The 56,759-nt window shown below is 30.3% G+C and overlaps 7 protein-coding genes across 8 annotated transcripts in view; 3 read left to right on the top strand and 4 right to left on the bottom strand.

Annotated features, from left to right (window-relative positions):
- The window catches only part of LOC114167075 (54S ribosomal protein L51, mitochondrial-like), a 2,646-nt gene extending 2,585 nt beyond the window's left edge, over window positions 1–61 (bottom strand). Inside the window, exon 1 of the mRNA XM_028052005.1 lies at window positions 1–61. This exon is cut by the window's left edge and continues 93 nt beyond it. The gene's annotated coding sequence lies outside the window, so the exon portion shown is untranslated.
- An 8,318-nt stretch (window positions 62–8,379) lies between these two features.
- On the top strand, window positions 8,380–18,657 carry LOC114166052 (phosphoinositide phosphatase SAC2-like). 2 transcript variants are annotated; one of them, XM_028050705.1, is made up of 16 exons: window positions 8,380–9,139; window positions 11,424–11,628; window positions 11,737–11,902; window positions 12,577–12,802; window positions 13,240–13,316; window positions 13,396–13,583; window positions 13,668–13,765; window positions 13,878–14,011; window positions 14,093–14,224; window positions 14,614–14,983; window positions 15,552–15,673; window positions 15,822–15,935; window positions 16,475–16,651; window positions 17,073–17,225; window positions 17,595–17,679; window positions 18,155–18,657. In XM_028050705.1, the coding sequence occupies exons 1-16, from the start codon at window positions 9,029–9,031 to the stop codon at window positions 18,257–18,259; spliced, it is 2,463 nt and encodes an 820-aa protein (XP_027906506.1). In that variant the 5' UTR covers window positions 8,380–9,028; the 3' UTR covers window positions 18,260–18,657. The 2 variants fall into 2 exon arrangements, with proteins under 2 accessions (XP_027906506.1, XP_027906507.1); XM_028050706.1 differs by having other exon boundaries at window positions 8,381–9,139; window positions 14,096–14,224.
- Window positions 18,658–22,422: 3,765 nt separating this feature from the next.
- LOC114167133 (40S ribosomal protein SA) lies at window positions 22,423–24,330 on the bottom strand. The gene is made up of 5 exons (XM_028052098.1): window positions 24,101–24,330; window positions 23,743–24,005; window positions 23,330–23,527; window positions 22,988–23,210; window positions 22,423–22,761 (listed from the first exon to the last, which is right to left on the bottom strand). Exons 1-5 carry the CDS (start codon window positions 24,249–24,251, stop codon window positions 22,667–22,669), a joined length of 930 nt encoding a protein of 309 aa, XP_027907899.1. The 5' UTR covers window positions 24,252–24,330; the 3' UTR covers window positions 22,423–22,666.
- Window positions 24,331–26,560: 2,230 nt separating this feature from the next.
- On the top strand, window positions 26,561–33,333 carry LOC114166718 (CCAAT/enhancer-binding protein zeta). Its single transcript, XM_028051498.1, has 16 exons — window positions 26,561–27,242; window positions 27,619–27,694; window positions 28,016–28,135; window positions 28,532–28,607; window positions 29,140–29,208; window positions 29,378–29,458; window positions 29,810–29,881; window positions 30,156–30,248; window positions 30,336–30,476; window positions 30,570–30,653; window positions 30,773–30,916; window positions 31,022–31,111; window positions 31,181–31,263; window positions 31,437–31,826; window positions 32,144–32,366; window positions 32,457–33,333. Exons 1-16 carry the CDS (start codon window positions 26,561–26,563, stop codon window positions 33,072–33,074), a joined length of 3,042 nt encoding a protein of 1,013 aa, XP_027907299.1. The 3' UTR covers window positions 33,075–33,333.
- Window positions 33,334–33,521: 188 nt separating this feature from the next.
- On the bottom strand, window positions 33,522–34,505 carry LOC114166719 (17.4 kDa class III heat shock protein). Its single transcript, XM_028051499.1, has 2 exons — window positions 34,373–34,505; window positions 33,522–34,253 (listed from the first exon to the last, which is right to left on the bottom strand). The coding sequence occupies exon 2, from the start codon at window positions 34,208–34,210 to the stop codon at window positions 33,728–33,730; it is 483 nt and encodes a 160-aa protein (XP_027907300.1). The 5' UTR covers window positions 34,211–34,253; window positions 34,373–34,505; the 3' UTR covers window positions 33,522–33,727.
- Window positions 34,506–42,201: 7,696 nt separating this feature from the next.
- Window positions 42,202–43,291, top strand: LOC114166365 (auxin-responsive protein SAUR78). The gene has a single exon (XM_028051083.1). It carries the CDS (start codon window positions 42,661–42,663, stop codon window positions 43,045–43,047), a length of 387 nt encoding a protein of 128 aa, XP_027906884.1. The 5' UTR covers window positions 42,202–42,660; the 3' UTR covers window positions 43,048–43,291.
- Window positions 43,292–49,684: 6,393 nt separating this feature from the next.
- Window positions 49,685–52,147, bottom strand: LOC114167669 (cytochrome P450 704B1). Its single transcript, XM_028052787.1, has 5 exons — window positions 51,867–52,147; window positions 51,475–51,771; window positions 51,027–51,404; window positions 50,209–50,409; window positions 49,685–49,950 (listed from the first exon to the last, which is right to left on the bottom strand). Exons 1-5 carry the CDS (start codon window positions 52,059–52,061, stop codon window positions 49,771–49,773), a joined length of 1,251 nt encoding a protein of 416 aa, XP_027908588.1. The 5' UTR covers window positions 52,062–52,147; the 3' UTR covers window positions 49,685–49,770.
- Window positions 52,148–56,759: the final 4,612 nt, after the last annotated feature.

A 56,759-nucleotide genomic window follows, 5' to 3' on the forward strand; every position in this document is an offset into this window, starting at 1 on the left:
TTCCTCAGCTCCAAAACGCTGCCGTCTAGAGGTTTTTTTCCTTGACTGAAATGTTTTTCCTTTAACTTTCACAATTTCATCCATTACCTTAATAAGTAAACCAATTGTATCCATGTAATATTCTAGAAAGGAAAAAAAAAAACAATTTAAATGTATGTATGTGTAAGAAATTTAGTTTTGGTTATTATATTTTTAAATTAATAAGCTAATCCTCAAACTTTGTTAAAAATATCTCAGTTTGATCAAATTTTGAATTTTCCAAAAGTAAAAAGTTATTATTAAATATTAAATTTAAGTATGAATATAAATTAGTTTATTGTGAAAATTTAACTTCTAAGTATAATTACGATGAAAAAGAAATAAGTTTTTAGTATAATTCTTGTGAAAAATTAAATTGCAAGTATATTAGTTCTATATTTATTAATTCTAATTCTAATTTTTTTTATTTAATAAAAGAAAAAAATATAGTTGTCGTTCTATAAATATGAAACAATTTAAATAACACTAATGTATTTTAAAATTAAATAGACGAAGATCTAAATTAAGAAAAATAAAATACTAAATTAAACTTTGAAAAGGAACAAAACATATTTTTCAAAGTATTATTTTGTGTTTCTTGTAAATAAATGTAGTGTGTAATTAAGTAATATCGGAAATTTTTAACTTTTATATAAAAATAAGATGGTTATAAATCAAGATTTATGTTGACTACAAATAATATCAAAATATAATATATGTGAGAATATATATAAAGTGAGAGTAAATATTCTTCTAATGATAAAAACAAGTTAAACTTAATTCATGTAATATACATAAATTCACAATCTTAATATAATAATAAAAGCTCTTTAGTATAGTTAAATTAGAGATAAATTCCATTAAGCAACACATTTTAAAATATAAGGAAATTTACATCAATTTTCAAAACATGAACATCTAAGCACAAAAAACATATACTAGCCAGAACAAGTAATGATGCTAGATCAAAAAAAAAATTCATTATTTTTATATTGAGATTTTTCTGTTCATGAAATCACCAAAAGAATAAAATAATAGTTTTGTTTATAACTTATAAGAAACACTCCACAATGAGATGAGTAAAAGCAACGTGGATCACATTGCACAAGTCCCTTTCCCCATCTCTCTATAGATTTATTTTGTTTCTCATCTTCAATCATAGATCTAATAATCAGGACCACACATTTATGGAGGGGGCATTTTATGTAATCACTGCTCTTAAATTTGACGGAAAACAAAAATTAATACACTCCACCATAAATGAATATAGAAGCCTGTTCAACTATAAAATTCAGATAAATTTGAACCTAACAGAACAAAGAAAATTTGAAGGAAGTCCCAAAATAAGAGAACGAAAGTTTTTCTTCTCAATTGTTTAAATACTACTAAACATTCAAGTCACTTGCATACGAGTCCGATTTATATAAAGAATTCACATTATATTTAATTACAAATTTTAATATAATAAACTTATATGTCATCTTAGTTACGAGGTATTAAATTCTTTTAATTTTACCTAATATGAACTAGACTCATGTTCCAATCGGAAATTTCCAATGCTTCACTGCGAAAACTTACAAAACTTTAACCTTATATTTGAATGTGTAATTTTAAATTGAAATATATGATATTTGAATTATTTGTAGTTGAATTTTATTTATTTATTAAATCGTTTATTTACATCGAGTAATTGAAATATTTTAGATTTATTTTTTGTTTGAATAAAGTAATTTAATTTCAATTTTAAGAAAAACTCAATTTTTGTTGAACCTGATTTGATATTGTTTGATCTTGATTCTGGATGACTCGTCTTAACTTTTAGTTGGGATCAATTCATGAAGATTTAACTTGGACCGACTAGGCTCAATTTTTGGCACGGATTGACTCGCTCAACTTCGGTCTGAGCTAACTTGGTTCAACCTTCAATCTAGGTTAACTTGAATTGACCTTTGGACCGGGTTGACTTGTTTCGACCTTCGGCTCAAATCGACTAAACTCGACCTCGATCCAAATGGACTCGGTTTGACTTTAGCTCGATCAGACTTGGCTCAACTTTGACCTGAACCAACTTGGCTTGACTTCAGCTCGGACCGACTCTGCTCGATCATTGGTAAGTGACGACTCAACTCGACCTTCGATTTAGACCAACTCGATCTGACTTTCGACACGTGATGGCTCAACTCAACCTTCGACCTGGGTCGGTACAACTTGACTTTAGTCCAAACCGACTCAACTCGACCTTCATTATGGACCTGAACCGAAGATATAACCGAATTAATCCAGATTCGGCTCGATCATCGTTTTCTGTCGACTTGACTCGACATTCGTTCTAGGCCAATTCAACTTAACCATCTACCCATGTTGACTTGGCTCGACCTTTGTCCTAAACTAACTCAGCTCGACCTTCATCATGGATTGACTTGGATCAATCATCGCGTTTAGAGTGATAGTGGAATGAAAAAAAATGAAATTTCATTTTTTTAGTGAATTTCAAATTTATTTTTTGAAATACTTTCTTGAAATTTCTCAATTTCATTTTTAAATTTCTTTTTTATCAAACAAGTATTTTATTTTATTTTATTTTAATATTTTAAAGAAATAAATTATTTTATTAGATTGTATAGTTTAAACACAAACACGGCCTAATAGTATAACAGCAATAATCCAGAAACAACTGCTGAATAATGCTTACCCACTTTTGTTAAATATTGAATATAAGAGGTTGCTAAACAGTTTTCTATGGAACCTTACAAAACAAAACAGGATAAAGGTTATATACAAAGTTAAAAACTGTTCACTATAGCAACTCTGTTTGTGGTTATTTATATGAGACCACTTACTTTGATGCAGTGGTTGGATTTGCTTCAACAAATTAAGATTTCAAATTATTACAAAATCTGTAAAGGTGACAAGTTAAAATGCCAATTAAGAAGGGAAAATAAAAAAAATAATAACAAATGATTAATAATATCATAACAAGCTTCTTTTTATGACACTTTAAATAGAAATATACTGTGTCTGTCTTTATTTAATGTACTGTAACACCTTAAAAATTAAACTATCAATTACAACACAAACTCATTAAAAGATCTGTACACAAATTTTATCAATATAAAATAGACATAAATATATGGTACAAAACGAAATAAAATAAAAATAATTATTTGTACTTATATATATATATATATATATATATATATATATATATATATATATATATATAATATGGTTAACCTAATCTATGAGTGTCATAGTTTCATATTGCAAGTCCATTCCATAGTTTTGAATAGAAATCCAAATACACACCCTTAAGTCTAAAATAGAAATAAAGGAGTTTTTCTAATTGATTCGATAAACATTGATTTGCAAGCTCTTTTGTTATACCATAAAATTGGGCAAATGTTCTACTAATAATTTAAAACAAGAAAGGGAATAATGAATTATGGACTGAGTATTCCAACCTGATGCAGCAAATTTCTTGAAAAACACAAAGTACTAATTTGTTGGTATAGATAGCAAGTGCATAGCTAGGGTTTTGGCTATTTGTGAATAGGGATAAGATGCAAAAGCAACTTCAATTTGTTGGTATCCATATTAAGTATAGTAAAGACATGACTTTGAATTTATGGCAACCCAAATGATACATAATTGTAGGGTTTGATGCATGGTAGTTGAAAAGTATGTATGTGGTGATGGATGAATGATGAGGTTGAATTGAATCCTCTTTTGTTTCTTTTGAATAGTACTAATTCCTAATAATTGAATTCATAATATTACTCTTCACTCTCATCATCTCAAATTCTTCAAGAATAATGCATCATCCACTACTCCTCCATTATTATCATGTGAAAAGAATCAATAAAAAGCTTTGTTTTGACATGTTACTCCTTTTTTTTTCATTTGTCTCTCCAACTTCTCAATTATTGTCTCTGTGTTGCAGTGTATTTCTTGAATTAGGGTCATTTCAAACGTGACGAAGTCCTCTGAAGTTGAAGATGCCATATACTATTCAAAGTGTTCACCACCTGTTTGATACAGTGTCTCAAAGAATAAAACTTTATCTACTTTTCTAAATGCACGCTACAAGTTAACAATAAACAAAAAACATGCATACCTCATCCAAATCAATCCATTGAGAATAAACAGTTTTCACAAACATTGGGCACACACAGTTTTCTCTCTCCTTTTACCTTCCAAATTAGACATCATCTAAATTTTTAAACACACCAAATTTTAATGTTAATTTGTTTTTTTTTTTCAGATGAATTTCTTATTTTCTTATTTGAAAGATAAGAATTGGTGATACAATATTGGTATCAGGTATGCATGATAAAAATAATTAAGAAAGTAGGTCCCACGCGCTTGTGGCGAGCGGAAAAGGTAGGATAGGAAGGAGAGAAGACACGTGGTACTGATTTTCAGGTGAAGAGAAGTTAACATCACGTGGTTTAAGATGAGATGTCTATGTAGTGCCACGTCATAACGCCAGCTGTCGATAGCTATTGAAAGATGTGGCCACGTTTATTAAGAGGCCACTTCAACCCAAGAGACTTCTATTTTACTTTTCTCCAATAAAAAATAAATAATAATTTTTTCTTTATAAATATAACTAATTTTTGTGATTTATAAAAGAGTTTACATCATAAATAGTAGTTATTATAATGAAAAGTTACTACTGTTCTTATTGTATAAATATAATATAATATATATTTTTAGCTTTTTTTAAATTAATAGTTATTGTTTTTAATTTTAAATATATTTTAAAAAAAAACTGACATACTGTGCATAAGTATGCTTGGGTTTCCACCGGACACTAATTGTATTAATCATACGTTGTTGATATGTTTTATCTCTTGAAAAATTTAAATGGAAAAATCTCAATTTTATTGTTAATATTTTTATTTGTTGAATTAAGAAAATGTATCAGTCTTTTTTTATTATTTATTCAGTTATTATTATTTTTATTTTATTTTAATCAAACTGTGCAGACAACAACTGAACAAAGAAAAATAAAACACATTTAACAAACTTTGTTCATTATAAAATATAGGAGTTTTAATTAGTATAATTAATTGTTGAACTATAGACGAAGTGAAGTTCATGATAAATCTATTTATTACGAAAGTTTAACAGGCTAATAAACTAGTGACCAATCAGAATTATTGCGTGAAATAATAGAATATTTATCTTAACGCTGTTCTTTCGTAACTCTGATCTTTCGAACCTTTTCCAAGTCAAACCTTCTTAGAAAAGCAGCGACAATCAAAACAAATCATTTCATATTCACCAGTGAAAACAATAGTTCAATATTTTTTAATAAAAAATAGTTATTTTCAAATATTATAATTAAACTATATTTTAAAAACTAGTTATTATTACATAAATATATGTAAAGGAGGTATACTTTTAAAAAATCATATAATTTTTTAATTATATATATAATATCATATGTAACAAAATACTATTTTAATATATTTTGCATTAAAAAAATTCAATTATTAAGAAAATAGTTAATGAATTCAGTAGTTTGAATAAAACTTTTTAACTAAACAAACTTAAAACTAAAAGTTTGAAATAAATGTTGACAATGACAACAGAAACCAATTCAAAATAATTTAACAATTACCTAAAAATTTCATTATTAAGCAATTCAAAATAATTTCACAATTACAATTAATATTAATAGCCTCCCATGGGTTATTTGAATTTGGCAGCAATTTATATGTGGCCCTTCCACAAGCAAAACGTGCACAAATAAAAAATGATTTGAAATAAATAAAAAATAAAATTTTGACAGTATTTATTACACAAAATTAATGTATAGAACGTTAGAGCAATAAAAACCGTATCCTAATTATTATAATCATCATTACTGTTATTACCAGCATAAATACATGATTGTAATATTTTTTAAAAAATCTATAAATTATTTAAAATTTTAAAACAATAATTAAAACAAAAAATATAGTTATAAATTAAATAATTTTTTTATTAAATAAAAATATTATAATTAATATTATGAATAATTATTTAAATTAAAAAATTAGTAATTAATAGAATAAAATTGAAAAAATAAAATAAAAAGTATATTCCTCATTATATATAATTATAAAAAACTAATATTAATTAATTAATATATAATTTCTAAATTTTATAATTGAAATAATTAATTAATTTCTAAATTTTATATATAATTTTTAATATTATCATTTTTTCACAATTATCTAATAAAAGTTTATTCATGACTTTTTCATTTTATTTTATCTCTTCATATACTGTTGAATGTACGAACACAAAGTATTTTGTACCGTATAATAAAAAAAATAAAAATAGTTAACTGAGAAGAAAATTAAAAGTGAACATTAATATTGGACCAAGTGACACCAAAGATGCTGAAAAATTTCAACATGCATTAAAAGAAAAACTAAAATTAAAAATAAAATAAGTTATTAAAAATTAAGAAAAGTAACGTGGAAGTAGCTAATATGAAAAGAAACATACTGGCACATCTCATACTAAAAAATATAGTAAAATACAGAATTAAATTGATAAAAAAAACGTAGTATATATTTTATATAATTAAGATTTTATTATAGAATAATCATTAATCTTCTAATACTCTTTCTATTAAACATTAGGTAAAATATTTAAAATTTATATTCTTAAATAAAACTCATATCTTTAATTTAAAAATAATTATTTTTTTAGGAAATTCAGATAACATATTAAATTAACATGATTTTTATCATGTTTTAAATGTCACATTATATAATAAAAAAAATTTAACAATTCTTATCACCATGATTATTTCAAATATTTAATTTAATAGACTTATGAGAGATTTTCTTATAAGAATGTTGAAAAGATAGATCTTATATTAAGAAAGTGAAAGAAGACGTGGTGGAGAAGAAAAGAAGAATGTGCAAAAATATTATAAACCATAAATTATTGGTATTTGAAGCCATCTATTAGTATATTCTTTCTCTGCGTGGAATCAACTCAATATTTTTCTTTAAAAATTAGTATTCTTATTATATCAATCGTTGAAGTAAATGCATTGTTTATTTACAATCATAATCATAGTGGATGATTTAAATAATACTCATGCCCCTCTTCTATTTTATTTATTTATTTAAAGATGCTATCATTAGAGAAATTGTGAAAGATTCAACATACTAATTTTATATACTCACCAATGAAATGTTATAATTTAATAAGTGTTACTTCATAAATTTGTCAGATATATTTAAAAAAATAGTTATTGATTATAATCTTTTAAAATTGGTCAGGTAACATTTGAAAATATTACTGAATAATAGCTGATATTTTACTAATATGAAAATTTTATTTTACAATTTGGATGAATTTTCTGGGATATTATGGATATGTTTAATTTGAGATATTTTTTTTTCTTGAAGTAATAAACTAAATGTTTTTCATACTATAAGTTTAACCAAATCACTAAGTAACAAAAACGGGACCAATTATGAAATAAATATATGTTATTTATAGGTCACGTGTTGAACCATTCATAAAGTTTGGAAAAAAATGTACCCACATAATTTTTCACATTTTATTTTACTTTTTATTAAATAACTTTGATTTAATATAAGTGAAATAATGTTTTTGACATTTATTTTTGTGTTTAACTATATGATATATAGTCATTTACAACAATATAATAATAGTAATATTGGTTTTTCAAATCAATAGTTATGATTTGTTTTTAAAAATTTGTTTGGAATACTTTGTAATCTTATTACAAATTTAACAGACTAATTAAACATTAAAAATTTAAAAACTGATAATAAAAGAAGAATATTAAGTGATAAAAATAGCAGTATGTATAATTAAGTCTTTAAATTTTAATATGCTTGTTTAACGGGTTTTAGTTTGAATATTATGTTTGAATATTGTAGAAACGAATAAATAGTAAGTTTTCTTAATAGAATAAACATAAAATATTTTAATTTATCTGAAAGTTTGTTTTAATATTATATAAATTAGTTTAAACTTTTTTCTTTAACTGAAGTTTTTAACAAACTTTGAAAATAATTATTCAAATACAGTAATTATTTCAGTTAAATAAACCTCTTCTCACTATCAATAAAAATAATACTTTATAATTAATGTCACTTGAAAAAAAAATCATTTATATTAAATAACATGGTATTTTATTAGAAGATATGTTCTGTTACCCAGCTAATTAATCTTAATTAATATGATTCAAAATTTATTTTGGTATAAGAAATGGGAAGAGAAGGTTCAAAGAAAAAAATAAATAAAAATTGAGAAAGACATCACACAATTCACATACATAGAAGCTGACAAAATTTTTGGAACACAGGTAGAGAGAGAAAATGCGCACACGCAAACCAGAGAAAACACCAATTTTGTGTCTTTTAAAATTGTTTTACTGCTTTGCATTTCTCATTATGATTTTCATTCATTCATTCATTTTGTTTTTCTTTTTCTTTTTATTTTTTTTGTGTGGATGCAGTGGCTTTCTTCTCCTCTCTGCTTCCTTCCCTGACAATCTCATTTTCACTTCCTTTTCATCTGAGACCCAAAAGCTGCTCCTGCTTCTTCTCCATTCCCCAAAACCATCCAATCTCTTAGATTTATAAAAAAAGCTGCTTTTTTCCTCCTTTCCCCTTGGTTTCTCATTTAATTCAATTGAACCTCTATTTTTAATTTTAATTTTTTTTGTCCCTTTTGAATTTTGGTGCCATTGTCTTTGTTAAGGGAATTTTATATCTGCCATTTGATGTAAAGTTTTGAGATTTGTATTGTAGTTCTTGTGGGGTGTGTGTATCAGGGAACTTGTGTTTGATGTAAAGTTTGTGACCTTTTTGGGGGGTTTTGTTGTGCTTTTTGTGTGTGTGTGGAAGAGCGAAGAGCTTCTGTTTGATCAAACAGAAGCTCTTTGTTGGTGATTTTTTTCGAATTTTCTGCTGGTGATCTCATTGGAAACCCGAGCTTTTTGAGGCTCGGGATCTGAATTGTGAAGATGGATTCAAATTCAACAAAGGAGAAGGTGCAGACCAACGACGCTGTTGCAGATGGAGCCGACCTTAAGTCTTGTTATATGCAGAAGTTCAGGCTCTATGAGACTCGCTCGGTAAATATTTCTAATATTTCTTCTTCTCTCATCAATGATTTGTTGTCATCGATGATTTGTGCATTACAGATACATTATTTTTTGACCATGATCTAGATATGAATTTCTTTCCCCTTCAGCATGTTTATTTTTTCTTTTATTGATTTATGATTTAAGATGTTGTTTTGTTTGGGTTTGATTTTGAATTTCTTTCTTTCTTTCCCTTGTCGAATTCATGTTTATGTGCACAAATTCAGTGATGAAGTATAATGTTTTTGCATTGGGAAAAGGAACCAAAGTCATGTGGAAAGTTTGGTTTTCTATATGAGGAGATTTCCATTTGGGATTTGGATACATGTCCCTGTGAGATTGGTTTTATGAAGTGTTGTCTTGTCTAGATTCTTGTGGATTTCGTTTGATTCACCATAATGCATTGATGAGTCGTCCCTGACTTTAATCATTCAAAGCAGGTATTTGTAACTTTCATTTGTTTTCGTCATGATGCTTGTGAGGGTAAATAAATGTAAGTATTTAATGATTTGCAGAACAACTGTTCGTGGACTTCTATAACCCCACTGTTTTCTGATTGGATTTATTGTCTGACCATGTTTACACTGCCTTTTGTTTATTCCCCCAAATATTTTTGGTTTACTTGTGTGTAATGGATTATTAAACACCTAAGCACACTAATTTCATTGGATCTTACTGCAAAATCGTGTGATATCTACTGATTGAGTGTTTAACAAGCATTCATTGGGAAACTAGGGTTATTTTTTTTTTTATTTTCTTTCATCAATTTTATGCATCTGGTCGGATCTGGAATATAGTTTGGTTTCAGTTTTTTATTTTGTAATTCTAAATTGCCGAAGTTTTTATCAAAAGGTAGCCACTTCATTCCTGTTCTTCTCTTACTACCCTCTATCCCAAAAAAAAAAATTGATGTGAAATATATGCAGAAACTTTGATGAAAAGGGTTATAAAGGTAAGAAAAGGAACCTTAATTATTGAACTAAACTGCTACATTCTTATTCAGGAAAATGAGACTGACCTTGAAGGAAAAAAAGTGGTAAAGTTATCCATGTTAATCTTCTCATAAATGTGTCCATTTATCTCTTACTTTCACATCGTTTATGTTTTCCATCTCAAGCCATTGCTTGTCCATTTTGTCCTGGTCTCCTCTGTAATGCAAAATTAAGTAGCCTTCTAAATATATCCAGAAATTTTGATGGAAATGGGGCAAAGGAAAAAAAGTTAACTAAAATCATTTGATTAAAGTGTTACATTCTTATTCAGGAAAGGAGACCTAAAAAGGAAAAAAAATGTGATATTTATTCCTTAAATTTCACTTCTTGTTTCTTATAGATCTGTCACCTTCATTTGCCTCCACTCACATATTTTTTATTTTTCTGTCTAAAGCCACTGCTGGTATGTTCTTGTCTTATTCCCCTCAATCTGGAAAAAATCGAGTAGCCTTGTTCAGAAGCTTCGATTAAAAAGGAGCAAAAGTAAAAAATGTAGAATCAAAACAATATAATTAAAGTATTTTAGTGGGAAAAGAGACGTAAATGAGAAAAGTTGATAGAGTTAGAGTCTGAATTTTGGTTGACGTAATTACATGATCTTCTCACTCATGTCATCATCATTTGTCACATGCTTTTACATCATTGTGTTTCCTGTCTCTTGGTCAATGTTTAGGGTAGGATCATTCTCTCATACTATCACCTTCCTTTTTGTTTGAAATGGTAATATAATGACGTTGATTGTTGTTCTCTGCTCTGGATAGAATGTTGTTTTCGTTTTCTACTTTGGATTTATTATGTTGTAACTATGAGAGAATGACACCTGTTGAAGTTGTTAGGATTTACAGAAAGCATCGTGTCTGGTTCAAGCAATGAATTGTTCATTTCATATACATTCCATGCGCAACATGTAATATGTATGCAATTGTTTAAACCTAGCAAGCTCAATGTGGCATTGTCACAATGTCTGGAAACTGGATAGTGCTTAAAACCTGCCCTCTTAATCTGGACTTAGTAAAACCATTTCTCATTTGACATTTAGGTTCATAGTGACACCATCTCTTGACACTTGTATGGATTAAATGACTATTATGCTGTTTTTTGTTATGTTAGAAAATAAAACTACTTTCAATAGTTTTAGAAATAAGTTTGCCATTAAATTTAGTTTTTTTCTTTATTAGTGTTACACAGAATGCTTGTGGAGGTGTTCTCTTCCTTTATTAATATTTTGTCTATGAATTACTATAAAGCACTATTATTGTGGCTTACAATTTTTCTACGCTCAGAAATTTTACATGATCGGAAGAGACAAACACAGAACATTTTGGAGGGTCTTAAAGATTGACAGATTGGAGCCATCTGAATTGAACATCGTTGAAGATTCAACAATATACTCAGAAATTGAGTGCTGTGACCTTCTGAGGCGGGTACATGAAGGAAACAAGTCTACAGGAGGGCTTAAATTTGTAACAACTTGCTATGGAATCATTGGTATTTTTCTATTTCTGTATAAGATCTCAATTGTTATTGTTATCCTAGTCTTGTTCCCCACATTTTTCATCAGAATAAATATAGGGTTTTTTTTTTTCATTTGATTAGGATTTATCAAATTTCTCGAGCCATATTACATGCTGCTTATAACGAAGCGAAGGAAGATCGGCACAATCTGTGGTCACAATATATATGCTATCACAAAAAGCGAAATGGTTCCAATTCCACATTCTACCGTGCGATCCAAAATGGCTTATTCTAAGGATGAGAACAGGTCTTTAGTCAATTTTGCATGTAATTGTAATGTGTCTATGGCAATTTTAAAGAGAAATGTAGAGAGTAGCGTTGAGAAGTATACTTTGTCCATTGTACTTAGATGTTATGAATTACAATTTTTTATTTTGAGTTCATTTCACTGTGCTGTTAAAACATTCTGTTAGAGCATAGTTGTGTTGAAATTATACATTTTGGAGTGTTTATGTGTACTGTATATGTTGATTGCCTCTCTTCAGTCTGTATCCACAATGTGGGCTTCTTCAGAGCAACCTTCTCATCTTTCTGTGGTACACTTTAATCGTCTCTTAGTTGTGAAATAGAATCACTAATGCTTCTTCAAGATTTTGGAGTCATGTAATATGTATATTGTTTAGTGTATACCTCCTTTGTAGTTGTTTTATTGTTCTACCTTTATTGTCAGTTCATTTCGTGCAAATGTACAGGCGCAATCTTCATTGCTGTTATGATGTAAATGTAACTTTTTTGATTGAGAGAAGGTATTGCCAGGGTTTCAAGTTCAACTGGGAGATCACTTTATTTTAAATTTTTTGATACGTTTGGTTAGAGTTATTGGTTTCATAAGTTGATTATAGTCAATTTCTTTCACTTTTATTTATTTATGTAAAAACCATCTTATTAATGGGCTTTGCTCTTTCTTCTGTGGTGATTTAGATACAAGAAGCTTCTATGCAGTGTGGATCTTGCGAAGGACTTCTTTTTCAGCTACTCCTACAATGTTATGTTTAGTCTTCAACGCAACTTATCTGATCATAATACTACAGGGCAATCCGTATATGAAACCCTTTTTGTTTGGAATGAGTTCTTGACTCGTGGAATCAGGAATAATCTCCAGAATACTTCATGGACTGTAGCCTTAGTACATGGCTTTTTTAAACAGGTATATTTGAAATTTTTTTTATTGACTAACTAACAGATATTTTTTGAAGATAACCACTGTAGTTAATAGTATTGCTAGTGAGTCGTGAATGTCTTTACCTGTTTCTCAGCCTGATATCTGATTTGAGTATCTAACACCTATTTTTCGGTGGAGTGAAACTAATCTTATTTGTTTGCATTTCCTTTAATAGAGTTCATGCTGCATTTATTAAACCATAAATCATTAGTTTTTTAGTTGTAGTACGTTGGGAAATTCATTCCTCAAGTCCAGGTTTGATTAAATTTACCTTAGGAAGTTTTTCTAACATCTTATTGCTGGCTAACTTTTAATGGTTACTCTTTTATTGGCTTCTAGATTCATCTTAGTAGTGCCAGAAAAAATACTAGTATTGCGTATTCCCAGAAAGTTATCTTGTTGACAAGTGTTATGGTATGTAGGTCAAACTTTCCATATCTGACAGTGAGTTCAACTTGACTATCATTGCTAGGCGCTCAAGGCATTATGCTGGGACCAGGTTTATATATTTTTTAGGCTTTTCTCATGTTTGTTAAGATTAAAATTGCATTCTATTTCTTATCAATGCACTTGTGCAGATATTTGAAACGAGGAGTTAATGAAAAGGGTAGAGTAGCTAATGATGTTGAGACAGAGCAGATAGTCTTTACAGAAGCTCGTGATGGACACCCTATGCAAATCAGTTCTGTGGTGCAGAACAGGGGTTCAATCCCTCTCTTCTGGTCTCAGGAAGCCTCTAGATTGAATATAAAACCAGACATTATATGTATGATATGGAAGCAACTTTCCTCTGTTACTCATTTTGATTTGAAATTTATGCTGATTGCTCATTTTCTTTACTTTTCTTTAGTATCAAGAAAGGACTCTACTTTTGAGGCAACTAGACTTCATTTTGATAACCTTGTCAAAAGATATGGAAAGCCAATTATTATTCTGAACTTAATAAAGGTAGGCATTTCCATATATGTAACTGAACCGTTAAGCAAGTTTGTTTTCTTTTTCATTTCTCTAAACCAAAAGATTTTCTACCTTATATATTCTTTTGTCTTCTCTGTTTAAGACACGTGAGAAGAGGCCTCGAGAAACTATTCTGCGAGCCGAGTTTGCAAATGCTGTTAGGTATATTAATAAAAGTTTGAGAGGGGAAGATCGCTTGAGGTTCCTTCATTGGGATCTGCATCGGCATTCAAGATGGTAACTTACTCTTCCTTTTTTCTGTCCATCTAGTTCAGGTTTATTCATGGGGTGTTATTTTATTAAATCAATCACCTTTAGCAGCAAAGCTACTAATGTGTTGGGACAGCTGGCAAAAGTGGCTGCATACGCGCTGAAGCTGACTGGCATCTTCTACTCTCCAGTGACACCAAATATAAGGCTAGATGGATTATCCCAATATTCCTACTCTGAGTAAGTTTGGTACAGTTTACTTTTGTACCGAGTAGGCAAGTTGACATATCATTTGATTACTCTGCAATTGTTTTTGTCTCGATGTTATTGTTAGTAATTTTATTTTTCATGTAATAACTCCCTCAAAAAGCTTGTGCTATTAGGTGAAGATTTTTGTATTTATTTAATTAATATCTTAAATAAAATGCCCTTTGTGAATGAGGTTTCGGGGCTTGAAGCACAGACAATGCACATGTTGATCCTACCATGTGCTGAAACCTTTTGGTCCTGAAAGATTTGAAACTTTGTTGTGGACCAAGTCTTCCAACATAAGTTATTAGGTAAAAATTCATGAATGGTTGTTTTTATTAATATCATTTATTGATGATTTCTTTTTGTAACATATGCAGGAATAACAATGTCATCATTGATCACAGTATCACAGAAGAAGCCAGCATAAATAAGAATGATGTTGATACCGAAACAGAAGTTAGCAATTGTTATTATAGGGATGATGAGAACAAAGATTACAATGACAAACCCCTGATGCTTCAATCCGGGGTGTTAAGGACTAACTGCATAGACTGTTTAGATCGTACCAATGTTGCTCAATATGCTTATGGACTGGCTGCACTTGGACGTCAGCTTCAAGTTTTAGGATTTACTGAATCCCCAAATATTGATCTTGATAACCCTTTGGCCGAGGAATTAATGGAAGTCTATGAGTCCATGGGCGACACATTAGCCTTTCAATATGGAGGTTCTGCAGCACACAACAAGGTAGTCTCTCTAGTTTAGGAGTTTGGACTTAATACCAGATCAGAAATTCTGCATGACTGCGTCTTAAGCATAACATGGAATCTATACGCAAGTTAATCTAATGCTGAAAGCTTGTTGCTTTTATTAGGTTGTCTCCAGTGAAAATATGCCTCTTTTGCCAGACATGTATTTGGTTCACAACTTTCTGGAATAGTGTTTTATTTGTTGTTGGTTTAGTTAATTGTATGAACGCAGTTATTACTATTACACAATTCTTGGTTAAATAGGCTCCCTATTTTTTTAAAACTCAACTGAGATCAGGAGTATTTTATAAACTTGGCAAAACCCTAATCTAGATTCTGATTTAAAGTTGTTTAAAGGACCTAAAGATTTATTTTTCTGAAATAGCTCAAATACCCATTGATATTTAACATTAATTATTAATTTACTATAGAGGCATTCACAATTTTCCCAAAGTTTTGAAGGGGAGATCTAAATTTGCCTCTTGTTATCTTTTCCTTGCATGGAAATTTTTTCTGATTAGTGATTACCGCTCACTCCTTTATTTTGTCAATGGTGTGCTATTTAGATATTTTCTGAAAGAAGAGGTCAATGGAAGGCAGCAACACAGTCCCAGGAATTTATTCGAACCCTACAGCGTTATTACAACAACACATATTTAGATGGTGATAAACAAAAAGCAATTAACTTGTAAGTTAAATAAGCCCATTTGTTTAATTGTTTTTGTGAATAATTGTTTCCATATGTAATATGATTTAAAGTAAACACAAACAGTTTTTATAAGTGGATTGTATTAGAATGATATAGCTTTTGTTGTTTTCGATATTGTTTGGGTCAGATTCTTGGGGCATTTTCAGCCGCAACAGGGAAAACCAGCACTGTGGGAGCTTGATTCGGATCAGTATTATGCTGTCAAGAGACATGGCCTTTATTTAACAGATGGCAGCGTTAGGTAACTAATGGATTATTGAGTTGCACTAGTTTTTGTCCTTTTCATTTAATGAAGCGTTGATTTTTAAATTTTCAAGAATTTAATTCGCAAATATGAACTTCTGATATTTTGTCAAACTTCAGTTATTGGTCAAGCATATAGATAGATATTGATGATTTGAGTGAGAGAATACCTTTTCAAATCAGTGAGTAGTTTGAGTAGTATTGATACTGGGTACTGAAAGCCTTTTTCTTATATGTAAGTAATTGCTTCTTTTCCTCAGTTTTCTGCTTGGAAAACCGAGTTGCTACTAAAATTGCTCAATACTTTTTTATAAGGTCTTGTTCATGAAGTTCAGATGGTGTTTGCTTTGACTTAAGATCAATGTAATAGAAATATTATATAGGCAAAGCGTAATATCAAATTTACTCTTGTCTTTTGAGGATGAAAGCAAATTAGTACTAGTTGTTTGTTCCTTGTGGATTTTATTAAATGATATTTTCTTTAATTAAGTATTTCTTTGCTAGAAGATTGACATGGCTTTTCCTTTATATTGGCAGGTCAACTATTACGAGATCTCTATCAGATGGTAACATTCTTGGTGAAAGTGATGCTTCCATTAGGAACTTGAATGATGATACAGATTGTCAGAAATCATCTGAAAATCCTGATAAGCGTTTCCTTTCGGGGTCTACGCCGGATATCTTTACTTGTGGAAGTGATATTTGTCATTGCAGGTATGCTAAGTTGACACTTTACTTGCTAAATTTAGACATGTAATGTAACTTATCTGAAAGGCCAGCTGAAAATTTGACAATAACAGCCTCAGAGTTAGGCAGAACTGGGTTTCTTATTTGAATTGCATTCACACTACTCAATTATATGATAGGCTATCTAGACTCGTAGGAGGAACCATGCTATCAATTGGTAAATGCTCTTGTTTATAAATATTTCCTTAAGTATTTCACGCAAACCTCACTACTGTCTGGATTTTTTTATTATATTTTAACTGTGAGGGGAAATGAAAGATTGTTGTGCAGCCCCAGGAACCTTAGTAACCTGGTCCTTTTATGTGTACTATGCTCCATAGTTTGAGCTGATATGATTTACTAAATAAATCCAAATTTTTTGACTGTTTTGTTTTTTCAAATCATACAGGCAGATACATGGAGGAATGGTCAAGGGAAAACATTGTGAGAGTGGTCATATTTGTTACGATGAACATGGAGATGCATGTGACTGCTCCAATTTCCTTGATGTGGACTGGCTTTCTTCTTCTGGAAATTCTTGTGAAGAGGAATTACTTGAAAGGTAGTTCTAAACCTTTGATTAGTAATCAAATACCCTTGCCATCATTAATTCGCACATCGATTTCAAACTATGGTCTTTCTTCACCATTGCATTATCCTTTCCTTGAATCTTTGATCAAAGGTGGAGAGACACTTGTGCCACTAGGTGTCGCCCATGGACTCCTTTGATTCACCTCAATGGATTTATCTTTTTCTTTTCAATACTTGTTTTGCTGAAGGTTTCTAGATTATGGTATATTTGAATATAAACAGTGGAGAAATTTAAGTAATATCAATATTTTGGAGTAAAAACCCAGTTCTTGAGCTCTGGATTAGTCTGCAATTTTGAAGGTTTTGTTGTTAACAAATGCCAATGTTGTTGGTGTTACAGATCAACCAGCATCTCCTCGGAGAATATCGCAAATGAACTAGTAACCACTGAGACATCTGCTAGTGAATCTGGATCCAGCCTTAAGGTCAGTGTATGATAGTTTACAGAGCCATTACAGAATAACATATCACTTCCTCTGAGGACGAAATATGATTCACTAACAGTTTTCTAAGAAGAAACAAAGGAAGATAACTTCCAAATCCTTAAGCAACAATAGGGCCTTTCTGTAATTCTTGTATGCCCTATAAACTCTTCTGAATATCACATTTGCTTCTGAACTTGTGTTTAGAACTTAGAATATCAACTTGACAATGCAAATACATTAGCATGATATTTACAAGTTTTGAGAATCATCTACCATCTTCAACACTAAAAATTCTCAGAATCAAACTGTAAAAGTACATTCATTTTCCTACCATATCCAATCACACATTGTCATGTAAAATCCAAGACAACACATGTGGATGTTGGTGTTGAAGACATTTTTCAATGATGTTTAGTACATTGTTGTGTTGCATGCAGCCAAGTGGTGGCTAAAATCTGCATTGAATGTGTTTCAGGGAAGGCAGAGTGGAGAAGAACTGAAAGAAGTGAACAAAGAAGATAGGAAGTACAGTGAAAGGTTTGAACGTTGGGTAAATGAAGGAGATATGCATTTTGTTTGAGAGAAAATAGTGGTCTTAACTTTTATGATCCCATCCGAAGGATTTGGGGGCTTCTGATTCTGACTTGGTGTACATAAATAAAAAAAAAATGGTAAGAATATGATCCAAAAGCAGAGAAATAGCAGTGGCAGCAGGTGACAGGCTGAGTTTTGTTCAAAGGGGCAACAACATTTGAGTTACTCATTATAGTTTTCCTTCAATAGCATCCATTTGGGAGGTAATGGTAGATGTTAATAGGTAATTCATTTTTCTTCCTCCTAAAACATACCGCAATATCATCATCAACAACCCTGTACATAATTTAAAGTGAAAAACCAAAAAAATGCATAGCTGCTTCTGAGTTTATTACAACTGTTCAATAAATCATATGCAGACAACATTTTTGGTTCCCTGGGATATTTGAGGTTCTTTTGTTTCCTTTGGCTTTGAACAGATGTATGTTATGAGAGGCTGGAAAGAGAGGAAATAACTTTTCTATATATAAAGTTTTCTTTAAATAAAAATTAAGCTGGTTAAGCTTTTTTAAGTATCAGTCATTTTTTTTCTTCTAAGGAAAAGTTTGCTCTTCGTAAGTGAAGAAAATAAAATGAAAATATTGATAAATTATCATAAATCTTACGTAAAAAGTAGTAATTGATTATAGTTTTACCATATATTATACTTTTTACTTTTACTTTGGTTAAATAATCAGACTTAAAAAAAAATTAAAACATTGTGCCAGACTTATCATGATTTTTTTTTTTTAAATTATTATGAACTTGCCATAAATTAACAATATTGGAGATTGATGTAGTTAACGTGTCATGAACAAAAATATTTTATGTCTCTATTCTTTCAGATATTATTCTTACCTTTACATTCAATAAATTGTTTTTCTTCAAAAATACATATATTTTCTTAGACTCAAATGATTTAGTTTTAATATATTACTTTTGATATTATAGTCATAGTTTGAGCAAAAAATATTACTATATTTAGTAAAATAAAAGTATGTTTGTTCATTATGTTATAAATATATGATCAATTTTTTTATGAATAAAATGATAAAATACATATAATTTTTTATGTAAAATAAAATTAAAGTTATACATAATTGTCTTTTAAATGATTTTTTGTAAAATAATAATATAAAAATTAGTGTTTATGGATTAAAAAGGCACGCATGTTAATTATATTTAATCATTCTTATTTACATAAAAAAAACATACAGTACTCGGATTACATATTTTCTTAAATAATATTTTTTTGTATTTAGTAGTGGACAATTGTGATGAATAGTAACGACTAATTAAAGTACAAAGGATTAAATAAAAAAGAATTTATAGTTAATTAAAACTTTAAACCTTTTAAACCATCTAAGATAATTAAAGTACAAAGGATTAAATAAAAGAAATGAAATAAAAATTACAGTCAATCAAAACTTTAAACCATTAATTAAATAATTTTGATAAAAATACAATATATCTTCTGGTTGTTTTAATTCTATTGATAAATATATTATATATTTTAATTATTTTATTGAATAAATTTATATTAAGCCGATGTGTAAACTTTTATTCTCATACTTTCATAAAATATTTCTCTTCTAATTTTTTCACATTTATTATCAAACTTTAACAAATTTAACCACAAAAAAAATAATCAAATGTATAGTAATAGTCTTTATCTTGATACCTATACTTCGATCTAAAATACTTTAAGTAACGAAATTTAATATGAATTTCTATATTTTGTTTTATCTATTCAATCATAACTCATAAAGGATGATTGTTGTTACACTTCTATGTCCAAACAATTTATGAGAGATTAAGATAAATCATAAATTTCATGCGATTTGGGTAATTCCACCCTTAGAACATTTTTCTTTTGATCATTCAGCCTTCTTCAACAAAGTAAACTTATATAATTTTTCAATTTGTAAAAGTTAACTCAAATCCAAAATTATAAAACCTTTTTTTTCTTTTCTTCTAAGACTGTAGGAACATTGTTTCTTAACTGGAAATAGAAAATGATAAATTTACAAAAATATCACCATAATTTTGAAAAAATAATAAAACTTATTAACCAACTTTTTTAATAAGTATATAAACTTATTAAAAATATCTTAAATTTGAAGATGATTTAAACGAGCTAGGTGTTTCTTGCGTGTTATAGTTAAAATGTAAAAATTTGTAAGTAAGTCAAAAATTGTTAAAATATTGTTCTTCTAGAAAGAAGATCTAAAAAGGGTATTTTAAACATATTTATTCACATTCAATTTTAAATTTTTTATTTTATCAACTCTCATTTTCACTTCTAAATTCCACCAAAATCTTATTTATCTAAATAGTTAGCAGGGATCGAAGCCACAAACTCTTCCTTTTTAACTTAACCAACCATATGGGTCATAAATAAATTATTCAATTATTTGTATAGTGATTTTTTTCTCTCAATAATTTGACACAATTTATGAAATTTTTGCTTAATTATTTTCTTTATAAATGTAAAATTTATTTATTTAAAATAGGATTAATTATAAAATTCATTATTTTGAAACGATAGATTTAATTGTTAACCATCTTTATATTTGTAGGAAGAAATTAATGAAAATATTTTGCTTGTTAAGGAAATTAAAGAGCAGATCTTTGGATCTTCGATTTTTATTTTGATCCACTAATAATGCATGATATGCAACATTTTTTATTTTGATTATTTTATTTTAATGAATAAATTTAGTGTGTATTTTTGCAACCTTTGTCCCTTTAGGTTTTCAACATTAAGAGGGAACTATATTTATTTCCAAAGCTTGTCTATATTTTTTTTTTTGGAAAGAAAGTAGCTAAACTATATTAATGGGATTGTAACATCCAAACAGTTTTCTCTTGACTCTTAATCTTTCACAACATTTATGATGTACTACAAAAATTATGGCATGATCATTATTAAAAAGTGAAGTAGATATTATAACCAAGTAGGAATGATTAAATAAAATAATTATAGATAATAAAATACTTCCAAAACTATAATTCAATTTAAAATACTTATCGAGATTTAGTATGATTTTTGTTTATCTCTTCTTTTATCATTTCAATCATAACTCAGGAGGACATTTGTTGTTACACTTTTATGTCGCAAACAATTTATGAGGTACAAAAATAAATGATAAATTTGATTCAATTTGAGTATGTTTTCACCCTTAGAACATTTTTCTTTTCATTTATATCGTTCGGTCTTCTTTTTTTAAATAAACTTATATAATTTTTCAATTTGTAAAAACTAACTAAACTCAAATCCAAAAGCATAAAAAATAGTAAATTTTACAATGTCTCTTATAAATGCAAATAGTAGAAGATAAATCTAAAAAATGCTATAATAATAAGTATACATTAATAAAAAATATCTTTATCTTAAATTTGAAGATTCTTTAAACGAGTTAGACAAATAGAGGTTAATATATATATGAGAGATATATACAAAATTAAGATACTATAACAAATAAAGGTTAACATATATTTGAGAGATACCTACGTAACCATTCCATACAAAAATTTAAAAAGTCAGAAACATTTTCAATCTTTCATCAATTCATTCCATTAATGTTTCCTTTCCTCCTTAAATTTAACAAACAAGTTCTATCATATTAAGCCTCACATTACCATAAACTTACTTTTTTACAAGAACTTGTAAACTAAAAGGATACTTATATCAAATTTAATCATCTAGTAAACCAACCAAATTCAAATATAAAATGTTAATGATTATTAAATTTGAAAGACTAAAACATGTACCGAAAAATTAACTCATTAGAAAAAATTGAGGTTGACTAAATTTGGTTATATTAGCAATTTTAACATCAAACATTTCAGCTTGCAAATCTTCCTGGACGTAGTTAACATCAATCTATGCTAATTGATCTGGACATGTTTATATACTATACTGCTTTAAGGGATATTATATTCAATATCAATACACATTCAACATATCTATGTTATATGTCGAAAAACAAAAACGTAGATAAATTAAAATCGAAGGAATACGATAAAAAAAATGGCAATTCCCAGAGAAGGTTCTGTAAAATTATGATAAATTAATCATAGGCATTCGATGGAAAAAAAGGCAATTCCCAGTGAAGGTTCAATAAAATTAAAGAAAAAATGCATCATCTCGGTTCCACACCCACGAAATATTCGAAATACTCGATAAATAGTAAATAAAGAAGTTGCAAAAAAACATATTACCTAACATTCAAGAACCATGTTTTCAACAGTAAAATAAAATCTTACCGAATATACGATGTTAATAATAAGATTTCTGACACTCAAACCAAAAAACATGTTCCTTTGCTAAAAAAAACTGATCCATATTTTACTTCGAAAGAGTAAACTAAATTGCAAGACAGGGCAAAATCATGGCATCAAAAACAACAATTTAATCCCATCCAGTTGGTTGGACAGATTCAACTCCGGTAGGTGGAAGAGGTATTTGTTGTGGCGGTGGAACAGCCTCGCCCCAATCTCCTGCGACTGCAATTATTAAACAGAAAATGAATGCATTGTTCCAGACATCACAAATGTACAAGCAATTTGCAACATGCTACAAATTAAAGAGAAAAGACAACTAAAACGAAAACTAACAAGCAATAAACAGTCAACATTAAAGATGACAATATACATAATACAACAGAATAAGAAAAATAACTCAGATTTGTCAAGTGTTTGAAAAATGAGAAAATTGAAATTAATGTCGTACCAGGAGCTTCTGCAGAGGGTGGCGCTCCCCAGTTGACACCAGGAACAGCTGGAATAGGTTGTGGAACTGCATCTGTCCACGATTGATCAATCGTTCCGGGCCACTGGCCATCAGCAGCAATAGCACCAGGATTATAGTCAGTGATGGCATAATCACCGGCAGGAGCTTCCTCTTCCTCTTGTTGTTTAGCCTCCTCTGGTTCTCTATAGAAGAACAAGTCCACCTGCATCAAACAAAAAATTAAAACAACAAAATCCTTCAATTAATCTGGCTATCTTCAAAATTAACACAATAATCTCTTTAACAACGCCAATAAGGAAACCCAAACAAGAAAATACTTACCATAACATCCCATTTGAGGCCAGGACGAATGGTACCCCTCATTTGCAACACCATCCTGGCAAGAAGCCAAAAGAGACATCCAATGCTGTGTTTTCCCTTGTTGTTGGCAGGAATTCCGATGTCAACATACCTCATGGGCGAGTCAGTGTCACAAAAAGCAATGGTGGGAATGTTTCCAAGAGCAGCTTCCTTAATGGGCTGCAAACAAACCCATACATATTAAAATCACAAAGCAGGTATCACTCAGGCAACACTTAGGTAAAGAAACACACAAAGCAAAACTAGATTCAATTGAAGTCAACAATGGCCATTCTATTCCATTCGAGGAGGAAAATTAGATTAACTACCAAATCAAATGAAGCTAAAGTGAGACATGTATATTTCACATATAACTGTTTAAGTTGAACATGAACCTGATGATCAGTTCTTGGATCCGTAAGGATAAGGAGGCGAGGCTCGCTGAAAGAGGTTTGGAGCTGATTGGTAAAGGTTCCGGGAGTGTGTCTTCCAGCAATGGCATGAGCACCAGTGTACTGAGCAAATTTGAGAACCGCCCTCTGACCGTAAGGCCTAGCTGATTGCACAATAATATCCTGAGGGTTCTCAATTGCAACAATAACCCTAGCAGCAAGCTGAAGCTTCTCCCATGTCTTACCAAGGTTGATAATGTAAATACCTAATACCAAATTCACACCACATGTCAAATCCATATTCTCGTATTGTATCTATTGCAGATTCAAAATTAGTATTGTGCAAAAAAATGTTAGTTACCATCGTTGCGGCGCTTGAAGATGTAACGTTCCATTTGGAAGTCACAGTTCTTCGTGCCGAGGTGAACGTCGGCAGCCAACATCATCTGGATGTCGGCTTCCTTTTGGGAGAGCTGGCGCGGCGGGGCGGCGGCGTTGGGTGCGGCGGCCATGGTTGCTTTTGTGCCTCGAAAACAAGCTCCAAAACCCTAGTTTCAGTGTGAGTGCTGCGAAAGACTTCGGGGTGAACCTGCTTCAGTTTCTAATATACTGAAGAGAAAACCCTAGGTTTCACCCATGGGCTTTTAATGGATAAATCAACCAGCAGGCCCAATTAAAAATTGGTCAATCATCCTAAAGGCCCAATAGCAGAAGATCAACCAATGAGATGGCCCAATAAAAATTTTGTTTTTGAAATTAAATTTTTGTTTGAAATGAAATCTATAATAATAATAATAACATAATATACAAATAGATATCTTTTTCTCACATATGGTTTTTTCAGTTTTATTATTAATTATTATTTTAAAAATTAATTATTTTATAAACAATTTATCTTTAATTATTATTTTAATTTTTTTTTCATTTTTAATAATTATTTTAAAAAAAAAATTTGTATACATATTTAATTTTTTCAATTTTACATTTAGTAACTATTTTAAAAATTAATTATATATTATTTATTAATCTTATCTTAATTTTTTATGAAAATTAAAAAAATGTAAACAGGACAACACTTGTGTTTTCGTTAAAATTGACAATGACACACTGATGAAATTATAACAACGCTCCATTTTGAAATTATTTTATCAAATTTATTCTTTTAATAACTTTTTTTTATTTTAGTTTTTTCAATTTGATTTTTTTTAAATTTAATTAATTTTTCAATTAAAAATTAGCTATAAAATAATAAAGAAGTATTTACGGTACAAATTATAAAAATATTCATATTTAATTTAAGTAATAATAATAATATTTTATTATTTTTTGTTATAAAAAAAATAAAAAACAAAAACTAAATAACACAATTTTACTGTCTAAGTTAACTGAACATGACGATCTTAAAAAAAAATCGTAACCAACAAATTAACTAATTAATATAACAATTATTAAAATAAAAAAATGTATTTTTAGAAAATTAGTTATATAGAAGCACTTAATAAATAATTGGTAATTTTTGTTATCACATCGACTACCATAGTAGGCAATATTGTATATATAATTTAGTAAATAATATCCAACGTTTATTCTTTATTATCTTGTGTTTTTAGAATTATAATTACAAATTATACTAATTACTTTTTTTAAATATTTTAAATCTGTTTATGTAAATAAAAAATAAATATAGAAACATATTATAAATGAAAGTAATTGTACGAAATATTTATTATAAATATGTAATTTATATATTAAATATTTTTATAAATATTTAGATTATTTTTGAAAGTTAGAAAATCTTTTGCCGAAATTACGATAGGTATTTTTTAGCAACTAATATTCACATTATAAAGCAATATTTTTCTTCTGTCATCTCGGGTTCTTATACTAGGCAACCACAATTTTAAAATTATTATTGTATTCAAAATCTTTGAAAAATATATTATCAGTATTTTCTTAAATTATAATACATACTTTGAGAAAACCAAGTTTGAAATACTTTAAACCTATATAGAAATATAAAAAATAAATAACAATGTGAAATAGCATGAATTAGTTATTAGTTATTGTAAATCTAACTTTAATTTGTATATTTTAAATGTTTTGTTTACAAAAATACAAGAAATAAGATGATATATATATATATATATATATATATATATATGTATATTAGTTGACAAAACTACGTGGAAAGTTAGTACAAAACTGAAAATCTACAATATTATGATTATTGATATTTTAATTTGTATAATATATCTGTGACTGACATGTATCTATATATGATACTTTAGGATATTTTATCAATACTTATATATATATATATATATATATAAACTAATAATGTTCTTGTCATGACAGTAATTTATAAATATTATGTTAAAAATATTTAATATATTTGATTTTAATTTAGATTTACACAAAAATAATTATATATTTCTCACGTTCTTTAAAAAAAATTATATATTTTTTAATATACATATATAACGTGTCTTATATTTTTAAAATTAGCGTATACATGTATCGTAATTATGCATTATGGTTGAAAATCAATCATGTTACATTCAAAATTCAAAATAGTTTAAAGTAATTGTGATAGATGTAAATGATTAATTCGTATTTCACTTAATAGAATGCCAAATCAAACATGGGGATGGTCGTGTAAGAGCATTTTGATGATGGGTAGGAATTCATAGAAGGATATGTGTTTTGGGCTTAAAGGTAGTGTTTTTGTGTGAGTCAGGCCCAATAGATTCTTAAACCCTACCTAATTCTATTTCGTTCTCTGAAACTGGGAAGTGGTTCTTCCTTCGTTCTCTATGCAACAATGGTGAAATTGAAGTCCAGCAAGTCAAACAAACCAGAGGATGTTGAAATCCTCAAATCAGACGTTGCCTCCTTCGCTTCCTCGCTCGGGTTATCCACGTCACACTCCCAATCAGGTTTCAACGATGTCGATTTCCGCAAAACTAAGACGAACAAGCCCCCAAAGAAGCAACAACCACCTGAAAAAGCCACACCCCAAAGCACCCAGAAGCCAAAGAACAAACCTTTGAGCAAAAACAATGGACCCCACGAGAAGAACAACCCCAAACCTCAACCCAAACCGAAATCCCCAGTTCTGTCACTGGAGAATGGTTCCAGTAAGGAGAAGGGGTTCAACAAGTTCAGGAACCTGCCAAAGCTTCCTTTGATGAAAGCAAGTGGTTTGGGAGTGTGGTTTGAGGACATGGCGGAGTTGGAAAAGAAGGTGATTGGGGAAGGGAAGAAGGTGGAGTTAACGGATGCGGAAGGGTGGAAAGGGTTCGTGGAGAAGAAGAGGGAGTTGGGGGAGAGATTGATGGCACAATATGCTAATGATTATGAGTCATCGAGGGGGAAAAGTGGTGATATTAAGATGTTGGTTTCAACGCAGAGGTCAGGGACTGCTGCTGATAAAGTGTCTGCTTTTGCTGTGTTGGTGGGGGATAATCCAATGGCAAATTTGCGTTCTCTTGATGCTCTTTTGGGTAAGTTAAGATACGTGCTGGTGGGGATAATTCGATGTCAAATTTTCTTTCTTGTTTTCTGTATCATTAATTTGATTTTGCGATTGGTGAGTTCTTATTCATGGTTAGTTTGAGCTATCATGCAAGTTTTTGCACGGGTGTTGTTCCTTTAAGTGCTTGTGGAATTGTGAAGTAGTAGTAGGAGTGCTGAAAAGTAAAGTACGAGTGTTGTCATTGAAACCTTAGTCTCTTAGGTGGGTCTGGTGTGGTGAACTTTCAGCCAAGTGTTGTTTGCTTATGCCATATCTTTAGAGTACAGTATTTATTATCTTTTGTCCTCGTCATATGTGCTTGGGATTATGCTGGAGCTATTGACAGTGTTTGTTGTTTAATCTAGGAATGGTGACATCCAAGGTTGGAAAGCGCCATGCCTTGACAGGTTTTGAAGCACTGCAAGAATTATTTATTGCAAGGTATCATTAAAATATAATTCATAGAGCTTTTTAAAAAAATTGTAAGAATTTGATTAAATCTATGGAGGAAAAGTTGTAGAATGTTATCAAATTTGAAAGATAATTATACATTTCTATCTTTCTCCTTTGCACACATCTCATGTTACTTTCCCAACAGGCCGTTATTCTAAAATTACATGACATGTACTTTTTTCGGTTTGCAACTTGGAAAGTTTTCATTCAACTGGGTATTATTTGCATAGCATTAAAGCACAATGATGCCTTAGACTTTCAGTGCTCTGATCAGCTAGCTACATTATTTTTTTTCTATTTTTCTTGCAGCTTATTACCAGATCGTAAATTGAAGACCTTGATACAGCGACCCCTAAAGCATCTTCCTGAAACTAAAGATGGTTACTCTCTACTCCTTTTCTGGTATTGGGAGGAGTGTTTGAAGCAGAGGTATGTGTAATAACACTCTGTTCATTTTCACATTTTTATCTTAAATCAAGTTCTATGATTTGACTTGGTTACAAATTTCTGAAGTAAATTATATTCCCGTAGCAGCGTGTTTTGTTTTGTAAATTCTGGATGCTTCTTGTACATTTTAATTATTTGCTCTATTATAATAAGAATAGTTGAATTCTAATGAGCATTTAGTCACATTAATTGGTATTTTGCTTGAGGAGTCACAATATTGCCTTGGAAGAATAGATGAAATGATTTAGGCCTTGTACCACCGAGTCCAAAACCTTCCTACATCACTTTTCAACCCAGATTTTACTTGCGGAATATTTCTAACTATCAATGAGGCTCGTTTTACTATCCACTCAAGCTCTTTTGTTAGTGATATCTCAGATATGAACGTTTTGTTACTGCCCTTGAAGAAGCATCACGTGACATGCTACCTGCTCTAAAAAACAAGGCATTAAAGGTTGGTTTTCTGTTCATACTTTGTTCCTTTTTTTTTCTGGGTTCCCATTCCCCTCCAAGTTGAAAGTGACTCAATATTACTACAGCGGAAGGTTTGCTACTATAATCAACTTAATAAACTGAAATCATATCGTCTTAACTGGTGGATACTTTAAAGTTCTTATGCATGATAAATAATAGGAAAAAGATTCTCTTTTTTCCTGAATCCGTTTTATCTTTTTTAAGAATACTTTTGTAATTTATGTTTGTGTGAATATATGTTTTTATATTTAAGGTCTTTTTGATTAAACAACTTAATCAAATCATTATTTCATAAGTTAAAGCATGAAGCTTAATGGAATATGCTAAAAATGTTTATTTAATAAGTTTTTTCCATGAATCATATCGTAATAAGCTAAAAAAGCTTATGAGATGGTCACACACTTAAATAAGATCTTATCTCCACCTTGTTGTAACATTTTCTCAGATGTATTGAATGTATTGTTGCTAATATTAATTAATAACTATTGGGTGGGTTCCTTTGTTGCTTGCAGGCCATATATGTGCTACTGAGTCGGAAATCAGAACAAGAACGCAAACTACTTTCTGCACTTGTTAATAAAGTGAGTTAACAGTGATATATGTCCAATCTGCATCTATTTTGCTTCTTCTTCGCGTGGTCAAGTTACAATAGCTGGTTATAGTAATACCACAATCTGTTACTAAGACTTTCTTGTTTTATGTGGCTTCTCTCACTTACTTTGTTGGTGGGCGGTTTTGATATTGCTTTAGCTTGGGGATCCAGATAATAAAGCAGCATCTAATGCTCACTTTCATTTATCCAACCTTTTGTCTGACCACCCAAATATGAAGGTATGAACATTTATTAATCCCTCTATTGTTTCAACCTTTTACTTCAGTTTTTGGTGTATCTATAATTGATTTTTTAGCCAATATTTAGAGTTTAAGCCAATAGTTGTACTTTTTATTAATATCACTAAGTAATTGACAGTTAGATAAATACTTGAAGGAACTTTGCAGGCTGAAAAGTTTTCATGCCTGCATGACTTCTTTTATCTCATTTTCCTTTTACGAATATATTGACTATTTCCGTTTTGGGGTTTCATGATATTTGGCAATGATAGACATTGACGTTTAGGCTCCCTTTTACCTCTTCATTTGTTTTTGCTACTGATTTATTTTCTTGTTAATTTTTCTATACAGGCTGTGGTTATTGACGAGGTGGATTCTTTTCTTTTCCGGCCCCATTTAGGACCACGATCACAGTACCATGCTGTATGTACTATATTTTGATCCTCACCCTTTTCTTACATCATTCACTGCAAAATAAAAGTCACAGCATTTTTTTTCTACCCTTTGTTGTTACATGATCAATGAAAATATTATGTATCCTATGATGTATCTGTTTGAAATCACTTTTCTGTGGTTTCGGAAATGGCCCTTCAATTTTAGATTACTTTCTGAAATTTAATTTTAAGTTCTGTCAAAGTCTCCTTAAACATATGGTCCGTCCGAAGAATCTCGTTGGCTGATTTTTCTAATTTTGTAGATTAATTTCTTGAGCCAAACCCGCCTAACAAATAAAGGAGATGGACCTAAAGTGGCAAAACGTCTTATAGATGTATATTTTGCGTTGTTTAAGGTATTGGTTTTAAATTCCTTAAGCTTATCTTATCTGAAATATTATGACGATGAGTGGTTTGTTTACTTAAGTTCAAAATTATTTCAGGTTTTAATCATAGACGCAACCAGTAACCAGAAGCTTGATAAAAGCGGCAAGGGCAAGGGAAATGCAAAAGAGGGCAAGTCAAAAGACTTATCAGAATCACATGTGGAATTGGACTCTCGGCTTTTATCAGTTCTCCTAACTGTAAATATGATAATAATATATGCTAATAATTGTGAACTTTTTTATCATGTTAAATTCTGTTGTAATCTTGTCTTTCATTTGGTATTGGCATAGGGCGTGAATAGAGCGTTTCCTTATGTCTCAAGTAATGAAGCTGATGACATTGTTGATGTCCAAACTCCAGTACTTTTCCAATTGGTAATCACTAATTTGTTAGCAAATAAAACTCTATGCAGTATGTTACGGATGGATTGCATCAGTATTCATCCTTACCTGATTTTCTTTCCTTGATATCTTAAGGTTTTACAAACTTGCAGGTTCATTCTAAGAATTTTAATGTAGGTGTTCAAGCTCTGATGCTTCTGGATAAGATTTCTTCCAAAAATCAGATAGCCAGTGATCGGTTTTACCGTGCTTTGTATTCCAAACTTTTGCTTCCGGCTGCCATGTATACATCCAAGGCAAGAAAACTTTATTTTTTCTTTACATTTTCTTTTTGATAAAAATATGGCTGCTTATACTAGTGTTCAATAATCTGTAGAATTTTCTAATGTGTTTGTCCTCAGGCAGAAATGTTTATTGCACTTCTTCTCCGAGCAATGAAAAGGGATGTTAATTTAAAGCGTGTAGCAGCATTTTCTAAACGTCTATTGCAGGTGCATATTAAACTGCACTTTCTCTACGTTTTTCTTCTTATACATACTACTGAACTTTTGTTTTTTCAGATTGCACTTCAGCAGCCACCACAGTATGCCTGTGCTTGCCTTTTCCTTCTTTCCGAACTTCTTAAAGCCAGACCACCTTTATGGTAATTACTTTTTCTGTCACTGCCATTGTCACTACTTTTATGTTGGTGTGAAAAAAGATATATTTACTATAGTCATAGAACATCAGTGTTAGTCTGCACTGAGAATTTTGTGACAGAATTGTTCAACCACACATTTGGCCAGCAAAATGAAACCATCTTCTCTTCACTTGTAGGAATATGGTGTTGCAGAATGAGTCTCTAGATGAGGAACTTGAACACTTTGAAGATGTTATAGAACCTGATAATGAACCCAGCTCTGTATCAAGTAAACAAAAGGATGATGTTGCAGTTGCAAAGAATGGCGAGGACCCCAATGCTGATGCCAGTTCTTCAGAGAGTGAAGATGATCTTCCTGCAGCTTCTGAAGATGATGATTCTGATGATGATGATGATGATGGTTCAGGGGATGCGGGATTTCTTCTTGCAAAGGATGAAACTGTTCATAAGGAATCAAAAAAATCAAAATCTGTATCTAATAGTGAAAGTCAACAGTCACAATTATCTGCTGAGAAGTCTTCCCTTCGTGGAGGCTACGATCCACGACACAGAGAGCCTTCGTACTGGTACTTATTTGATTTTTCTATCACACTAGTCGTCATTTCAGATATTAATATATGCAATATTTTTTGCCATTGTTTGCTCAAAGCAATTTCATGTGGAACTCTTACAATGAAAAGATAAAATCTTCTTAGAACTGACCATTGAAAAAGGCAGCATCTTTAGAGATTGCGAAGCATGTATTTATATTGTATCAAAACCTTAACCATTATTTTTTTATCAGTGGTGAATACCTTCTATTTTCTAAAGTTAATTTTCTCACTTTGGTAGAGTTAGATCTTTATTTGTGATTTTTATTTTCTTGTCCATCTTCTCCAAACAGCAATGCAGACCATGTAAGTTGGTGGGAGTTAATGGTGCTTGCTTCACATGCACACCCTTCAGTTTCTACCATGGCAAAAACTCTTCTTTCCGGTGCCAATATTGTGTATAATGGAAATCCATTAAATGATCTCTCCATGACAGCTTTCCTAGACAAATTCATGGAGAAAAAAGCCAAGCAAAGCACATGGCATGGTGGTTCTCAGATTGAACCTGCCAAGCAGGTAAAAGCGTAGACTTTTCAATCTCGTAATGTCCCATTCTCTTATCCAGCCTCCTGATTCAGCATGTTAACTTGTTTCTCTATTTTGCAGATGGATGTCAACAACCAATTGATTGGGGCAGAAATTCTTTCACTAGCGGAGGCAGATGTGCCCCCAGAGGATCTTGTTTTCCACAAATTCTACACAAACAAAATGAGCTCCACTAAATCGAAGAAAAAGAAAAAGAAGTCAGCTGATGAGGAGGCAGCTGAGGAGTTGTTTGATATTGATGATGGTGAGGTTGATGGTGGGGATGAGAGTGATAATGAAGAGATAGAGAATCTGTTGGATTCTACTGATCCATCTTTGGGACCAGACACTGACTATGATTATGATGATTTGGATGAAGTTGCCGGTGAGGACGATGAGGACTTGATTGGTGATGTTAGTGACGGTGAGGTGGATATGGATATGGATATACCCTCTGATATAGGGGAGGAAGAGGCTGATGCTCCAATTGACGATGTTGGCAGTGATGATGATGATGGCATTGATGATATTCAGATTGGAGATGTTGATGATGGCTCTGATGGTGATGAAGAGGAAGTTGGCAGAAGAAAACGAAAACATAAAAGTGGTGGTAAGAAAGGCGTGTCTCCATTTGCAAGTTATGAAGAGTTTGAGCATCTAATGGAAGATGACGACCACACAGAAAAAAGCTTCCCTTAAGAAAAACAAGTCAAACAAATCTAAGAAAAGAAAAAAGTAATCAGCTGCATTGACCGAGACAACAGTTGGCTATGACCAGATTTTGAGAATGCATCAACAGTTTCCTTATAACAATTTTGAGAAATTCCATATCAGGCTAGGTAGTATCACCATGTTATTCTTGTATTCTCTCAGTTTTGATTGCTTCTAAATTGTATTGTTTGTGGCCTGTTTAATTTAATGGCCCTGTATCAATCTCTTTATTTGGACGTTTCTCTCATCTCTCGGTTTAAATTGCCGTTTTCCTTTCAATGTCCAATTTTATACTGATTTGATTTTGACGAATTTGCATATAGTTTTTTTCTAAGTGCTCTTTAATGATTCTAGACACCAAAATATTAAAAAACACATCTTAATGCAATGTTACACATGAACACTAAGATCTTCACCTACAGAGTGAAAACAATGTAAAGTGAGAAAAAAGTTGTAAAATTCCACATTCTCTATCTTCATTCCTGAAGTGGTACTTTTGAAGTGTTTGAAGAGGATTCACCATTGATCAAATTTCATTACACTATGCAAGAACACATAAACACTGCTAAGACGATTTACACCGCACCTAATTTTGGGTGATAAGAAGCAAAATAACAAATGAAAACTGAGAATCCCTGAACTCAAGCAATAGCAACTTGAACAGATTTGGATTTTGGAGGAGGGTGCTTCCCAACAACTACAGTGAGAACCCCATTTTCGCATTTCGCTGTTATTGCCGACACATCGGCATTCTGAGGCAAACGGAACTTCCTCAGCAAATTCTGAGACCCTCTCCTCTCCAGCCTGAGATACTTGCACCCTTCATCATCTCCATCGTGCCGTTTCCTCTTCCCATTGCTTCGTATCACAACTGTGTTCCCATCTTCAACTGTCACCTGAATTTCAGACTTGGAGAGACCAGGAACATCCATGAAGAATATAAATTCCTTCGGAGTCTCCAAAATGTCCACTGGAATCATGCTAGAAACCCCTCTGCTCTCATGCTGCTCATGCCCACCAGAAGAAGGGATAAACATCAACTTTTCCATGGTTTCAGGAATATTGAAGAGGTTGTTCACTGCAGCCGCCAAATCCACGTTTAACGAATCACCGATCCTGCTCATCTTCAATTCTCACACGCCAATGCAACCCGCGAAAACTCGGATTCTGAATTCATCTCCAACAAGAATCAGTAAAAAAGGACGAAACTTGGCATACCATGACAACTCACCAAAAAAATACAACATAAACATGCAAAAGGGAAAAACATCATAGAATTTACCAACCTTAGTTTGTGCTCGCCGAGAATCTAGAAAGGATTTTTGTTCAGATTGAGTTAGTTTAGTGATGATTGATTATAAGAGTTGTGCAGAAAATATAAATAGAAGAAGTTTGCGAAGAGTTAAGAAAGGTCTAGAGTAATTTGTTCCACATCTTCTGGAAACATCTCTTCGCTCACACGTGGAATTCTCTGGACAGTTGTGGAAAGTGAATGCCCTTTCTCTCTCTTACGTGTCAAAATCACATTTAGTTCTCCATGCATTTTATTTTCAAAAATATTTCATGAAGTTTTGTCTCTATTATGATCATACTTACCTTTTTAGTTCCACTCCTTCGTTAGCATTTTATCAAATTGGTTAATTCTACGAAAATGAAGCTTTTCTTAATATTTCGAGTTTACTAACCATGAAAACGTTGAGAGAGTGCAAAACCGTAAGGCTCAATTATTTTCTGTTCTTATTTTTAAGGGTTATTCTTAATTAGTTGGGTCTAAAGGTAGATTCATAGGATGTCAAGACCCTAAAGCAGATAAGGTCCCTCATTCTGTACTCATTTCTCAAAATCGTGCTCTCATTCTTCCCTTTTCTTAGAAGTTTTGCTAGGGTTTGGGTTTTACCCTTCTTCGCGTTAGCTCAACTCCATTCTTCATGTAAGTTGATTCTCCCCCATACCTTTTTCATTCACACTGTCATCATGATTCTAGCTAGGGTTCATCATGGTAACCCATTTTGAATCTATTCCACTGTTTTACAGCTCGTAAATCTGCTTCGTGATTGGTAGACTCACTTGCTTGGGTGTCGGGATATTCCCCTAACTTTTTTTAGGTAAGGGAAGCTAGGATTTATGATTTTTTTTAAAGTTATTTTGCTGATTTTTTGGTCTGTTGATATGGCTGTGATGCTTGAATGAGGCTGTTGGTCGAATAAAAATGTATGGTGTGTGAATATGTTTGATTGATGTGACACTACTCTTTTTTTCTACATTGCACACTTTTCGTAAAATGAAGATTTCTACTACGTTAACCGTTGGATCAAGCTGAAATTTTAACAGCTGATCCTTAACACATAATTCTTAACTTTAACCGGTCAGATTTTTAATCGGAGCTCTGTAGTGAGAACAGTTTTTATCGCAAGGTCACTATAGTTTTATTGTTGACAACACTGCACACTTTTCGTAAAATGAAAGTTACTACTTCGTTAACCGTTGGATCGAGATGATATTTTAACAGCTGATCCTTAACACATAATTCTTGACTTTGACCGGTAGGATCTTTAATCGGAGCTCTGTAATGAGAGCAGTTTTTATCACAAGATCACTATAGTTTGGTTGTTGATAGCATTGACCTTTGTTGCTTGTTTGGTGTACAACTTTCTTTATAGTTATTCAATTAAGTTGGTTCTTGTTTCATTTGGTTCTTGATTCAATCATATTAAATTTGAATATAAATACACAAATTTTAGAGCTTTACACAAGCTGTAAATTTATTTCTAAAATCTCAAAATTGTTTGCATAATGTGTTGTTAATTTGGATTGCTATGTTAAAGCATGAGATGAGTGAATATGCATGAGTAAAGATGGTTTATGGGTGGTGAATGATGAGTTTGGCATGATCTTGGTATGGAATATACATGAAAGGTTGGTTATATATGTGGTCATGAATTCGGTATGAGCAATAATGTTACATTGATGGTTGGAATCATGGTTTTGGTTGGGTTAGGACGTAATTTCACGATAGTTTCGTGGTGGTGCCTCATTGGTTAGGACGTAATTTCATGAGTCTCTAGGTGAGATCTCATGGTGGTGCCTCAGTGGTCGGGACGTAATTCCATGACCCCTGTTAGTGGGAGTTCATGATGGTGCCCCATCTATATCATTTAGTAAGGATTCAAGGTAAGGTTGCATCCTGATGTTATAAGGAGTCAGTTAGTCTCACATAGAGCGGACTGACTCCTGTGGTGAGAGTAGCAGGAGGCCCGAAACCCATTGAGGACTAACCTTGTGTGTGGGGTTGAGACATTGTAACACTTAGTTCGGGGGTGAGCAGCTCGGTAGAGCAGAGAATCCATCACAAGTGCAAGCATCTGCTAAATCCAACTAATTTATATGTATCCGGATGAGTCATGTCTAAGTCTTGATGTATTGTTTGCAAGTCATAACATGATGGGTTGACATATGTATCTTGAACTATGAAATTGTATGTAACTACATGATGAACTATTTTCCGGCTCTAGTTTACCCTTCTGTTGTTTGTTGTATGTCCTGTATGTGTGGTTTTCTCTTTTTGCGATGATCATCAATTTATTGATGTGAACAGATGCGAGAAACGTCCGTGGCCAACAGGGAGGTGATGGTTCCGCTGCGTCGCCCACATGTGCTGAATTCTATTATTTTGGGCTTTATTATAGGGTATGGCCCATGTATTAGCTTGTCTTTTAAATTGCAATTTGATTACTGTTGAACTTTGTATCTTGTTTTGTTTTTGCATCGTTGTGTGGCTTGAATATTGTAAAGAGTAGTGTTTATAATTATACAATTCCTTTATTTGTGGGATTGATTTCTCACACCATGATTAATTAAATTATAGAATGGATTTCTACTTATGCCTAGATCTCGGATAAATGAAAATTTTATTGATAAGACCTTTTCAATTGTAGCCAATATCTTATTACGAATAATTCTGACAACTTCAGGAGAAAAAAGGGCATTCACTTATTATAGAGATGGTGTGATTTGATTCCATTTTTTTTTTGACCGATTTCGGTAAAAAAAAAAATGGAATGGAAAAACCCCACACGTGTTGTCAAGAACTGCAGTACTATGTTATCCTGTGTGATGTTTACTTTAATTAAGATTATTGATTAAATGGGACGTTACAGAAAAATTTAAAAGCGGTATAAATTAGAGTTGATATTCTTTACTAAATTTTTTTATATTAAATATATTGTATTAATATTTTAAATATTTTTTTAATATATTTTAAAATATTAAAATTAATTATAACCAATATATTATAGAAACATAATAGAAGAATAATACAGAAAAAAATCCAAATTACGTAAATCAGGCCTAAAATAAACAAGTTTGTTGTCGGTGTTTTAATTGCCTCTTATCCTTTCTTAATTAATATTAATACAAAGATACATAAACACTCACTCAATAACGCATCTTTTTAAAGATATTAATGCTACTACTAAAATTGCATCATAACATTAGCAGTTTATTACTTAAAATAATCACTTAACTTTTTTTCCAACACACAAATAAAAATGATAATTTTCACTTTTAGAAAAAGTAAAAACATTTTTTACATGAATCAAAATAAAAAAACTTTCATTTTGTGAGACTTAAAATCCTGTGTAAGCCTATTAAAATAGTATAACTTTAAACTCTCTTGAAAATGATCTTAGTTATCCTTTTAAGGAGGCAAGCAACATGGAAATGTTAGTATCGAAGAATTTGGATTTTTGTTGTTGTTCTACCTTTATAATACACTAATTTATCACTAATTTTAATATTTTAAAATATATTAAAAAATATTTAAAATAATAATACAGTATATTTTGAATGTTCATTAAAAAATCAATAAAAAAATTGAATTCATTAATAGTGATATGCATAATCGTTTCATACACAAATGCAAAGAAATAAGAAAGGTCCCAAAATTTGGGCCTTTATGTGTCCAGATAAAAACCTGGCCGTGCACCACTATGTATTTCTCCCTATATCACAAAATCAGGAAAATTCCAATTTTGCACTTGATTTTTCATGATTTTCAGAATACAGAATCTGAAATTTAAAATTAATTTTTGAACGGCATGATTCGAAAGTCATGTTTTTCTTTTTTTTAAATAATCTAATATTTATTTTGATTTTAGTCTTTAAAAAAAGATAATTAATAAATAATCTAATATTTATTTTGATTTTAGTCTTTATAAAAAAACAGTTTTAATATTTATCTCTTAAAAAAATAAATTTTTTCTTTTATCCATATTATCATGTGACATTTGTTGTTGATGAATGGATGTTCAGCCAAAATCAATGATTCTTTTACACACTCTCTAAGGTACAATGTTATTACAGTTTACTTATAATGTTTTTAGAATTTTTAAAATAAATATTATTTATTTACATTAAAACAAAATTTAGAAGGATTAAAATAAAAAATGTATTGTACTTAGAATAGAACAAAAATTTGAATGGACTAAGAATAATATGTTTTAATTTTTAAGAATTTTTATTTTTTACAATAATCAAATTTGAAACATTTTTATTTTAAAGGAACCAAAATTTTTTAATTAGTTCTATTTCATTAAATTAAATGGTGTTACTTTATTAATGACACCTCTATTTTTTTGCAAATTTATAAAAATGCATGTTGAAGTTAAATTGAATAAACTTTCATGTACCAAAAGGAGTTTTAATTTTGAATAACTTCATTCTTGTATTAAGTGATAATATGCTTTTGAATACATAAATTTTAATTGTGAATTTAAATAATTCATAATAATCCAATATGGATATGTCTCTCCTTATCCTACATTTTAGAAATTATATAGGTTAGGCTAAAATGTCCTATGAATGTTTTGTCCAGTAACATTGTCAAATTCAAAGAAAGAATCATTGTGGAGAAAAAGGAAAAAGAAAATGCAATGGACATTTTAATCACATAAAAACATTAGGGCAGAAAAAACTTGTTGTTGACTTCCTGAACATATCAAGGGAGCAAGATTTGCCCCTAAAATATATCCTTCAGAATCACTTGTCCAGAAAGTGTTTGATGTTTTGTCTATACTAATCAGTTCCCAAACAGAATATATGCTCTGTTTAACATCCTAAGACTCTTTTTATATGCTCTGGTCAATAATAGTTGAACTAACATGACCTTTATATATTTATATATTCATGGCACATGCTTTATAACTAGCATATTAGCATACCTAGATGTGATCAACACATTCTTTTTTATTATTTCACTCACAGCATATAAAGTATGAATCAAAGTATTCACTTACGTGTACATTGAAAAGTTACAGTCAAAAAAGAGAAAAAAACATTCGAGTTATCCTCAATAAAGAGGAAAGATACAGCAAAAGGCATACCTTTTTGTCGTTAAATATTGTGGCTCTTAACTTAGGTTATGCTACATGAGAAAACAAAATCACTACCTAAGTGTTTGATATATGTCTGGTTACTATTTCTCAAACAGCATTTATTCTGTGTTTATTAAATTGTTTAATGCGCTCTGTTCTGTTCTGGTTGAACTGACAATGATTTTGACATTTTGTATTGTTACATAATTTGGTGGCACATGATTTAGACTATGCAAATCCTAATGAGATCTTCAAATTTAATGCATTTTTCTTATTATAGAAGATGGTCCAGGCCCCTAAAACTAATCTTGTCTTGGATACCATCCCAGTCTTCTGAAGCACATGATCAGTTAATAAATCTTTTGTTCAAAACATTTTGGGACCATTTTATTTATAAAACCATCATATTAAGGGAAGAGGGGACTAATTTTCTGAAATACCAACATAGCGATGTTAGCTTGTCAGATTTTTTTGGATATAACCATGATTTATACAAACAACATTACAAGAAAGCAAAAGAAATCATGTACACATTTTTCATTTTTTCAATGCCAAAAGAAACATAATACATTCTCTAATTCATTCTCTTTAGTTTCTCATAAATGTATCCAGGATCAAACCATAGGTTTAAATTTCAGTGTTTTATCTTTATATCTCCAACACACCCCCTCGTGCCTCTGAGGTATGTATATATATCTTAAGGATGATACTAGACATTAATGGATGGTCCGATTGCAACCGGATAGCAAGTGACACAATAAGTTGAGTAAACAACAAATTTTGCTAAGATAAACTTTAATTCATAATACTGATATAATCTTAAAACTGGATTTTAAGTCTAACTCAACCTTACAAAATCAATTTATAAGATAGGTTTGTACCATCTTATATACTATAAAATTGCGTTATTTATAGTCGACGTAGGATCTCTAACATTTTGTTACCATTTTGGATTGGCCTAACAAATAACAGTAAGAGAAGCCAATGAGAAAAACATTTTGGATTGGCCTAACAAATAACAGTAAGAGAAGCCAATGATAAAAACAAATTTGATTCTGATAATTAAGATGGAACATTTTAAACTTGCTGGTACAATCATCACCTTTTGCAAGAACGGAAAAAACAAGGTGTCCATTGAAATAAAAACGTTGGATGAAAATGCTAGGGTTGAATTGAAGGTGGTGTCAGCAACAAGAAGCATCAGCATGAGAAGTGGGAATAGGGACTATTGGACCACTGGGTTGTATGTGAAATATACATGAATTTGGCCTCTGCTAAGGCTCTTGTGATCTATGATTCACACTAGTGTTGGACCACAAACATTACTCACACATATGACCCATGAGGCATCCTAATTTATGTTTCCTATTCAGAAACTCATCATATGCTAGTGTTTCATTGTTTTCATGAATAAGGTATGCAAATTTTTTTTACAAAGATTACTGTTATTAATTGTGAACTTTAATTGTCAGAATCTGAATTACAGGGAACTCACATAAATATCAGAAGTTCTGGTATACAAAAAATTCATCTTCATACAAGAGAAGTTCTTCACTTTTGCTAAGAAATTTCATTACTGTCCTTGAAATTGAAGTTTGAAGAAATAGACAAAGCATATAATTGGAGTTTTCAGTGCTCTGTTAGATGAGGTTCCTAGGCCCCATATGCATTTAGAACCTTGCTAATGGTACCTCTGTACCAAAGAAAGCTAGTAAAGTGTATGCATAAAAAGGACAAGGATGTGGGCACCAACACTTTGTAGTTTGTGAGGAGGTAGATGAATTTGCTTAGTTTGAGTGCTTTTCACTGATGGGATCCTTGCTGGCTTGCTAACCAACCAACACCTTAATTTGTTGCTGTTTATGATTGCATGCTATGATGCCATTAGCAAACAAAAACAACAAAACCAACATATATACCTTGTTTTTCAGTTCAAATCCAACACGCAATCACACTCATTAACTCTGTTCCTCGGTGGTCTTTCTAATTCTTTTTTTCATCAAACTCATGTTGTTCTAATGTATTTCCAAGGCTTTTAGAACAACAAACAGAAACAAAATATCATGTCCAATCCAACCACCTAAAAGAATTTTTTTTTCATACCCTACAAATATCCTCATTATTATCATCTCTTTTCATTTCTGTAATATAATAATAAAGATTCCTATATTGTAAGGTTATAGTGCTATGACTTTCTAGGTTGCTTTACAACAAATGGTTGTTGATGTATACTTGATTGCATACCTCTGGAGCCTGGATATTGATACTATTATTATTTTATTATTATTATAATAATAATGGACAAACCTGAAATTGTTAAATCTAACAACTTTCCTGAAAATAAACTCATTAAGGAAGGTATTAGTTGCTCAATTCATAATATTTTTCAGTTTTGTTAATATTATATTCTTAATTCCTAAGCCTCTTTAAAAGTTACCTAGAGTTGGAGGTTTATTTTTCTTGTCCACAACCATTTCCAACTGAACCTATAATTAACCCCCCATGTAGCAAACATGATACATCACAACAGTTTTGGACAACTACATCATTCAGCAGTTACTGAAAATATATATTTATCAGATTGAAACGTTGTAACAACAATACAATCATAAAGGCAGTTTTAATTGATCTTATAAAACAAAGATAGTGATTTTATTTTTACCTTAGGAACTGTATTATTGGTTTAATTTTTTAATTTAAAAGATTAGCTGAACTCGGTTATCTGTCAGAAAAAAATTGATCAGAAACTGTGAACATAAATATAGAGCAGGTGGTGTGAGTCCATAAAATAGTTTCTCTTACTAAAAGAATGGTAAGAGAGGAAAAGTGAAAAATGTGATGGTCCAGAAAAAAAAGAGGGCATGCATGGAAAAGAGGAAGAGGCAAAGGAATTTGTCATTTTGCAGAGGTTACAAATCCCAAACACCTCACTAGAGGCCAAACAAAAGGGCAACTGGGTTTTCCAATTCTCCACCAAATATCTCATTCTTAGCTGTGTCCTAAACGGTGGGCCATGCACGTGTTTAAACCCTTCTCATCGCATCATTCACCATAGCCTTCCCTCAATTCCCCACCACCCAACCCCTCCTTTATAACTGAACCTTCCTTCCCTCACACCTTCCCATCACTCACCACACCAACACACCTTTCTCTCTCTCTCTCTTTTCATCTCGTTGAGGCATTTCATCAAACACCTTTGCAACATGGCCAAAGTGGGAAAACTTACAAAGCTGAAGTCAGCGATCAAGAGATGGCCCTCGTTGACCAAGCTCAGCCGCAGCAACAGCTGTGTCTCCTCCAGCAAAGGAGCCACCGGAGCATCCTCTTCATCCAAGGAACATGCACATGAACAAGAGCTTCATGCTGTTTATGTCGGGAAATCTAGGAGGCGCTACCTCGTAAACTCCGAAGTGATCGACCACCCTGTGTTTCAGGAGCTAGTGGATAAGTCTTGTTCGTCTCGTGATGATGGGGTGGTGGTGTCGTGTGAGGTGGTGCTGTTCGAGCACTTGCTGTGGATGCTTGAGAGCGAAGAGACCCAGTTGGGGTCCATGGATGAGCTGGTTGAGTTCTACTCTTGTGCATGCTGATCCACATCATGGTACCCATCGATGCTGACACACCTAGTAATAGCTGACTTCGATTGTTTCTCATGTGGTCGCCCAAACAAAACCAAACCATTGGCCATAACTTTGTGAATTCAGATTGATTCAATCTTAATTATATATATAAAAGTATTGTTGTTGTGTAAAGTGGGCATGTAGTTGACATGAATGTTCTATTCATTGTTGTGACTTTGTTTGAGGTGAATGAATCCAACGCCAATTCCAATCACCTGTCCCGTTTCTTCTTTCTTTACTTGAAAATGACACTGAATTGAAACGAAAACTATCGATTAGTTAAGCATTATTACGATTTAGGAATTGTCAAAAAAACGAGTAAATTAACTCCCGAAGATTAAACTCAAATCTATATCCCAAATTTTTTCAAAGGTGTTTTCACTTTCCGATTCAACTCATGTTTTATTAGTGTTATATTTTTTAAGCGATCTTTCTTTTGAAAGATTTGAAATGATATCAGAGTATCAGAGCTGAAGTTGTATTGATGATCGGTTTAGAAGGTTTTTGTATCGAAAGTTTTTCCAATAAAATTGTGATGAGCAATAATCTTTCATTTCCAATTTCTTATTGATCAGACGACACCTGAATTTGAACTAGAAAAAAAAGATTTGTACTCCCTCATTTTATCACTCGGTCATGATGTCAATAAAAATATAGATATTAAGTTTATGAGAATACTCTTCCTTTTCTTTCTATTGAAAAATTGAAAAACAACCTTGAAACAAATCACAATCATTAACTATTCTTTTATGAATTATTCTTAAATATTTGAATATAAAATGGTACAAATAGGAATACTTGAAATTAACCCAAGAAAAAAGTGTCAATATAAAAAGACTCAAAATTAATGAAAATATGGATAAGAAATAAAAAATGAAAAAGTAGAACGATAAAAACGGATAAACCCGTTAATTTAAAAGTTTTAATTGAAAGTAGTCTCGATAAAATACTAATCAACCCGTTAACTTAAAAGGTTTAATCGAAAGTTCTCTTGATGTTCATGTCTCATTAGTTTCATTCTTTCATAGTATCCCTAAAAAGATCCTTCAAATTGATGATTAGGATTTAGATTTAATTCCCTGTGTATATTTCATTTTATAATAAATTAGATAATTTATTATACCAGACGGGCAATGTCTCATGTCTATTTGTAATTAAATCAGATTTCAGTGATGCAATACATTTATGCGAACACAGAAGTCAACTAAAGTTACACTCTGTCTTTATAATTGCAACCCAAAGATCACTATCGAACATATCAAGTTCGATTCCTGTTTAAAACCTTAGGATATGACACCAGTTAATAAATAGACATGGGCTTATAACATATACTAAGTTTAGACTATTATATTTCTAACATTATGGATTATGTTTTGTTATTTTGTAGTATAAAATGACAGCCTATATTTTGATTTTACTATTAAAAATATACTAACCTAAATTGCATTGTGTTGTGTGCATGAAAATGAGTGAACCCAGATGGACCGCTCTAACCTAAATTGACAGGCCTAACTTAGGTGACAGAAGTTTTGGTGGTGACATGTTACTATTTTGAATCTCATGTCGAAGATTGGTGAGGGAATGCAGCAATATGATAGGGACAATATTATTGGTAGGTTTTTGGCACCAATAAGGAAGAGTTATAGCTTCTTCTAGTGCTGGTTGCTTGGGGGGAAAGAGAGGATAATTAGGCCACTTACTTTTTACTCATTAATGGTTCGTGTTTGTTGTTGTTGTTAGGTGAGTAACTGTGATTAATAATTGCTTATGATACTTGTGATAGTGTTTAACCTTAAGAATTTTTAATGACAGTGGCTTCACAGACACTTAGGTTTCTGTTTCATCTACTATTGTTCTTTCACTCCTACTTATGAAGCTGTAATGCATTAGTTAATATCTTAAACCATATTTCTAGTGGTGTTAGTCTCATGTCGAATCAGCTGAGTATAACCGTTGGTTATTGGATGCTGTCATTCAAGTATACCTCATTGGTTTACATCATGTCAATTCTTTTGTTACCTGTCCTATACGTTTATAAGAAAAAAAGAAAAAATTTGTTGACATATTCATCGAGGAGTCTTAGGAGTGTTTTTGCTTCAGCTTTAAAGAATTAACTCCAATATATAAGCAAGAATTAATTCCAATATATAAGCAAGAATTAGTTGCTTCTCATTCAACGTGAATTTTTTATCCTTTAATTGATTTTGGAAACCAAACACGTACTGATTCTGCGTTAAAAAATCAATTTTATATTAATTTGACGCATAACCAAACACGCACTCAATAAAATTGTGATTTTTGTTTCGTTCATCGTTGGATTAGATTAAAATTTTGACAACATATCTGAGACGTAAGATTATTGATTTTGATTATTAGGATGGTAAATTAGATGTCTGTGATTAGAGAAATCCGTCTAACATTGTTGCTTTTTTTTTTTTTTTACATTTATTCTTATGTAAGAACATTATTATCTTTTGTTATGAAATTTATGGATGTCCATTGAGTTGCTATCAGTTACCTATGATTGATTGTTATTGATGTTATCATTAGTATTGTAACCATTGAGTTGTATTCTTGGGTTGTCTTTTGTATCTATAAATAGGGACTTCTCCTACTGATAAATGACAGAAAATCAGTCTCTACTCTCTATTTTCTTTCTCTCAATTATTTTATAACAGTTTTGATATATTAGGTGATTAATAAGCAATTGTTTATGATTTTTTATTGAATCTCTAATACTCATTTGATTTTAGTGAAGCTTGATTTATTCATTTATGTGTGTAAATTTGTACTTCTTATATCAAAAATGTTTTTTATGTTAAAAATATTGGTATTATCTTTTGTAATTATTATTATTACTTTTTTTGGTAGTTGTTATTATTTTTTTATCAAATTTTTCGATAAATCCTACCTAGCAACTCATATATCATGAATAAAAAAATTGAAAACATATTAAAATTGTGAATTTTAATGAAGATTTCAACCACTTTTCACCTAGCTGTGATCCAATTCCAAACTTCAAAAAAATGTGGGGGAAGTAAAATGAGATTTGTGGATGGCAAGAAAAGAAAGAAAAGTGGGATGAATGAATATGTACCTAGGTCACGTTTTCATTATACAAAAAATCATGATTTCTTAATTAGCTCAAACATTAATGGATGTCCCCAATATCTGAACATGTAATTGGATCAGCCAAAAGAGAGTGATGTTTGACTTATTTTGTTGTCATCAAGAGTATTTGACCATACATTAAGAATAAGATTGAAAGGGTTGAAAAAGTCTTGGACATTGAGGACCTGTCTTGAATTCAATCACACATCAAAATCCAATACTATAAAGAACATGGGGATCAGTAATGAACAAAAAGAAATAACTATTACAGTAACACACGCAAGCATAAGTGCTTTTCATCATTTTACAAACAAAAAGTGCGTTAGATGCGACACTAACTATGATCTCTACCGAAATTACAGGATCTAGTTCTCCTGCTTGGTTGGTTAAGTATCGGTGCTTGAATGAAAGGGTAGCATTTGTTGTCTTTTTTCCAAAAAAGAATTTGCTTATGAAATACAAATTTTGTGTTTTAGCGAAGACAATCATATTTTAATAACTAAATTTTGATATTTCTTTATAGTTTGATGTAACATTTTTAAATGGTTTTGAGATATAGAAGAAAAAAAAAATGAGTTAAATATGTTTTTGTCTCTTAAGTTTTAGTGAAATTTTAGAATTAGTCACTCTTCAAAATTTTTGACCAATTTAGTCCTTTATCTCTAAAAAATGCATGAATTTAGTCATTTTAACCAAATTTTATTAAGTTTATCTGACGTTTCAAGCGCATCTCATGATGGTATTTGAATTGTTTACACTGTTTGACACATTTTCGCTTCAAGGTTAATTCAAATATTATCATAAAATGCGTTTAAAATGTCAAATAAACTTAACAAAATTTGGTAAGAACTAAATCCACACATTTTTAACCCATAAAAAATAATAGATTATCTAAAAGATATCATCTCAGATTATAAGAATAAATTGTCAAAATTTAATTATTAAAAGATTATTCTCCTTTTATATATAAAAAAGCTTGCTTGGTTAAGACTCTAAATTTTTTGGTCCCATGTGATTCCTTACGAAGAGGGTAAAGGAAGCTAAAAAATCTCACCCCTTTTAAAAAAATCTAATTTAGTTCGATTATAATTATATTTCATATGAAGAATAAGAGTTGTTTTTTTTAATAATATGCATAGACGTAGACTTATCTCAAAAAAGAAAGAGAGAAATTTAAAAGATGAAAGTTATTTTCACATTTATGTTTTCAATTTATTATTATTTACAAAATAATAGAAATGGGGTACACTTTGATGCTAACTTAACTATTTTACTGAGCATACTCTGAAATCGTAGCTGGAGTTGAATTTAGGATTATATAGTTTATTTTACTTTAGGTGTATGCATAATTCTGAACATCTATTGTTCTTCATTTGTGTACTGAAGAATTCTGTTAACAACTGTAAATGCTGTCGAACTAGGCTGTCGCATTCATTGACAGATAAGGTTAGAGCAGAGTTTCAATTTCTTATTTTATTTATTTATTTATTTTTACATTTCATCAATCGCCCACTGTTTTCACATATATGAAATCTTATATTTATTCAAGCAGTACTGATATTTCTAAATCTAGATATATTTAAAATTAAAATTTTTTTTGAAAAATTTCAGCAAAGAAAAATATTTCATTCACCCGTACAGAAAGGGTAAAGTATGTACGTTTTATGAAACTAATTTTATATATTACAATTTTGTATGTTCTAGTATGCTAATATTATTATAATTAATAATTAATTATAATTATTAATTATTATAATGGTTAGTTTGAATTTTTTAAAGCTATCAAAATAGAGAATTTGGTTCGGTTCGACCCGACCCATTATTAGGGAGTCAAAAAAATTTGAATCTGATCCGGTCCACCACGGGTTAGTGAGTTAAACAGGTTGGTTCACTAGTTCGTTTAATTAAAAAAATACAACTTTTTTTTCTTCAATCTCAAAAAAATTAAATTATAATTATGGTTAAAATCTAAATAAATTTCAATAGACTCTAAATACAATTCAAAAGTATGTTAAAGTCCAAATACAAATTACCAATATGTTGATTAAAAAAAAAAAACTTAACCTGACCCAAATATAAAGTCCAATATAATAAAAAAACACTTGTGTGATTTTTTATTTGTAGGTTGACTCACCTGACTCACCACAGGTTTAATATGAATGAACCGGGTTCTAGTCCGGATCAAGAATTAACCTGTATCAACCAAATCTGACCCAAATCCGTAATGCACCAAGTTAACTCGCGAGTTTCAACCGATTTTGATTGTTTATAATTTTTTAAACAAATAATTGAAAAACCGACTCAACTAAATTAAAAAAATATTTATAAACTGTATAGTTCACAGGTGAAATTAATGTTTTAAAAATAAAAAATTGTTGTGTGGTATGAGGGTTGAGGCCCACAAAAGGACATAGGTTGAGTGATATAAATTTTGGTAAGATTTAGTTAAAGATTTGAACTTTGTAGTCGTGAATGAATTGATATGTGTAGGGCATGTGCATCATTGTCACAGTTTCATATGCTATAGATATGCATGGCTTGGTTATGCAGCAAAAACAATGGGCATTGCGTGGTTTAAAATGGTTTGTTTATGCACATCATGTATTCATTACGTAATGTTTCGTTCGTACATCACCCTAAAAGGAATCATCAAGCATGAAGCATGACGAAATGCTTAGAAGAACATGAGAACATGTTGAATGGGTACGAAACATTTAAGTGGTAAGTGCTAGCTGTTTAAAGGTGCAGAAACCAATCATCACACTCCAAAAAAGCAACTATCTCTTTCTTCTTATTATTTACATTTTTTAGGAGTAATTTCGTTTTTTTTTTTGTGATTTTTTATTTAAAAGATAAGGGTCTTTTAAATGGATAAGTATTTTTGTTATATCAAAACTTTAATTCAAATTGAAAGGGCCACATGACAAAAAAGTAGTATGCACTTCAAATCCAATGATCTTATTACGAGGTTCATCCTCACATTTTGGTGACAATGAAGACCACAATAGGATATACCCCAATAATCAGAATCAAGTTGGGTTGGATATTTAAATTTGTGTTAAATATGTTTTTGTCATTTAATTTTCAGTAAATTTTGAAATTAGTCTATTTCAAAATTTTAAATTAATTTAGTCATTCATATTTCGAAATACGTGGATTTAGTCCTTTTGATCAAATTTTGTTAAGTTGATTTGATGTTTCGTACACATTTCAGGATTATATTTGAGTTGTTTATAATGTTTGACAAATTTTTGTTTTAATGTTTTTAAGTCAAATACTATTATGAAACACGCTTGAAATGTTAAATAAACTTAATAAAATTTGATTAAAATAACTAAATCCACTTATTTTGAAAAATGAATGACTAAATTGATCTAAAGTTTGAAAATTGACTAATTCTAAACTAAAAGCATATTTAACCTTTAAATTTTAGTTGATGTAGAAAATCTCCTAGAGAAATTAGAACAAATTTGAATTATAAAAAAAAAACTTGACTCATTTATTTATTGAATGGCTAAAAACATGTGAGGATGATTATGATTATGTGATACATGATTAATCAATCACATATTGATAATATTGTCAACAACGTTTGTGTATGGTAACTTTCAAGCCATGAGCCATGGATAATATTGTCATCATCCTATATTTAACTGTGTGACCTGGCACCAAGTTGAACTTGTAAAATCTGCACAAAATAGCTAGCACCATTCTCATCTGCAGATATGCAGAGTCCTTGCCAAGGCATATCCTAGGGCCTGCCTATAGGTGCAAAGGAAAACAATGAAACACCAATTTTGGATTGTTATCACATCATATTACAGAGTTTTGAAGAGATCAAAGTGTTAGGCTTTACAAAGGAATTTCACTAGGAAGACACAACACTAATGAGACCTGAGTCCAACCACATAAGACATTAACACCATTTCCTAACCAATGCCTTATGTGGTTGGACTCACGTCTGTGTTGTGTCTCGCCAGTGAAATCCTCTTTGTAAAACCTAATACAAATACAAAGTACCTGAAAAGCAGTGAATTTGAATGGAGACTCGTTCTTTAGAACACCATCTTTGAACCATCTCTCAGGGACAAATGAAGCTGCATCAGGACCCCAATTATATTCCATCCTTCCCATAGAGTATGGAACATATGTTACCATACCTCCTGCCTTTACTTTCGTTCCATCTGGCAATACATCATCCTCTAATATGCCCTTAGGATCCTACAATTCAACACTGATGTTCACAAAAAACTGGTTCATGGAAGAAAAAGTAGTACATTTAAAGCAACAACCTTAGTGAAGTCAACCTCTCTTTAAAAGTACATGAAAATGCTTTGCTTGTGATAAGATAAATCCAAGAGAAAAATGTGTTTTGTTAATAGATTGTTGAGAATTCGGGTGTGAGTCTAAATCACAGTAATAATGAAAAAGATGGTAAACCTTATGTTTAAGGTTTTGGATTGAAATTGGTGTCAATTCTTATGTGGGTTGGATTCCACTCACATTTATGTAATGAATTATGAATTCTTCCTTAGAAAAAAGAAATACGTAAGTGATATTAAAGTCAATGGTTTATTTTGGTGACTGACTTAGACCATTGTGATAAAAACAACAACACAACAATGATGCTTGAGAGGATGAAGATCTTTGTGTTTATAGAATATAGGGATTAAGACTGAAAATTGAGAAACTTAAAGACACATTTTAAGTGTGAGGTAATTTGGTTTTTGAGCAATAATTAAAAGGAAAATTGTTGTTTGAGCAATAATTAAAAAGTTACCTCACATTTTTGTGGATTTTTCATACCTAGAACTAAATCAATGTAGGAAAATGCATACCTGAGGAACTGCTGGATACAATCTTAAGGTCTCTGTTATGACAGCATGCAGATAGTGCAATCTCTCTAGTGAATCTTTATTCAAAAGCCTTGAAAATTGCTCTACTCTTTGATTGAATGATTCTGAGTCCTCTTTGTCACATTGAGGCAAGGAAATGTTCTGTTCTTTTGCATGATTCTCCTCAAAAAGTTTCAGCTCCAGGTAAAGTTTTTCAGCAACATGAGCATGTGTCATTACCATGTATATGGCCCATGACAGGGTTGTTGCAGTTGTGTCTCTCCCAGCAATCACAAAGTTCAACACAATATCTCTCAAACTCTTGTCCGTTGCATTGCTTTCTCCTAGTTCTATGAATCTTGATAATATATCATGCTTCATCTGTTTTTTAACATAGGTCATGAATCAATTTGTGTTTGATCTTTACTATGTGGTTAGGATATAAAACTACCTGATTTTGTTGTCCACTTTTTCTGACATCTTCTATCTCTGCCTTCCTTTTCCGAATCACTGAGTAGGTGAAATCATCAACAACTTTGATACTCTTCTCAAGTTGTGCTTCAGAGCCTATACTTAAAATTTTTTTGATCTTCCAAAGTGGATCAATGAAGCGAAGTGTTACTATGATATTTGCAGTGTCAAATGCATCAGCAAAAGTATTCTTTGGTAAATTGGAAGATAGTGTTCCAATTTCCACTCCAAATCCAACCTTACATATGGAGTCCAAAGTCATCCTCATCAACAGTTCCTGGTAATTAACATTTCAACCATCATCAACTGCATAATCTCCTACTTTGTATAATTTGAAAACAAAATTAAGAACATAAAGAATGGTTGCAGCACCTGCATGTCTATTTCTTGGTTAAGAATAGATGCATGACTGAGAATGGCAGAAAGTTTCAAGGCATATTCCCTGAAAACTTTGGTGCTAAATTCCCTTAAATTTCTGGATGCAAACTCTAAGCTTGCAGTTTTTCTTTGTTTCTTCCAACTCTCACCATCAACATTAAATATCCCATCTCCAAGAAGCACTTCCATATATGAATGGTACACTTCACCCTGCAATCAGAACCACAAACTTTTCCATAAAAAACTGAGGAATTACAACACCAATGATACTTGAGACCAATCACATTAGGAATTGACACCACTTTCAACCTAAGACCTTAAGATTTTGGATTTATAGGTTTATGATACTCTACTGTTTCATTTTCACCTAATGTGAGACTTAAACTCACACTTAAATTTCCAACAGTTTAAACTTCTAAACTGATAGAGTAAAATCCTTTTACATAGTTGAACAATAAAAAAACATTCCTAATATGATTTTTAAGACAATTATTGTAAGAGTTCAAAGATTTACCATGTAAAAACAGGTTATGATCATTGCATGCATGCACTATATAATAAAAGTAGTATGACTCAAACATTTGATGTAAATTACCTTTGGATAATTATTGAAGTTGGTCTTAAGTACATGTTCTACATTAGCAGGATCAGCAATGTAAGTGTAAGTTGTGAAAGGCATAGGAACCACAACAGTTTTTGATTTGGACAAATAATTGACAAGCCAATCATGCATTCTGTCATAGTTCATCAACTGTTCAATAGCAGCTCCAAAAAAAGGCCAAGTTTTTGGACCTTTCTTGTTTCTTTGACTCCATCTATGGATCAACATCCATGAAACAACCATGCATATCAGTACTACTAACCCTCCCATGTTTCATAGGTCCCTAAAGGGAGCAACTGATGCAAAGTTCCTCTCAAAACCTTATTTTTAAGACATGAAAATGAAGTGCATACGAAAATATAACATGTCACAAAACATGCATGTTTTTTTGTTTTTTACAAGCACAAATGGTGCATGCTTTGTGTGATTTGTTTATGTTTATCTTTCAACAATTGAGAACATAGGTTGTTAAAATGTAGGTACCTAACTGGTTTATTTATTGGTTTTTAGTTATGGGTTAGCAGCTTTGTCACATTCTTTCAATGCTTATGGTTTGAGAACTTCAAAGATAAAGAAAATATTCATTTGTTTCGTGCCATTGAGCTAAACAGAATAGAACAACCAATATGGAGATGATCTTCTTTAATTCTTCTCTTATATAATTTAATCATTTAATATTGATCTTATTTTAATGAAAAGATTTAAATATATAATTTGTACATGTTTTAAGAAATAAATTTTGTAACATATAAAATCTAAAGTGTGAGTTGCGGTGTTGAAATATTAACCACTTGAGTGATATTCATCTCACATCAGTATTTTAACATCTCAGCTACTTAATTTCTTATTAATTAAATTACCACAATTTATTGTTAATTAAATTGGCATAAGTTATCTATTGTCAATATAAATTTATTTCACGCCTTCATTCAATTAAAAATCATTAAGTAAATTTTAAATAAATATTTCACAAGTTATGCTAATATTAACTTTTAGACTTTCTTTGGTTGATAAAAATACAATAAGGAAAAAAGAAAGAAAAAAAAAGTAGAGAACATAATTTATAATTCTTGATAATTCTTCATTTTAGAAAATAAAGAAAGTAAGAGAAATATGCAAAGGCATGAAAATATATAGTTATTTTTTCCACAAACTTAATCGGATAAATTTAAAAGATAGGTTTAATTAAATTTTAATCCTTTATAAATTTTAGTATTTTTAATTAAGTTTTTATTTAATTTCTTATTTATTTATGGGTACTTCACATTTTTATAACTTTCAATTGAAGTGCTATTTAAATTTTTTTCCGATTTGGGTATGTGTTCACGTTGTTTGAAGAATTTCTTCTTGCACCTCATGTTTTTTTACTGCACCCTATGTCAAATTTACCTTCTCTTTTTTCCTTCTCCTACCCTTGCACTCCATGCTTTTCTCCACCTTCACTCCATCTTCTTCTTCTACCTCCACTTTCACCTCATCATCTTCTTTCACATTCACCCTAAAAAACATTTACAAGGATCTTTTAAAACAAATAGAAATATCATAATAATATAAGGTGTAAGAAAAAATATAAAAAATCAATAATGTATAGGTAAATTGTAAGTTTCCAATTTCACAATCTATATGCATTCCAGATTGTACAATCTGTAATGTAGAATTACATTACGATTCGTAATATAATTTTGTATTATGGATTGTACAATTCAAAATGTAAATTTGCATTATGAATAGTATAATCTAAAATATAAATTTGTATTACGAATTTTATAATCTTAAAAATGTTTTTGTATTATGGATTATATAATCTATAATATATAATATATGTGGATTACATGATTCAAAACAATAATTACAACAAGGGAAATTTAAAACAATGAGGGTGGAGGAAGAAATTTTCTCTTATTTATTTGTTTTCAGATATTAAATTGTAGTCTTTACATCTCTTAGTACATGAAAACAAGGGAGCAAGATGACAAAATAAAATAGAGTGGTATCATCCAATAAAAAAAATAGTTCAATTAATATAAAAATATTAAGTAATAAACAAGAAAAAAGTTAATAAGAATTCAATTAAAAATGCTTAAATTTACGAAAAATTTAAACCTTAATTAAATATATAAAAGTATATCAATTATATTTTTTCCCATAAAAACAATTAACGAATAATTTTATATATTTATTATTTATAAATTAATTTATTATTATTATTATACGTATTCACGGTCAGATTAATTAAATATTGGTTAATTGGTTATCGATAACAATTTTTTATAATCTATCATCAATATCCCTTGTAAGATAATATTAACAATCAATGTATTACTTTTTTTTTATTTATCAAAAACTTTTAAAAGTATATTTATTTCATGGTAAATAGTGACTTACTATAATTTATTCTTTATCATTATTACTCAAAAGTTCTTATTTGAACCTAAGATAGTCCTCTATAGGTAAATTTTGGGAGGAGGTTGTGAACTTGAGAATGATAGATAATTGCTTCAACAATTAGATTCAACAAAACTCTTCATATTGGTAAGAATATTTAATGATCACCATAGAGTTAGAGCAATAAAGATTTTTTGCTATTTCATATTAATCACGATATTATTTTATATCAAATATAAAATTAGACATTTCTTAACATTTGAAGTAAAATAATCAAAATATTAAAACACGATAACAATCACGTCACACTCTTAATGCAAAAAATTAAATGACAAATATTCAATTGAAAAATACAAAATACTTAGTACTAAAAAACAATTAATATAAACTCAATATAAAAATAATCAAATTTAATATGAACTTGAAAACTTAAATAAATCAATTTTAAATACTGTACATGTTTATTTTATTTTTTCATCCATTTAATTATCATCTAACTTTGTCCTTTTGGTACCGTCAAGAAATTATTTAGGTAATCAAATATAAAAGATAAAATCCCTAAATATAATGTCAGTTAAGAAAGAAACCGAAATCACTTGTTTTTTACAAAGTATGAACTAAAATCTTAAGAAAAAAAAAGACAAATGGAACAAACTTATAATCTGTCCTAAAATTACAGCCCAAGATTTTAGGGGTCTTTTTTCCTACACCTCCAAACATTTCTTCTACACCTTCAAAATTTCTTTAAATACCCAAAATATTTTTTGACCATTTAAGAAAATTAACGGACATCACACCCCCAAACATACTTTTGGAAGTCAAAATATATGACTTCCGAAAGTCAAAATATATCACCGGAAGTTGACTTTCGGAAGTCAAATTATATCACCGGAAGTCAACTTCCGAAAGTCAAAATATATCACCGGAAGTTAAAAATTATTACCGGAAGTCGACTTCCGGAAGTAAAAAATCATTACCGGATTCCGGAAATCAGAAAACATTACCGGAAGTCGACTTCCGTAGGTAAAAAAATTAAGTGATTTTAAATATTTTTAATTCTTTTTAAAATTTATATTTCCTAACTTATTTTATTTTATTTTTTAAAACACATAAATTTAAAAATAATTACTTTAAAAAATAAAAAAATAAGTAATAAAAATGCTAAATAAAATATTGAAAAATAAAATTAAAAAATAATTTAAATTAAAATAACAAAACTTTAAATTTAAAAAAAAATTATATATATATTTCGTATATATATATATATATATAAACGGAAGTCAAAATCCGTTTATATATATATATATATATATATATATATATATATATATATATATATATATATATATATATTTGTATACATATTTTCTTTTTTATTTTTTTTTAATTTAAAGATTTATTATTTTGAAATGAATTTAAATGTTAAATAAAATTAAATGATGGAGAATAAATTTTTTATTTTTTTATTTTTTTATTTAAAGTTTAATATTATCTTTATTTTACTTATTTTTATATTTATATTTATTTTTCAGAATATTAAATAAAAATAAAATTATATATATAAATATTAATATTTTCTTAAAAATATAAATTAAGAAATATGAAAACATAAAAAATAAATAAAATAATAAACTAAAAAAATCATTAAAAGTTAAAAAATATAAATTTTAAAAAGAATTACAAATATTCAAAAAAAATTTTGTTTTTGACTTACGGAAGTCAATTTCCGGAGAATTTTTTTGACTTCCAGAAGTCGACTTCCGGGAATATTTTTTGACTTTCGAAAGTCGACTTCTGAGAATATTTTTTGACTTCTGAAAGTCGATTTCTGGAGATAATTTTTGACTTTTGGAAGTCGACTTCCGGTGATTTATTTTGATTTTCGGAAGTCGACTTCCGGT

Source organism: Vigna unguiculata, chromosome 10 (assembly GCF_004118075.2).
Source record: "Vigna unguiculata cultivar IT97K-499-35 chromosome 10, ASM411807v1, whole genome shotgun sequence".
Lineage (NCBI taxonomy): Eukaryota > Viridiplantae > Streptophyta > Magnoliopsida > Fabales > Fabaceae > Vigna > Vigna unguiculata.

What these genes read in the sequence shown, in the direction of transcription:
- LOC114166052 (XM_028050705.1), top strand. Translation starts at nt 9,029, where the DNA reads ATGGATTCAAATTCAACAAAGGAGAAGGTGCAGACCAACGACGCTGTT. An exon ending in AAACAAAAAGCAATTAACTT is followed by an intron (nt 15,674 to 15,821) that starts GTAAGTTAAATA and finishes TGTTTGGGTCAG; the next exon opens with ATTCTTGGGGCATTTTCAGC. An exon ending in AGTGATATTTGTCATTGCAG is followed by an intron (nt 16,652 to 17,072) that starts GTATGCTAAGTT and finishes CAAATCATACAG; the next exon opens with GCAGATACATGGAGGAATGG.
- LOC114167133 (XM_028052098.1), bottom strand. Translation starts at nt 24,251, where the DNA reads ATGGCCGCCGCACCCAACGCCGCCGCCCCGCCGCGCCAGCTCTCCCAA. An exon ending in CTTCAAGCGCCGCAACGATG is followed by an intron (nt 24,006 to 24,100) that starts GTAACTAACATT and finishes ATTTGGTATTAG; the next exon opens with GTATTTACATTATCAACCTT. An exon ending in ACCCTCTGCAGAAGCTCCTG is followed by an intron (nt 22,762 to 22,987) that starts GTACGACATTAA and finishes TAATAATTGCAG; the next exon opens with TCGCAGGAGATTGGGGCGAG.
- LOC114166718 (XM_028051498.1), top strand. Translation starts at nt 26,561, where the DNA reads ATGGTGAAATTGAAGTCCAGCAAGTCAAACAAACCAGAGGATGTTGAA. An exon ending in TTTCTAAACGTCTATTGCAG is followed by an intron (nt 31,112 to 31,180) that starts GTGCATATTAAA and finishes TTGTTTTTTCAG; the next exon opens with ATTGCACTTCAGCAGCCACC. An exon ending in CACAGAGAGCCTTCGTACTG is followed by an intron (nt 31,827 to 32,143) that starts GTACTTATTTGA and finishes TTCTCCAAACAG; the next exon opens with CAATGCAGACCATGTAAGTT.
- LOC114166719 (XM_028051499.1), bottom strand. Translation starts at nt 34,210, where the DNA reads ATGAGCAGGATCGGTGATTCGTTAAACGTGGATTTGGCGGCTGCAGTG.
- LOC114166365 (XM_028051083.1), top strand. Translation starts at nt 42,661, where the DNA reads ATGGCCAAAGTGGGAAAACTTACAAAGCTGAAGTCAGCGATCAAGAGA.
- LOC114167669 (XM_028052787.1), bottom strand. Translation starts at nt 52,061, where the DNA reads ATGGAAGTGCTTCTTGGAGATGGGATATTTAATGTTGATGGTGAGAGT. An exon ending in AAAGTGGACAACAAAATCAG is followed by an intron (nt 51,405 to 51,474) that starts GTAGTTTTATAT and finishes GTTAAAAAACAG; the next exon opens with ATGAAGCATGATATATTATC. An exon ending in TCAAATTCACTGCTTTTCAG is followed by an intron (nt 49,951 to 50,208) that starts GTACTTTGTATT and finishes TTGCACCTATAG; the next exon opens with GCAGGCCCTAGGATATGCCT.